The 72089-nt window shown below is 39.2% G+C and overlaps 2 protein-coding genes across 2 annotated transcripts in view; both read right to left on the bottom strand.

The window, feature by feature from the left end:
* The window catches only part of slc6a3 (solute carrier family 6 member 3), a 16659-nt gene extending 1473 nt beyond the window's left edge, over nucleotides 1-15186 (bottom strand). Inside the window, exons 1-16 of the mRNA XM_056379763.1 lie at nucleotides 14854-15186; nucleotides 13886-14053; nucleotides 13275-13485; nucleotides 12276-12407; nucleotides 9922-10138; nucleotides 8328-8466; nucleotides 7568-7702; nucleotides 6583-6686; nucleotides 5670-5794; nucleotides 4718-4830; nucleotides 4204-4332; nucleotides 3943-4042; nucleotides 2244-2344; nucleotides 1417-1584; nucleotides 1180-1251; nucleotides 1-988 (exon numbers count right to left, since the gene is read on the bottom strand). The exon at nucleotides 1-988 is cut by the window's left edge and continues 1473 nt beyond it. Of these exons, the coding sequence (XP_056235738.1) occupies nucleotides 965-988; nucleotides 1180-1251; nucleotides 1417-1584; nucleotides 2244-2344; nucleotides 3943-4042; nucleotides 4204-4332; nucleotides 4718-4830; nucleotides 5670-5794; nucleotides 6583-6686; nucleotides 7568-7702; nucleotides 8328-8466; nucleotides 9922-10138; nucleotides 12276-12407; nucleotides 13275-13485; nucleotides 13886-13972 (1857 nt within the window). The 5' untranslated portion in view covers nucleotides 13973-14053; nucleotides 14854-15186 and the 3' untranslated portion in view covers nucleotides 1-964. The remainder of the gene's footprint in view (nucleotides 989-1179; nucleotides 1252-1416; nucleotides 1585-2243; nucleotides 2345-3942; nucleotides 4043-4203; nucleotides 4333-4717; nucleotides 4831-5669; nucleotides 5795-6582; nucleotides 6687-7567; nucleotides 7703-8327; nucleotides 8467-9921; nucleotides 10139-12275; nucleotides 12408-13274; nucleotides 13486-13885; nucleotides 14054-14853) is intronic.
* A 2479-nt stretch (nucleotides 15187-17665) lies between these two features.
* LOC130172639 (lysophosphatidylcholine acyltransferase 1) lies at nucleotides 17666-41977 on the bottom strand. The gene is made up of 14 exons (XM_056381480.1): nucleotides 41452-41977; nucleotides 35198-35337; nucleotides 34062-34276; nucleotides 30549-30661; nucleotides 29936-29996; nucleotides 29533-29591; nucleotides 27097-27131; nucleotides 26448-26502; nucleotides 26068-26150; nucleotides 24018-24143; nucleotides 23497-23650; nucleotides 22973-23071; nucleotides 22366-22507; nucleotides 17666-22105 (listed from the first exon to the last, which is right to left on the bottom strand). The coding sequence occupies exons 1-14, from the start codon at nucleotides 41572-41574 to the stop codon at nucleotides 21873-21875; spliced, it is 1638 nt and encodes a 545-aa protein (XP_056237455.1). The 5' UTR covers nucleotides 41575-41977; the 3' UTR covers nucleotides 17666-21872.
* Between the last annotated feature and the right edge of the window lie 30112 nt (nucleotides 41978-72089).

The raw sequence follows: 72089 nt of genomic DNA on the forward strand, positions 1-72089 counted from the left end.
TGTCATTTTGGTCTACTGATGTAGCAGCCGTTCTTTCCTTTAAATTATTTTGATGTAAACAAAAGTAAGTGTCTTTTTTTTTCAAAGCTTACAGAAGTCTGTGACATAAAATCATAACAGTCTTTAAGAAGAGCAAGTGAATAAATAATTACACAAATGAAAAATGGACTGGGATTCAGTAACACGTATGGCATTCAGTAGATGTCTGCTCAGTCTTAATCCAGAATAACTATATGAAAATAATTTAAAAAAATAAATAAAAAGCTGTCTACTGCTAATGTCATTAACTAATCAAACATAATCAAAAATAAAATAAAACAAAACTTCCTATTGTTATGTGTAGCACCTCAACGTCTACGCCTCATGTACATTAACAAAATTGTAGTCTAAGTTCTCACCCCCAAGAAATGCCATGGTGAACCAGTCTGTATCCTTCCACACCTGTGGCTTTCACTGCTCCTTGTTATGAATGGGTAATACAAGAAAATCTAAGAATGGGTTTCACACTGTTACAAGAGCAAAGTGAAGCTAACCAACAGGCTAGAAGTTACACGGCATGCCTTCAAGGTGACATTTTTTTTTTTATTTCCTATTTATGGAAGTAGCAGGCTGAAACACCACATGACCTGTTTGACTGAATCCCATTCACCAGTGTCGACACAATGGTGGAGAGGGTCAATGCACAGCTTCACACATCCACTGTTGAAATTAAAGAACACTACATTTTCTATGGGTTTTTTTTTTTTTTTTTTTCCTTCGGCACTTTTAAACAGCTCCCACAACCACCACCGCCACCAACACTGATCAATTTAAATGGCTGTTTCTCTCTTCCTCTTAGCTCTTCAGGCCTTTGCTGTGCATGCATTCATCCACCCAATGTCCATACTCTCATTTTCTCTCTCTCACTCTTTCTCTCTCTATCACTCTCTTTCTCTCTCTCTCTCTCTCTCTCTCTCTGTAGGTCTCAGACCACCAACCAGTGATGCAGCTGTGGGGAAAAAAAAAAAAAAAATATGCCCATGAAATAAAACAAGTACTATTCTACGGCACAGTCATAAAGGTTAAATTTGATTTCAATGGGATAGTAGTCAGAGGAATATTAAATATGCATATTTGTGTAAAACCAGCAGAGATGTGATGTTTGAGATTATAATAAATCATGTTTGAGTCAACGCTTACAGTGAACTGCCGAACCTCCCCGTTGTCGACCAAATGATGCTCTGTCTCTGGGGTGATGGCATAAGCCAGCCTCTGTTACAGCAGAGAGAAAGAAGAGAACAGAACACTGTACTTGATCTTAAATGAGAGGGCTCCATTATGACATAGGGAACCAAACATGAGCACAAACAAAGATGAACTTTTATGTGAATCATTTCACCTAATTTTGGCTGCCAAGAAGAGGTAGCTCAGACTTACATCGCAAAACTTTCCAGGCAGAGTGCAGAGTTTGTAGATGGCATAGAGAGGCACCATGGACATTGAGGAGATAGCCAGACACCACCCCACCATGTTGGCCCACGGAGGAAACATGTAGGAGCCGTAGTTCGGAGGGTTGAACGTGGCAAAACTCACCACCACCATAAACTATGGGAGGAAATGTTATGAATACAAAGCACTCGAAAAGCCATCTGTTCAAAGGGGAAAGCAAATGAAGTCATATGATCTGCATAGCGCGGCATGGGATGAGTGCATGATGGACGCCATGCCACGTGTTCATTCATTCTGTGGTTGTGGAACAGTGGAGAAGCTTCCTCCCTCAAATCAGAGGTTCAAGAGAATTTTCTTGAGTGTTCTCCTTTACTTATCTTGAGAGTGTAGTTCAGGCATTAGGTAAGAATGCCCTCTATGATGTGTCTCCTTTTGCACCAGAGTTATAGCTGTGTTATATAGGGGTTATATACCTCAGGTGCCCTGGGAGCAATTGAGGAGCAGGAGGTGTGGTTTACTTAACTCGCGTTCTCTATGAACTTGACCTGACTAAGTAGCCAGGGCCGTCGGTAGAAAGATGGTTTGGGGTCAACGTGAGATAATTGGTGATTTTTTTTTGGTTTAAAATCACAGTCTCGATTCAATCTCATTTATCCTGCTATACTACATTATTTATCTTTTGTTATTTTTCAGTATATGATATTTTCAGTTTGCATTTCTTTTGTACTGTCCAATTTGCTGCTGTAACACTGCATATTATCTTATCATATCTTATCTTATCTCTCTCTTGTTAGGGTTCAAAAGGTAGGACTCACCAGGAGGAAGCAGGGGCTGACAAACTTCCAGCACAGCCTCCAGTACCTGCCTGGTCGCTGGCCAATCATCTCCTCAATGTCATCACTGAAACGATCCACTCCTGAAACACATGGAAATATTCACATCTCTTCTGCTTGGTATGTTTCCAGCAGAGGATATCAAGTACTTAAATATATACACATTTTGAATGTGGCCCCTATTCATAGGTTTAAAAAAGTTCCCCATACAGAAACCAATAGATGATTATAATGCAATCAACAATTTAACATTTGCAGAAACTTAAGTCACTCTGCGGAGCCAATTGTAAAAAGCTTCTGCAGCATTTGCACCATATCACCATTTTCCTTTCTCTCTTAAAACTGGCTCTACATTTTCTCTTGTACCCTCCTGCCTAGAGGGCATATCTCACTGCAGAGGAAAATATCCAGACTGACGAGCAGGTATTCAGCACAGCTAAATGTACTTCTGTAGTGGACAGCAGAACGAAAGACCACAGTGGCCAGGGGTCAAGGGTTCCTGTCACAGTTAAGAGGAAGGGGAAAAAGGCCCAGTGAAGCCTTAGGCTTGATTTATCTGCCTTGCCAAGGTCGGGACCCACCAAAGTGGGGCAATATGCTGACCCCCTACTGCCTGCGGCCTGGTTAGTATTTAGCCCTTTATGGATCTCTCTACAGTCAGGTTCAGGAGACATGAGACAAGAAACTCAATACAGAAGTTCAGGTCAACTGTTTTCCCTGACCTTTTAGATTGCCTTTATAATAGTTTGTGCCGGCTGATGTTTCAGAATGGGGGTCAGGTTTTCACACGCAATGAATTTTTTTTTTCTGCTAGTGGTGCAGAGGGTGAGAATATATGCAAAAATAAACATCTGTCAGTAACGCCATTGGTCTTCAGCCATTAATTTACAAAAACACACAGACTCTACAGCCCCTGAGGAGAATCCAAACAGATAATACTATAGTAACGTGTTAGTTGTCTTAGTGACCATAAGAGGTCACCAGGCTGTGCAGTACAGACAGGGGTTACTATAACTACTACACAACTAGAGGATTTCGTCCATGTTGTGCTGAAAGATTTCAGGTATGATGCAGAAAAAATCATCACTCCAAAGAAAATGATCTTATCTCATGCAGAAATAAACACTGATTTACAGAGACACAGTGAGTTAGAGGAATGTAACCTAAAAACATACACAGCACTGTGGAGATGATGGTAAACGGATGTCAAATACAGTGTCAGAAGAATCAGGCTAGAAACTTGCCACCCACAACTATCTACAATCTAGCTAATAGATAGCTGACTCCTGCCCATGATAAATGGGAAGCGTCTGTTCCCCAGCTGCACTTTTCTTTATGTGGTGCCTCACCACTGCTGAATGAACACATGGATAACTAACACTGGCAGCAGTCAAACCTCACTGAGCTCTCACAAGCACCATAGCTACAGTATATCATTGTACCTTAACAATACATGCACAAAGACCTGGCCAGAGACTGAAGAGGTCAAAACCATTAGCGGGAATAGACCTTCTAGCTGCAGTATCCTTTTGTCTAATAGCAATATGTTGTATGGAGGCACAGAACACCTACACCAACAGATTTCTCATCAAAAGCCCTAATAAAACATCAGCTTTGTGGGCCATGAAAACATGAATCATCTGTTTTTTCCTTCCTCTTCTCTCCCGTCCATCTTTCTCACCATAGAACCACGCGATGCCGATGGCTTCAATGAGCACTCCAAAGAGAATCGATGTTCCTGCTGCAAAGTGGTCCAGCAGAGTGAACACATACATCCCACCCTGGAAAGACAGAGGGATGAGTATAAGATAAGATTTTCTATTATATATAATAATTTTATCATACAAGTTACAGTAAGAACAGACAGAATTAACTCTGATTATACAGTTCATTGCATTTACATTTGTCCACCTTTGATTAGCGCGACCAGGATGATGCTTACATTTGTCACACAGAAGAGGGAGATGAGAAAAGTGGCAACAACAATGAAGAGGGTGAACAGCTCCCTGTGCTTGTGGAGGAATTTGAATTCATCGATCAGCCCTGTGATCACCGACTCCATCCCGCCCATCTACAAGACAAGACACAAGAGTTAAAAGAAAAACTCAAAGTCAGTGAGAGCTGAGCTGCTGAGTCACTGGATTTGTGTGCTGTGTAATAGCTCGACTGCAGCTCCAAGACACAACAACAGCAAAGTAAATGTAATTTAAATGTATAATTAATAAATGATTATGAATACCCACAAACACCTGAGGTATAACATAACAAAGATATGACATCATCATTATCATCATCATCAATCTGCCTTGGCATAGTCACGTGTTATCTGATAGAAAAAAAAAACTGGTGTATAAGTGAGTCTATGTGTGTGTGTGTGTGTGTGTGTGTGTGTGTGTGTGTGTGTGTGTGTGTGTGTGTGTGTGTGTGTGTGTGTGTGTGGGTGGGCACATACTCACAGCACTGTCAATGCCCAGTGTCAACAACATGATGAAGAAGATAACTGCCCACACTGATGACCCAGGTAATGTTGCAATGGCTTCTGGGTAAATGACAAACACCAACCCAGCACCTACGATACAAGAAAATCACTATTAAAGTAGAAAAACAGAAGAAAAAAAACGCAGTAGCATTTGGAGCATTTAAGATGAAAGCAGCCCTAAAAGTCACCTCCAAAATAGATCAATAAAAAGTGAAAAGTATAGTTTAAGATTAGATATAAGATAAATGTTGTAAAAAAACAAAACAAAAAAAAACAAAAAAATGAATGAAGAATGAAGAAATGTTGGAAACCATGATTAGTTTTAATTGATGTATAAGCAACACAGCAACCCAGTACCACCAACAGGAATGGTGGAATTTACACCCAGTTACTGAATTCACACTGGGTTTTCTCCATTGATTTCAGTGCTGGCAACTGAAAGTAGCCCATCTTAAATATTGCTGACTCTTAGAGTAATTAAAGAATGATGCACATGATACTGCTTCTACTCTTCTGGCATTGACAATTCCACCGTCAGCTGTTTGCAGGGTCACTTAATAACCACAGTCATGGACTAATGCTAAAGGTAGGCTGATGTAGGTAACCCAAAATCAACAACCTATCACAATATACCTTCCACTCTCCTGTTTCCCATAGCACATGACTGACACGTGCAGAGAAGCTACAAAAGTAGGTTAGGCTCGTAGTCAAAAATACAAAGAGCGACGAGATACGGCTTAAATGAGCTCAGGGGAAATTTTCCAGCAACAAACACTGTTCTGTTTAACCAATTGATTGAGCTCCATTTTTAATACATTGTATCTCATCATTAATTTCCGAAAGCTGAATGGAAAGCCTTAACTTGATGATATAATGAATTGATGATGATACAAAAACCACATTACAAACACAGACAAATAACATCATACCATCTCTGGCAACTTTGTCCAGGGCCACGTTGTGTTTATGGGACATGTAACCAAGGAAGGAGAAGACCACGAAGCCGGAGAAGAAGCTGGTTAAAGAGTTGATGGAGCTGGTGATGATGGCGTCTCTGGATTCATAAAATCAGATACGATGGAGAAAAATAAGAGAACAGTCCAAAAATGCAACAGTTCATTAGCCAGTCATCTGCCATCACACAGTCAATATCTGCATTATTGACTAGCCAGCGACTACATAATAATGCTGGCCTGCTGCAATGAATCTGGGTGGCGACGTAGTTTAGAGTGACTGGATAGAGTTTATGGATGATTATGTCAGTCAGTTGGTCAATGTCTTATCTGTTATGTAACAGACCAGCAGCAACCTGTCGTCCCGATTTCTTTTGGGATATGGGGTCTAGCGTCCCGCAACTGTAAAAATGGTTCGGTAAATACAGGAAGTTAACAAATAAATAAGTTGGCGGGTGTTAAATAAGGACAGAGCTTTTCTCAAAGTATGTCAGAAAGAGGAGAGCTGGCGAAATCTACGCTTTTGTCAATGTCCGAAAACAAAAAGGAGGAATCCTCAAGGTGGACGGTGTCATGTGTCAGTTATCAGAAACATTAAATAAGGCAAAAAAAAGGAGATAAAAGCCTCCCGTGGGATGCTGATGATTTTCAAAGAGTGCGACAGTTTTGATTGGTGTTACTGCTGTCTGTCGCACAGCATGGTGTCAAAGACATAGCGGGTTTCAAGGAGCTTCAAAGGTTATTGTAATTCACCTGCTTATGTTGCACGTGTGTGTGTGTGTGTGTGTGTGTGTGTGTGTGTGTGTGTGTGTATGTGTGTGTATGTGTGTGTGTCTGTAGAAGCCACTCCCTGTCCTCTGTCCTGCCTCTCCTCCCTGTGTGTGTTTACCTGTAACAGTTGTTGCTGAATTTGTTGTAGCTGGAAAAGGCAATTAGCACACCAAACCCCACTCCCAGCGAGAAACAGATCTGTGTCGCTGCCTCAATCCAGACCTGGGGAGCGACAGAACAAGCTCACTTGTGTGAAGCGGCAAACAAAAGGCACAGGAGAGGAAAAAAGCCATTATTAGGGATAATTGCAGGAAACTCATTCAACGGCAGTAGATGAAAGACGCTTGTGAATATGGGGGGTAATTTTGCAAATTACTGCTCCATGCATCTATCTAATCTAATTCTCCAATTGCTGCCATGCATCTCTCTATCTCTCTCCTCCTTGCTTTCTCTCGCTTTCTCCATAACTGAGTCCTTTAGTCCTGCATGGTTACTTATTGAGCTCCTCGGTGCCTGCTATTAACGTAAATAAGATATTGTTATAAGCTGTGATAGCGGGTGTCACAGTTAAGGAAAATATTAGAGACTGTTACACCAACAATTTTCTCACATTTTTTTTTTTTTTTTTTTACACCCTTAGGAGATCCCTCTTTAACTTCTCATTGTAAACCAGTGTGTTTAATTCCTTTTCCATATTGGTCTACAGGATACAGTGAAGGAGAGTGACAGTTAACATTTCTCAGATGTTATGTATTAACCCCATTCAGGCTTTTCACATTCAGCCCTGTTGATAACAATAAAAAAAAGGCTCAATTTGAGAGTGGATAGTGTTTTTGGTTAATAACTGTCAAGAGTTTATGAGGATAAAATGTACCCTCTGCCACTGATTTATCACTGCCACCAATTTCTAAATGCAATCATGTTACCCTATGCTTACTTTCTATTGCACATCACACACTTACATATAAAGTGATAAAGTTAAAATGTCAAAGCTTTGCTTTAAAGTGCCTTTCAGCCACTGTTTTCCCCCCCATGCCGCTTCCACTTCTTCTCCTGCTACCCCCACCACTCTCACCTCACTTGTGCCCCCCCCCCCCCCTCACCTTGGCGTCACAGAGTCTCAGGAAGTCCACAGAGAGGTAGGCCTTAATGCCATCGATGGCTCCGGGCAGAGTGACTCCGCGGAGCAGCAGCACAGTCAAGACCACATAGGGCATGGTGGCTGTGATCCACACAACCTGATCAGGGTCGCACGCGTCACACACACAGAGGATAGCCGCACACGAGGAAAGAAGGCCACGCACACATGAATACGTGCAAGTTAGAGTGAAAATACATATTTATGCTGTACATACATATACGGTGGTCTTAAACTTTTTAGTGGTTTTAAACTGGACTTGAAGACGTATTATTTCCTCATCACACATAACCTTAAAGGGTCTATTTGCATGTTTTCTCTGTCACCGAGTGTGATTTCGAGTGGTGGTGATTATCGCTTGACATGAGCTTTGGCCATCTTTGCGTTATAATACCTCCTCTGAGCAGCATTACAGATTGGTGACAAGACGGGCCAGGGCTAGCTGGTTAGCGTGCTAACTTCAGTAGAAGGAAAGATGTGATAAGAGACGATAGTGAACGTTGGCTTTGCTGTCCACCGCTGGAAATAGCTGTTGGCGAGTAAGGGAATGAAGTTTGATGCTGAACATGCAACGTTTCTTTTAGACTGGTAAGTAAAGAGCTGTCAATGTTAACGCTGGATATGCAGCAATAGCAGAACTTACAAATGGCTCCTTTAAAGTAACAGCATAGCTTAAAGTGACTTATGACTCACGTACGAAACATAGCTACTATGTCATTTCCTACCTTGCCAGAGGTCTTGACTCCCTTCCAGAGACTGAAGTAGAGCAGAACAATCACCACAGCCAGGCAGGAAGTCAACTGCCAGCGCGGACGACCCAGGTCATCAATACCATTACTGTCCTGGATGTGGAGCACCCCTCGTCTAAGGAAAGGCAAGAACAACGACATCTCCTGAGTCCACTGTTTACAGTATATCTAAAGGTCTTGTATTTAGTATATTCTCCCCATTATAAACTCATTTGTCAAAGACCAAACGGAGCAGTTCAGGAATATTGTAAACATTGTACCATATACCAAGACCTAGCTTAAGAACCTGTTACATGATAACACTATACCAGTTGTTGAGACAAGTACCCTCAGTAGGGCTGTGCTGAAGATTGCAGCCAATGTCTAAGAAGCTGTAAGGTAAGTGCCAAGGCGCCAGCTACTGTTCTGATTGCAGGAGGCATCTTCTAGGAACAAGACTGATGCACACGAGACGGAAGGCAAAGCTTGGCAGAGGTAGAAGACATAGTGACGAAGAAAGAAACTAAGACCTGAGTCCTGCTGAAGTCACTTTGAGTCTCACCAAGAGACATTTATAGATTAACCTGAATTAAAGGATTCTAGATGCTTTCAGAATTCATATGTCAAGGTTCTTCAAATGACAGTGCCTACGCAGCCTACCTGAAATACATTATTATTCACGGCATCGGTTAAGCTATGCACCTGGATGTGGATCCTGCATAATGTTGGATGAACAATCAATGCCTAGCCTTGTTGAAAGCTGAGTACCTGGTGTTCATCAGTGACACGTGAGAAACCAGGAAATATCGCCAGATGCAGCAGATACTACATTAAGTGTTTGCGCATGTGTTGCAAATGCTGCAAAATTTTACGTTATAGTAAATCAAAAGGTCTCAAAGATCATGACAGCCTGCCAAGACAGGAAAACATTATGGCAATAAAAGGAGACAGATTTGAAAAAGCACTTTTATATTACATTCGAAAGAAGTCCAATATGACACCTATAAAATCACTGAACACTGTTGGCGCCTTGATTCAGATAAATTCAGAGGATGAGACTGAAAAAGATCGGCCAGTGCTCAGCTGATGTGGTCAAATTGTCTGCAGGTGGTTCTGTGTGAACAGCACACTGCCATTTCAGCTAGCATGGATGACATGCCTCGACTGTCACAACAGAACAACCCCTCACTTGTTGGAAAAGGAGACACCTGGTCAGCTGCACAGGGAGGGAGGCTGCAAGAGCTAAATGCAGCCAAACACTGGATCCATTTTGAGGCAAATGCATCTGATGTTAATTTTTGAATATTTTATTATTTGTTTAATTATTCATAATTGAACAATACTAAATTTAGGCAAAGGGCTGATAGTACTTACAGGAACTTCAGTTATTCTGTAGATTGAGTGCGTCAACTCTGTAGCATTACATAGCATTACTGCATTGCAGCAAACTTCCTCTGAAGGTTTAAGTAGTTGGAGAAATAAATAAAGTATGTTTGCATTTAACTGCAGTTTCCATGTTTGCATGCAGCTCCAAAGAACTCAACAACAATAGGTTGTGAATGGAAAATTTAAGTTCTGAAATTGAACTCACTCAAAGTACTCCTGGGCAGGAGTGACCTTGTCAAGGTCACTGACTGAGCTGTTGTCAGCCCAGTCGGAGCAGTTAGGACTGTTCCAGGTGTTGTTGCAGTGGACCCAGGGCAGCTCGCCGGTGAATGAGGAGAAGAGGTAGAACAGCGCCCAGGAGATGATGACGTTATAGTAGAAACCAACGTAGAGTGAAATGAGGATCACTGTAAAGCCCACGCCTGTGAGGGGAACACAAATGATCAATACCGAAAGTAAAGACAGAGATAAGAGAGTGGAAGGGTGAGGAGGAGGGGTGGCAGACAGCACCCACTGCACAAATTAGCACCTGAGAGATATAAGTGCCTTCTGCCTTGAATTACAGAGCACCGCTTTTCATGGCTGATTTCCTTGACTGTAAAGCTGTCCAGCGGTGGAAAGTGACTAAGTACTTTTCTTACGTACTTCCAGTTTTTTTATACTTCTACATTTCAGAGGGAAATATTGTACGTTTTACTCCACTACATTTTTCCAACAGCTATAATAATGGTGTTATTTGTATATTGTTTTATTTTTGGTCCTTTTAAGAAAAGGACCTGAATACTTCTCCCATCACTGAAGATGTCCTAGTAGGATGACGCACACAACACAATACAAAAGACTGACAAATACTATTGTCTGCCCTGTTTTAGTGAAACATAGATGATCATGAAATCATTTTATCGTCTTTCTTGAGGGACCAAACCAAAAGGCGACCACAAAGTCACCTTTTCCCATTTTCCTACCGCATCCACCCTTTCCCATATGACATCACACAGGATACAGTGAACCAAATTATATCCAAATCCTTGACAGTGGTAGTGCTAATCTTAGTTATTTTTAGGTGTTAAAACCATTAAGAATCAGTAGAAAAAGTAACATATTCGACATACAGTCCAGACTAAGGCATGGCTCTGCTGAGCAGGGACTACATCCTGACAGATCCCTGCACAACAGAAAGCACGATCTCTCTCTCTCAGTGTGAGTACAGTAGTCTGTGACACATGCCTGCGGTCTCACAGAAAGCAGCACAACTTCTCAAGATTGCCTCTTCATGCCTTAATTATCAACACATCTACCCTTTCTATAAACCTGAAACAATGTCCAATCTTCTAAGGCTGAATTTAATTGTTAACCTTTGCTAAGAGGCATGACCAGAACTGTGCCTTATTGATTCCTTTGTAATGTGGATGTGATATTTGTCCAGGGAGCGATGCCTCTTATTAGCGCCACATGCGGCCATGCTATCTCTCCATCTCGCCCCGTCCCCCCCTTATTCAGTCCTTTTCTTCAAATGCATTGATCCTGAGAGGAAACCAGCTTGTTGATCAGAATAATTACTGTCAATATGGGCATGTGTATGTGTGTGTTTGAATAATTACTGTTATCCCCCTGCTGGGAGACAGAGAGAGAGTGAAGCGTGTGATTAGAACGTCAACGTACTCAGTGTGGTCCCTGACAGACGGCACATGTTCACACACACAGGAGGCTCACGCTCAGAGAGACACACACACACACACACACACACACACACACACACACACACACACACAGAAACACATGGAGCAACATGCACACACTGCGGGCCACCTTCAGACCGGCGAGGACTTGATCAACAAAAGACAGTGCTATGGCTTCATACTGTGAAGCAACACGTGGTCTGCTGGTATTTGACGCTGTATTTCTGATGCATCTCTGAATTTATAGAAAATGTGTTAAATATGAATTTAAGTGAAACCATAACTTTGTAAATATAAGAGCAGGGTATACACTGCAAGGGCAGATGGATGAATACACAATACACACAAGTCACATCTAGTAAAATATATGAAAACATGAAGTGTATCATTATATTTTCACTCAACGACTTTGCTCAGAAATGTGGATTGGTCTTAATGTGTGTTTCTCCATTAGTGTACGTTCGGGTGGCATTCTCCTAAACTGCGCTTTGCTTATTGGTGTGTTGAAAAGTACCCAGGGAGAGTGTCAGCCCGGTGCTCCTCCGCCACTGTTTGACAGAAGGATTTGGACAATCAGGACAAGAGTCTAAAAGCCCAATTTTCATTTGCTTTCCATCTGAGTGCCAACAGAACCTGATGCTGTGGGGAGGATAAACAATGCCTGTCGCTGCTCAGCGCGGAGATGAGCAGACAAAAGAGACTGGCATGTGGACAGGCAGGCATGTGGGCAGACAAGCAGACGGAGAGACATGTAGATATTGAAGGAGGTATGCTATCGGACAGACAGGCAGGCAGGCGGGCGGGCGGGCAGACAGATGTACACAAAACGCATTTGAATGTGTGCTCCACGTGTGCATGCGTGAGTGGAGTGACTTCCTACCTTTAAATATGGGACAGATCTTCCAGACGCCTGCTGCGCCCTCTCTGTTATACTGTCCCAGAGCCAGCTCCATGTAGAAGAGAGGCATGCCTGCTATCACCATGAAGAACAGGTATGGCACCAAGAAAGCACCTGCAAACACACACACGTTTTCGCAAAAAAGATTGATTATTATTATCTGTTGTATTAATATAGTGGTTATGTAATTGAGCTAATTAATAGCTATTTAATTAACTAAATTAAACTTAAGCAATATTTGATAGGAAATTTATTTGATATGCTATTTCAAGACAGATTTTTCATTTAGTTTTTCAGCATAATAATTCAAACCTACACAAAAATTTGTGCTTGCCCCATATGTGAATATATTTTGGGCTAATTGCCCTAAATGAAACTCAGCAATATTGTCTCTAAATATGGATATGACGGGATGTCGGATTTGGGGACATACAGTGTCCCCAGAGCAGGGTGTCAGCCTCGACCACGGCTACGGTATCATTTACAGCTCTTAAAACATAATGAGAGCTCTATGTTAAACAGCCATAATTAGTGGCAGTGATTGTTAGAGCTAATCTATTCGGAGCAGCTGTGGTGGTTTTTCCCCTATTTTGATCTCTGTAAAGGGTTGGAAAAAATCACAAACAGCGACCAGCATAGACAAGGAGCTGAAACACACATGCAAACATACACACCTGTGAAAATACTGTATGCGTGAGTGTGTGTGTGTGTGTGTGTGTGTGTGTGTGTGTGTGTGTGTGTGTGTGTGTGCATATGTATACGCATATGGTGTATGCAGGTGAAAAGATCTAGTATGCATGTGTAAATTAATTCCATTTATTTCCTCTTCTTCTCCCCTCTTTCCTATACCTCCTTCCTCTGCTTCCTTACCCCCTTCTCTATCTATCCTCTACCTCTCTCAGTGCAGCAGACAGGGGGACCCTTTACACTGGGGCAAAAAAAAAAAAAACAGCTTCCCTCCCCTCCTTTCATCTCTCTCACCGCCTCCGTTCTTGTAGCAGAGGTAGGGGAATCTCCAGACATTGGCGAGGTCCACGGCGAACCCAATGACCGACAGGAGGAAGTCAATTTTCTTCCCCCAGGTCTCTCTCTCCTCCTCCCCACTGGGGTTGGTCTGAGTCGGGGTTGGAGCCACTAAGGTGGTGGAGGTGAACTGGACCCCGTTCTGCTCCTTTACAAGGATCAGCTCCACCTGAAGGGTCGTGAAGTTCATAATCAGTCAGATGCAAAGTAGAATCATCTCTCTGTACACTCCCGCAGAGCGACCACATTTACATGTACAAGTATATACATATACATATATGTATGATTTAATGACTGTCTTATTATTCTCTCACTTCCCACACATGGCAGACAGTAACTATCACCTTCATTTTATGCATTTTCTAATGTCATCTGTATAGTATATACACTTCAGATCTAGAAATCCATTTTACCCTCCAGAAAATTTTGCTTTTTCCCACCCAAAAGAATAGATTGAGCCAGACAGAGCAAGTCAAATGGAAATGCACCAAACAGTGAGTCAATAAGGTTTTCTTTATCAGGTTAAATTTATGCCATTAATCCACTACATGTGTCGGATCTGCACTGACCTCTTTGGGGCCCATGGCGTTGGAGGTGGGTTTTTGCGGGGCTACAACCGAGGACATCAGGCCGACAGGGACTCTCTCTGTCAGCATGGAGGGGTGCACAAGCTTCGGCAGCGAAAAGCTTGGGAGAAGTTGTGGAAGAGGAAGGAAGGTAGATGCGGCTGACGAGTCCTGAGTGCAGAATGGGACAGAAAACACATGGAGAGCTTTCTCCTTCCTTTTATGGGAAATTATTTATTGCTGCAAATATTTAAAAAAAAACAAAAAAAACCCTCAATGGTAACTCAACATAACAGTGCTCAAAAAATAACCAATAAAAACTGAAAAAAAAGCTGTAATGTAACAAATTATAGCATTTTTCATAAAAATGTCAATGAAATTTTCAATATGTTACGCAGCCTGGTGGCAAATACTTAAAAGTGATTTTCAGGATTAGAATTGTTACATGAAACACAGAAAGATCAAGAGGAGAAAAAAAACGGAGAGTGATGGGATCTGGGATGAGGGTAACACGAGGGGGTTGGGTGAGTGTCTCTACAAGGCCATCGCAGCGTGCTCATTTCATTTCACACTTGTTGATCGCCATTTTGCTCACAGATTTGGCCCAGCGACTACAATCCCTGTCTAACCACAACCTGTTGTTCACCAGATTTAGTTCTGATTTTTATTAGAAAAAGTATCAGTAAGAGGCCCAAGTTTATTTCCTTGGTATAAGAAAGTGGTCGCAATAAACACATTTTAAATTTCTACAATAGATAATGTACATTCTGTGCTTTAGTTTTCATTTTCACATCATCATTTAAACCTGTTATTCCACAAAATTGTTACAATTCTTTTTTGTTGCCAAATTCAGTCATTTATCCTGTTAATTTCCTGTCACCATCAGACATCAAATAACACCATAGGTTACAGCCAAATTCTTCAAATATTCAACAAAAGGAGAAACATTTACTCGGAAGTGAGACACTCACCTTTGCAAAATGACAGGTGAAAACGCTCCTCCAGTTGTCAGTTCGGACGATTTAATTCCGGTTGTGCTGGTGTTCTTCAGTGCGCTGCAAACTGATGCTGACCATATTGACGCAGACCGTCCTTGAGAAGTTAAGACTCAGACCCAGATTAAAGCAAAGATGTTATTTAAAACAGAAAGAAAAAAATGCAGTGAGTCACAGGAGACAGGAGATGGAAGATAATGACAGAAGAAGACGAGAGGAACTGGTAAATCTATGATGTGATGAGTTGAGGAAAGCCCTCCCACCCTCCTTGGCTCCAGTGACAGACACACAGAGCCTGGAGTACCCTGTGGTCTGGTATGGAGATCTGTCTGCGGGACCACTCTTGAAATATGAGAAACAATCAACAACAACCCCCCCACCCCCCCATCATCACCGTCACTCTCCTCCCTCCCACCTCACCCTCCCTCCCTCTGTCCCTCCTCCTCTCTCTCCTATCATTGCACATTTTCTCACCTGATTTATTTTTCTGGATGACTTTTCTTTCTGTGTGAATGTACATCTGTATGTTAAAAAACATTTTCAGTTATTATCAAGTTAAATACTGCAGTTGACCACCTGATACAAATGCTTTATTCAAAGACACACTGTACAACATGTGAGCATGCTACGGATCTTTCTTGGCAAGAGGAGATAAGTGCTGTGGTAGGGGCTTAAAGTTAGTTGACATGTTAGTACCTCCTTAATAAACAGTGTTTGTTCTTTTTTCTTTCCTAATCCTTTTAAAATTTAAAAAAAAGATTTAAATTACAAAACTATATTCTATAACTCAGGATCAATAAAGACTTGTTTGAAAACAAAGGAAGATATCATTTCCTTTGTTTTTAGACATATCTTTATAGATCAGTTATAAAATACTGTTTTATAATTTATATCAGGATTTGGGATTAGAATTTTAAAATTAATTAATTAATTTATAATGAAATGAATAAAGATGAATTAAAATGGATTATAAGATATCTTACTGGACTTTGGTTTGAAGAGTGAAAATATGTTAAACTTTAACTCTTGTTTAAGAAATATTATCCTATTGATTTATTTGCCTGGGAATATTTAATACTTATTCTTTATATTTATTCTCTTAGTTTTATGTTGAAGTGGCTCAGCTGATATGTGTAACTGTGTTAGAGCTGGCAGTGCAAACTAATGCAAACTCCTCAACAAATGATCAAAGAAGTTGGTTGTTGTTTGTGATGATTATGTCTTCAGAGGCAACAAAGGAAAACTGGTCATTTAAAGCCCCTGAAAACTTGGTTTGACATTGTGACTTTTTCACAATGAAATGAATGAAACATTTATGACTAAATAAGCAGCAATCATAGTTTACATGATATAGAAACAACCTTAGGTATTAGAATTTTTCTAGCAGTAAAAATCTGAATCAACAGGACTGTGTGGATTTGTCCCAATCCACCTCAAACCAATGAAAAGAGCACATTCAAAAACAAACAGTGAAATCTCTCAGTTTAAATGACAAAAAAAAGTTTGTATTCGGCAGAATCTTTTGTACTGACCTCACTGGTTACAGATACTGAAAATACATTTTCACTTGCTTTAATTGCTGTGTTAAAATCTTCTTGTTTATCTTACTCTTCCCCTCCCAGCCTGTGCTAATTAGCAAACACGGCAATGCTAACATGCTGTTTAGCAGGTTTAAAGTTGTTCAACAGCATGTTAGCATGCTATTGTTTGCTAATTAGCACAGGTTAGTGTTTAGTGCTGAAGATAATGAGAATGTCATTAGGTATTTGTGGTTATAACTGGACAACAGAAAACTGACAAGGACCATCAGAGTTACTACAATTCATTCTGAGGAGGAAAAGTCCGTAGGATTCATTGTCTGGGAACCATGACTGTTTGTCTAAAATGGCATGGAAAGGAAAAGTCAGAGGAACACTGACATCTGCTTGGACTGTTCTGGGCACCATGAAGAAAGTTCAATGACAAACCTTCAGTCTGGATTAAAGTGGTGGACTGTCAAGGGCCCAACCAAAAAATACTGCACCACAAAGTCTGCCAATCAGTCAAACCTGCAGGGAAAGAGACCACAGATATTAAAAATAAATAAATAAACACACATTCAATGAGAAATAACACACTACATTATCAGTGGAGACCTTTCAATCACTGTCATACAAATTCCAATCCCACACAACGGCTTTTTCTGCGAGCCAGTGGTGGACAGGACATCTATAGACATCAACATGTAATCAATGAAAGCATATATGGGGCGTACTAAAAGGAGAGCTTAGGTAATGTCAAAGTCAACCTGCCTATTAAGAGCCACATCATATACATAGACATTTAATTTAAATAGATTGACAATTTCATCCACTAATGTTGATGACATGGATTTCTGCTGAGTGGGTCTTGGTAATACAACTTGCAATACAGCTGTATGAAAAAACCTCTACAAAATACAATACGCCTGATGTGATGCCCAACACGCTGAGGTAACTGCATGTTCACTATGTTACCTCAAGAGGGAGACATTTCTGAAATGATCCAGCACATGAGGAAGGATAGGTTACTGTAGGAGATATATAGGGAATTCAGTGAGACTGTAACTGTACATTAATTGCTTACATCAAGCAGAAGTCCATTCTATAGAAAAAAATAACATTTGAGCAGAAAGGACTCAATTTCTTGTACTGCTGTGGTAGAAACTCCTCATACAACACGCTTACAATAACACATTCAAACTGTAAGTCATATGACCAAACACACACATTATTATTATTAAATTACCATTGTGACAGTGACACAGCTGTATGTTAACGTTTCTTTTTTTTTTTTTTTTTTTAATTCAATCCAAGAGTCACATTAACAAGTTATATCATAGCAGTCCTGAACAGACAAATCCAAAGTAGCTTGCAGGAATGACTCTTCATCATCAAAATGCATTAACAAAATAAAACCTGTCGAGTATAGAAAAAAAGAAACAGGAAGTAAAGCTACAGAGAAAACAGAGAGTTCAGTTTCTTGGTCCACACACAATAAGCCATCAGAAAGACATTATCGCTCCGTCAGAGTACACAAGTCTTTCGTCTTAGGCTCGCTGTTGGACAAACTGTGGTAAGCAGGCAGCAGTAGCATAAATACAAGTTTATCTCTTGCAGGTTTACATTTTCTCAGACTGATAGCAAGTAGAAAATGAGATTCTCCTCTACTGAGGTATTTGAAATAAAGGGAAGTAAAACAAGTGTGAAAAGAAAGGGACCCAGTATTTTCCTACAACCCCAAAGCGGAATTGGTCTGAATGTAAATATTGAATATATATAAATGTACATATATTTGACTTGCTGATGAAGTATGAAACAAACGGCATGGGGGGTTACTGTGGCTCAGTACATTTCATTCTGGGTCAGGTCTTGAAATATCAATTCATGTCAGTGTGTCAATTGTAATTCACAATCAGATTCCCCACCTATATACAAAAACAGCATAATTTCCCTCATACATACATACATACAGGGTGAACTGTATACTTAACCACCTGTTGTAAAAATCACATCACTTCAGAGTACATTTAATACTTATCCATTCCACGGTGCAAACTATTTTTTGTCATTTAAATCCGTACGATGTTGCCGAGTTCTACAAGTTTACAAAGTCATTTTCAAGCTACAAAATTTCCACAATCCTGAGACAAAGCAGAAAAGTAGGTCTATAAACAAATGTGGGGCAAGGGACAACTTCCATTCATTTGTGATCCCTAATTTCCTCTGTGCTCCCATTACTGTAGCAAATATATGAATGAATGAAAAATTATTCATATTAACAGAAATGAGCTACAATACTGTAACCTACAAACAGAACATGCTTTACAGCAATGTGATATTTCTTTAAAAAAAATAAAGAAAGTAATCTAAAGTGCAAGCACAAATACATACAGTTTAAAAGGACAAAGTAGTACGTGGGCAATACTAAAAGATTGTGATTGAACATATCAAATGTTAGTTTATATGTACGTACAGTCTGGAGTGTTTGTGCGACGCGGCCTGTCATGTGGTGGCAGACATCACCTCAAGGCCCGACACACTTACACACTCACACTTTGCTTAGTTCAACCTGCACGTCTCAAAACATAAAATAAAAAGTCAATGGAGACAGGGTTCCAACAGGATAAAAAGTGTACATTTGAAAACCATGACTTCTTAGGAAAATGTCCACTGGAGATCAGCGCTTTGAGTAGCTTCTGATTGTGACAAGATTGTCTATACATTCTCTTTTTTAGCATAAAAATTCTATAGATTCAAGGCTATCGGTTTCCATATGAAATCTGCATTTTGTTTCTAAGCAATCAACTCAGTGATAATAGTAATAACAACAATAAAACTTTACACTGTGTATGAGGAATACAGCACAAAACAATTGCAGTATTATACAAAGGAAAAAAAATGTGGCTCAATTTTCACCATCAATACAATCTGCAGAGGAGAGAAGATCACAGATCTCTGTCATGGCAGTGAAAATAAAAATCATTCATATACGTATATCAAAAATTCACAAAATGTCCTGCATTTGGAATATTCAAAATACATATCAGAACTCTTCAAAAGCATATATCTTGAGAAGGCTTAAGAGATGTGAAATATTGCTTCACTGAAAGCCATAGCGGGGACACATGTACAGTATGCATGGTCATGAGTGTAATGGGAATGTGATGCTCACCGACATGATATTCTTATAGTATTAAAAAAAAGAAAAGAAAAGAAAAAGAAAGGGAAAAAACGCAAGTTTTAAATCCTTATGAGATATCCATGAACAAAAAAAGTCAACAGAATCAAACCATGAATGCACAGATCCCAGTACAACTGGCTACAAAATGATTCTAATGCATTTCATTTCATCTGCTGGAGAAGTATTCCCTTTAACAAATCATATTCCTATAAAATGACATTTATAGAGAAGCTGCAGCATTATCTAGCTTTCATTTTGTGTTTTCAGTTTTAGGTTTTGTCTACTTCCAGAGACAGAAGAGAAAAAAAAAAAAACAATCTAACAATTTAAGAATTGTTGGCAAATGATTGCAATGAGCATCAACAGTAAGTTGATATATAAACAGTAAAAGTTTTGTCAACACATTAAAAGTGTTACTAGAATTGCAATTTCAGATAAAGTTTCTACAGAGAGAGAATGAGTTATGGATAATTTAGAAAATTCAGGGGAGAACTGTTAAGTCTTAATACAACCTAGTATGAATCAAGGTAACGTTGTCCTAAAATCAATAATTTAAATACCAATAAACACTAATGAACATCTCCACTAGTCGCCTGATTTGAGATAAAATTTGTAATCTTAAATATTCCTTCATTTTAATTCAATTTGAAAGCATAGGTCCACCTAACCTATGGTTATAAATACATTTTATGTCAGTTTAATGAGAAAGCACTAAATCACATTTGTGAAAAATATTTTATGCCAATACGACCAGCATTAGTAAAAATGCAAAAAATGAGGCATAAATATTTGGGATATTTTTGAGTTCCAGACTGGTCCCTAAAATGTGATTAAATGGCAAAGGTGCTTGGATCGCTTTTAAAACATGCCTCTCTTAGGGAAGGAAAACACGCACATCAGAAATATAGCAGAAAGGTCAAATTTACAGGTGACTAACGGGCCAATGTTTAGCTATTACACCCTTCAAAAAATACTGGATCAGTGGGGATTTCAGACAGACTGAGGAATGATATGCTGTGAAAAGTGTAGGTATGATTAAAACTGTAGCAGTGTAATGCAGAAAGGAAAATAGTATGACCTCGCCTTTAGAAAACCCAACTTAGCCACGAAAATGAATGTGCTTTCAATGGTCATACATTGTGAATTTTTCCTTTAAAGCCATTACACCTATGACTGGAGAAGGACAGTCAGGTGACATGAGGGGTGACATTAAATGCATTTTTGGTCCACATTGTGTAATTTTAACAATAAAAAAAAAAGACACTTGAATCTGCCAACCTGAAAGGAAAAAAAAAAACACATCAATGAAGTATGTTTGAATGAAGAAGGACTGGGAAGAAGAGTACTGATGTCATAAGAAAAGAAAACATGTAACCCAGTGAGCATCAAAATGATGACATCATACAAGTTAATTTTTCATTTTTGTCACTGAACCCTGAGCTAAATCAAATATATCATTGTTTATGTATATATATATATATATATATATATATATATATATATATATATATATATATATATATATATATATATATATAAATAACAGGCTCATAGCAATTATGACCATCAACTCGCAGAGACCCGAGTTCACCTCAAATGTGTCTGCTAAAGCTTAATGCTTCAAGTGGTCACACAATTGTCACTGGTACCATCAGGCCTCCTTTCTTTAGATAAATAATCCTCAATACTGCTCAAAATAACATGAGCCCATGCATTCTGCACTTTCAGTTCAAAAGGCAGCTACAATTAAAGAAAGGAAATAGTTAAAAGTTACAAATAAAAAGAGAATCGAACACTGATTTCACTAAAAATTAGTTCACTTCACTGTCCAGGGCTTGATTTTTTTCTTGCTTCCCTCTTGTTAAAAACATGCACAGTCAGTACTCTGTTGGAGGGAAAAGAAAAAAATAAAATAAATAAACATTTGCCCCAGGAAATTTTTATAAGTGCTTGCCCTTCAAGTATTCAAGCATTGTATCTGAAACAACCAGTGTTTGGCATTTTGACGATCCTTGCTATGAAAAAATAATAAAAAAACAAAAAAAACAAAAACAAAGGAATTTATAACAAAATAAACTGTTACCAGGCTGAAAATAACCTCACAAAATTTCATGGATACAATACTAATAAAAAAAGGGTACGGTAAACTTCATTTTTGTGATTACTGAAATGTAGTCCCTTACTGTTCAAACAAGAAAGTAACTAACAAGTAACTAACAACCCTTTGCCTTTTGCACAACAGCCTCTCACCAGGAGAGGAGTTAGTTTTCCCCCCCGTTATATTTTAAACTGTTTTAGTTGTGTTTCTTGAGGAGTCCATCTATTGTGCCATCGTGGTCGTTGGGGCTAAAATCGGGGCAGATACCGTTAGCCGTTTTGGTGGTGGCAGTGCCGTGCGGGTTCAGGGAAGACAGGCTTGGCTTTATTTGGTGACCGTGGCAGGGAGCGCTGTGGAGGCCTGTGTTTTCTGTGTGCAGGTACTCCTCAGCAAAGTCCTGGTGCTGCTCCACAAACCCTCTGAACTTGTCTGTGGAAAGACCACAAGAGGGCACCAGAGAGACAGAAAACATTAAACAAAATAATATTAAAAAAAATGCCCAGAGACAGACTACACTTAAAACTAAAGTGGCCTGGTTGTTGTATATCTACTGCACCTCATGAGAGGGTGGAAAAAGACAGAGAAGAAGACAATTTCTCTGATAACCAAGCAAAGTTTGAAACAGATTCAACTTAGGAATATTTAGGTCAATAGTGACCAGGGAGGGTGTATCTTATTAGTTCGCTTACCAAATGTGATCTTCCCTGTGTCTTCAGAGTCGATGGCGGTAAACAGACGTGACACGCTGAGGTGAGCGACTCCTAAAGCTGTCTTCAGTATAACTGCCAACTCCATCTCTGTGATGGCGCCATCCTCCTCTGCCTCAAACATCTGGAGAAGATAAAAAGGGGATAAAAAGGGGAAGAAATGTGAATGCCATGTCTTTGACTTAGCCTTGTGACATGTCCCTATGACAGGGCTGTGCGATTAGGTGCCAGTGAAGTCGGACTTTAAGTGGATGCTCTTTTTCTGAAATAATACATTCTGTTCTCAGTGGGTTCGTTAGCTCTAAGGGCACAGAGCCCGCTCAACTCTAAGAATCATACAGAACAATTCAAGTGAAAACATGGAAGTGACTAAAACTTGAGCTACTTGATTTTAATGCAACCACAACAACAGACTGGCTTCGATGATAACCCCCCTGAAAGCACCTTTTCATTTCATTACCCTACACCTAAGACGACCAACACTATGTGGCATTTTAACGCAGCAAATGTCATGGTGATACTAAGCAAGCACAGAGAACTCTATTCCGCCTGGTGGTTAGACATGCGTAAAGCTTGAAACAGAACATACCTTGAAGGCCAATTTCATCGTCTCCAGAGTTTTGGCAGGTCTGCATACCACAGATAAGGCTATCACATATTCTCTGATATCCATGCAGTTATCTTCATGCTGGAAAATCGAGAGAAAACAATGCGTTACGAAAAGATGAAGACGGAGCATGTGAGCGAGACTACTTATTTATTTCACAGGAGTAGCTACTGGTGACTGTTGTTGTTACAAATACACTGCTGCAAATAAAACCTTGACTGTTTGTTTGTGTACTACACTGCAAATTTATCCCAGCATGTCCAGCTTCTAGGCTTGGGGTTTTTACAGAAGCATCTTGTCAGCTGACAGCTAGGAGTTCCATCTTGCCCTAAACTCCAGCATTTAAATATACTGTTTTATATTTGCCAGGAATGTAAATATAACAATCTGAGAGTTGTTACCAAGCAAAAAAGGCACAATAAAACAAATTATTTAGTGCTGGCTAATGAGGAAGATTGGGGAGCTAAACACGCTTGTGAGTGAAAAAAAATCTTCTCAGCCTTTACTTCATCAAAAAGAGCAAACATGTCTCGCAGCATGTCTGAAACTGGCACATCGAGGAACTGAGCGAAGTCATCCGAGCCCAGCCTCTGCCCCTCCAGCTTCCTGGCTCTGTTCCCATACTCCTGCAGAACCTTCTCGGTGTTCTGCGGTTTCAGCCTGGAAGAGTGAGGGGGAGAAACCTTATGATAATTAATAACTCGGCCACAGGAGAAAAAGAATGAGTACAGCATATCAACTTCTGTAACAACGTTTGAGTTTGTTTGAGTTTGTTGGAGCTGCATTATTTTGAAATGTTTGTTGTATTTGATCGAGTGTATTTGCATTTTCCCCTCCCTTGTTTTCTAGTCACTATTGCAGGGGACAAGGACACACTCCCCAAATGCCTTCCCACCCGCACGACCACACCACAGATACCTCTGCCAGAAACCAGCGCCGTTCTGAGTATTTTGCCCGTCTCGCCCTTGTGCACCTCACTTAGTTCTCATTGATGAGTGTATTGCATTGGAAGGTTTGAGTGACTCACCCCAGTCTCCTGACGAGCTTGGCAAACTCCAGCAGACAGGTGTCGACTGGCAGTCTCAGCTGGCCCTCTGCCATGGCCAGCTGGCAGTCTTCAAATGAATAGTCTGTGATGGGTACGCCCAGGGCTCTGAGCACAGCACAGAGGAGACAATAGCGGGACATCAGTGTGTGCAAATCGATGCAAACTTTGCTTCAGGCTTATAAGGCCAATATAGTAGCCGATATGACTTCTTTGATATTGAGAACAATGTGTACAGTTTTTTTTTTTTTGTCCATTTGCAGAAGTTTCCCATCCCAGGCTCAGAGCAGTGAAGCACAGAGTGTGGGCGTATATGAGATCACAGGTAGTAAGAACAGCTGGGACAACATGAGCACTACATTAGAAGAGTTACCGTGCAAAGTGAGGCAGGGTGGGACAGAACTGTAATGTTATTACTTACTCCGGGCATAATGTGAATAATGGTTCAGGTGAGTAAGTATGTTTATAATATTTAGTATTTTCTTAAAACAGTACATAATTTGTGGTTGAGAGAATGAACCACGAACATCTGCCTTCATAACCACCGTTCACCCTTTCAGACCAAAGCTGTACAGAGATGAACCTGTTTTCACTTGTTTGCTGGTCTGTGTGAAAGAAGTATTGAGACAAAAGTAGTGTACCCAAAAAACAAAAAGTTCCCCTGGTCAGTATCTCGAAACTGTTAAGTAATTACAAATCCTGTCCTTTCAATACAATTTTAATTGCACTTAGAAGAAAGAATGAAGCCAATTAATTTTAGAAACAGACATGTTAATTAAACTATAATGAAAGGTACAACTTCAACAAAAGTCAGTGCAGTCTTCATTAATGAAATTCCATTCTTTTTAGTTTTTTTCATGATCTGTATGTCTGTCTTTATTTTTGATTACAGATTCGATCTTCCTGGTCGTGGATGACGTATGTTTTTGACAAATCTCTGGAGTTCTTCACAGATGATTGTTTTCAGCCATCGCTTTGATCGGGGTTGTTGCTCTACCTTCCACTTTAAAATACTTAACAGGTTTCTTTATTGGATTCAAGTCAGGGGACAGACTTGGCCAGGTCATAGTTTTCTTATTTTTCTTCTTTTAAAAACTTTTTTTTCTTGCGGTGTGTTTGGGATCAGTGTCATGCTGGAACAATCTTTTTATTAAGTATACGAGTACACAACCTTGCATTCACATTGCCATCTAGAAATGTTATCTCCTCTACACCTTTTCCATCAGTTTTGTCTTCACGTTTTATGCCATTTATTGACAAATGTTTTTCTTCTTGGACACCATCCGTAGAGGTTGACTTGTCTGATCAGTCACTGAAAAAAAAGTTTCCACGGATAAGCCTTTTGCCAGATCAAAAGCACTTACTCGTCTGTTTTTCAATCCAAGGTTACATAAATAGCAAATTGTGCGTGGCATAATTTTTCCAGAAGGACCTGTTATTGGTAGCGTGGCTCCTCCTCTCCCTCCTTACCACTGCTGCAACTGTTTCAGCTTATGTTCAGTAGCCGGCTGATGCTCTTGGACCCTCTTCCATCCTCATGAAGTCTCACAATTTGGTTTCCTACTTTTTCAGACAATTCCTTTCCATGTGGAACCACGTTGGATTAGACACAACCCAGGCCAAAACTGAGAAAGCTCCGGTGTTTACGTTATTTTATTTGACCTTTTTCACGCACTTACCATTAACTGAAATGACAGGTGAACTCACTTTCCAGTGAAGTAATATTGGTGGGCTATATTTTCAATGTAGTCTACCTAACCTATGTGTACTTAATGAACACAACTACCCTACACTTCAATTTTATACAATTACTGTAAGATGGTGCAACTTTGAATCATTTAATATTTTAGTGATATTGCATTTTGCAGTTTTGTTGTGTACACTTTGTTGCTTTGTTGTTTATAAGTAAATAAAAGCCAAAGTAAATGAGGCATCAAGTAATAACTCAACAGTCAACTTTTCTTCGATACATTCAAAGGTTGAACAGCCTGCATAGTATGAACAATGACATACAACAATACATTCAACTTACTTCGCCATGACGCGTCTCACATTGATAGCAAAGAGAGCGGGGTTCTTTTTCTCCTCCTCTGAGGGTGTGTAGATAGGAAGGAACTGTGGAGTGAGCAGAAAATTGGTATTAATTAAACTTTAAAGAAATTTAAAATATAACTTCATAAACACAGGAATAAGAATAAAAAAAAAGAGATGAGATAAAAAGAAAGGGGCATACATATACAGTACATCTTCAAGAAATAGGGAAGAGAATAGAAAGAATGACAGGGATCGCCTGAGATTCTTTTATTAATTGAGAGTTCTGCAAGTGCAGAGTTCATCATCATCATGAGCAAACTGGGCATGATCTATAGTCATGTTAGTGCATGCAATATGGAGAGATACTTTGACGCTTACCTCGATCACAAACTCATTGTGCAACTGGCAGAGTGTCAGCCACAAGATTTTAAACCTGGACAATAAAAGGACACAAAGAGACAAAGAGAGCTTTAATTATGGTCCTTGTCCAAAAGTAGTGAGAACCTACTCAAGTTTTTCCTCATTAGTATGTTTAGGAACAAGGTTTTTTTTTTTTTTTTTTTTTTTTTTAATTTAAAAAAAAAAAAAAAAAAAAAAAATTTAATTCAATGGTTTTACATAAATGCCTGGATCTGGACAGAGATCTGCAAGTATTTTTTAAATGTTTAGGTTCAGTCTTTAGCTGGACCAACTAAAGAAGTCAAATAGTCAAGTAGTGTATAGTTCAGCTAAGCTGAGCTGGGAAGACGGCCAACGGCATCCAGACAGACACCATCACAATGAAAGTTGGATCAACACAGGACATAGTACTCTAAGAACACTATGGAGACGGATAACAAGGACAGTCTTTCTCCTCCAGCCATAACTAATCTGCTTCCAAGTCTATTTGATATCTTATTGTGGAGATTCAGATCCAGACCGTAATGCTCAAAGCAGATACATATTCTACTGTATCTTAACAGCAAGTAGAATCTGATGAACACCGTACGTTAATAACAAATATCAAATAAAGAAATTGTGTACTTACGCTCCAGGTCCTTGCCATGTCCATGTGATTGAGTCCTGTAAAAAGAACATAAAGCCAAGACAGTATTACACAGATTGAAATAAAAATACATTTATATATTTCCTGGGTGCATTTCCAGACCAACTGTTAGCAGCTTTGGCTACAGCTCTTCTTGTAATAAATAGTGGGGGGGAAAGCTTTCAAGCATATTTTCACACCTATAACTGCTATTACTGTGCAATTATGTTAAGGAAGGAAATCAGTTCCCGTGCAATCCTCTAGTCTGACAAATCAAAACATTGGTTCACATGCAGTGGACAATCAGATTCCACAGCACCTCTGAAAAAAATGTATACCATTTTTGTCATATTAATAACATTGTTTAATTATGAATGTGGGCCTTTGAAGTGCTCAGGTCTGCTAAAAGAGAAATGTACTTGTGTTAACTGAGTTATTTTTAATCCTTTAAACTTGTACCAAAACCATGTTTTTTTTCTTGTTTACATAGACATTTCTGAAATCAGGTTACCGCAAAAAAGTGGGGAATTCTGGAGTTACTAAAGTGCATGTAAACAAATTGACTTTGCAAACAATTTTTTTTTTTTTTTTTAACTTGAAGTATGTGTCAACCATGTGACCCCAGTGAACTCAACATCTTATCCATGTTGTTACAGCAGAAGTTTTGCAACTGCATTTGTGATTTCTACAACTTACCTCACATATTGCAGAACATGTAAACACTAGCTCTCAAGAAAAAGGCTGCAAAGATTTGGGCCTGCCAGTAGGTGACTACTGAATCATATCATGCTAAAACATACTGTCCGGTGCAAATGAGTTTAGTAGAATAAACTCCATCTCATGTGACCATCCAGAGAAAGTTGGTGAAACTTAAACAGGGCAAACTCATGCTTTCTCAAAAAAAGCTTTGCATAAATATTCAAGCTTTATACTATAATTACTGCCATGGGCTAATTTTGAAGCACAAAGGGAATTAAAAGTTGAATAATAAATTAAATGGACAGATTTACATGATTTGATTCACAAATAGAAACAAACACTCAAACTTGCTGCCATGGCTACAAGTTGTATATGCCCCACAGCATTTTGCATCCTCCTAACTACAACTCTCTACGGGATTACAGAGCTTTTAAACAGACCCACATGACGACTGTGGACTGCTGCAGTGGAGCGTTGCAGGTGAGCAGGCACAGGTTATCAGTAAACAAGCCCTATGTATCCAGCTCTAGTGTGATTACTGATGATGCTGATTGTGTATCTAAAAGGTTATTTAATTGCATTCTAAAGCTGAATTGTTGCTGGCACAGACATATTAAAAGACACTTAAAATCTAAGGTTTTTGAATGTAGATTCAGCCTATTTTCTGAGTTCAGACCATACTGTAGGTAGCACCACCTTTCACTGTGCCACTCCCCGCATATGGAAAACCACTCATGCCTGCTGCACTGGCTCTGATCAGTGTTACTCACATTATGCAAGATGTATTCAAACTGAATGGAAATTCAGTTTCAGGCTGAAACTCTGATATTCCAGGGATTCTCAAATGCTGCAGTGTTAATTTTGCAAAATGTTGCTTAATCATTCATTAATCATTAATGTCCCTAGTTGCCACCGCCTTAAGAGTTTCAGGAATATGACCACAACTACCAAGTGTTGAGTGAGGGAGGATCTCACAATGCTGCATGGCATTCTGCTGAGTTTGCACAATGCTTTTGCTTTACCCAGAACATTTTCTCCTTCATGGATACTATATATAACTGTAATACCTTTGTTCCCGCCATGTGACCGGTGAGATATTTACCTCGCCACTGAGTTTGACTCTGGAGAGGCGCCAAGCAAGCTACAGGGTTTGTATTGTATACATACAGACACACATATGGCCCATGCAAATGCCTCACAGAACTAACACAGAGCACTAACATTTTACCTACTGCAGACCATTCATATAATTTAATCGTCTACCACTGCCACTATTAGGTTTTGACTTAATGCTGTGTATAACTTGCACCTCTCGTATGTTGAACCAGTTGGGAAATCTGCTCTATAATACTCTTAGTTTTTAGTTTGTATTTCTGGCAGTTAACAGCAGCAGATATCAGAGAGTAAGGCAAAAGAGAGCAGATCAGAGGTTACTACCTGATAAATCAAAGTAAGAACGGATTATAGAAGATAGTTGATGCGGATCAGTGGGCATGTGATGGGCCAATAATTAATCTCTAGGGAAACCAGTGTCTGACCAATCACATCTGTAATTTGTCACACAGTTAACCAGTGAAGAAGGAGATAGGTGTTCTATTCCCCATCTGTTTTATATAACGAACTTTGAATATCAAACAGATTATTTAACCGACTACATAGAAACAAATATGAGAATAGGATTTTTCTACAAACAACTGCGCCATTAAGCTGCATTACTTAAGTGTGCTTAAACAATCTTACCAGTTTATTAGGGTAACGAATCACCACAGGCTGCACTGGCACAGCTGGGATGAAGGCACCTGTAACAGTAAATAAGACATAAAAGATTGATTTCAATTTGACCTGTTTCTATAAACAATAAACTGGGTTGAGAACAACACAGAAATTGGACTAGTAATTGCATATTTGAAAAGGTGCACTCAATAGTTAAGCTTTACTGTCAGCAAAAGAAAAATAAATAAATAAATAAAATCACACAAATCTATTTCATACCTATATATTATTTGAATATTAGAGTCTTATGGGAAATTACAGTTACAAGGAAAATGTCAGGTAAAACTAAAACAACTGGTAGCATGACTTCAAACAAAAAAAAAAAAAGAAGGAAGCTGAAAAAGGAGAAGAGTGACAGTAGAGAAGCTACCTGGCTTAAAGGTGATTAAGCAGGATCTATTGGTGCATGTTCCCTCTGGAAAAATCATTATCTGTAGGTAAGAGAATGCAATAGTTTATATATTGAAAAGAAGAAATTTAAAATAAAAATCATTGCCACATATTAAACAGCAAGTAAGAACAGCATAGTGTATGTTTATTTGTATTAACTTGCAATAAAATGCAAGTTTTAAGTCAGATGAACAGTTAGTTCAATTAGATCAGCAATGTTTTCTTCAATGCTGGATTTTAGGAGTAAAATGTTTGTTGTGATATGTCTTTCAAGAATCTCCATGTTTGGAAATAAAAACTGCAGTTTCTGATTGTCAACGTTAGGTTTTGTGCAAAAAAAGTGAGTGTGGCGTTTACATTTTGCTTTCATAAATGAAAATATGTCAGTTTCTGTCATACAGAGTCACTAAGCCAGCATAGATGTTTGTTAAACAATTTCCATCTTCTCATCGGCAAATGTGTTGTAAAAAAAACACCTGATGTCTTTTAATATTAACAATCAGGTGCTGTTTGGAATTGTTTTGGTTATTTGGTAGCTGCAAATGTGATGCCTGTTTTTGCATGTGTATGTGTGACTTCCAGTCGTCACTCACCTGAGGCCATTCTCCTCCAGAGTGGGCTCTGCGTTTGATTTCCTCCACTGTCTTCTTTCTGGAGTCCTGGTCTGACCGTGATACAAACACTGGCCTGATGTACTTAATCAAAGCTAGAAGCAAAAGGCAAAAAGAGAATAGAGAAAATACAAATCAATACAGAAAAAGTTATTTCTTTTGAAGGCAAAGCAACTACAGCTTCTTTTCATTGTCTGCAACTTCTGCATGTCGAGGTTCAGTTGAGCGAAAGGGAGAAAAATCAAATTTCCACTTAGAATTGGGCATAAACTATACAACAGTCATTTCAAAGAACCCAGTCAGATCTTTTCACTTCAGTTGGTAAAACATGTCATGCCTGTATTGGCTCAAAGAAAAATGCTTCAGCAAAAAAATACCAAGATCATAATTGTTAAATAATCTGATACTTCAGGAGCACAAACACTTCACTGTACTGGCTAAGAAAAGCCAGAAGCTTCTCTTCACATCAACCACCACTCTAATAGTGTCCTTTTACGAAGCACTTAACTCGAAATCACTCAAACAGAGCTGCACAGTGGTGACGAGTGGGAGAATGCGGTTATACTGAAAGATTCCAGTGTTAATGTGGCATTCATATAAACAGTGCAAGCACTGCTGAATAGAAACCCTGTTATCTAGGAGAAACTACCATTGATAAAGGGCAAAACAGTATCCTGTAATGCTTACAGATCATTATTACACTATTACAGAGTTTATGGGCCTTGTAAACCAGCTATCATAATACTTCACACAGAGAATGGACACACAAAAGTATCAAAAGCAGCCAAGCTAACCTCATATATGGAAAAAAGTCATCAAAAATGTCTTTTTTAGGTGCTGTATTCATCTCTATTAAGACATGGTCATGGGTTCTTCAATGCTGGTTCCATGAGTCAGATGAGTCTCACATGTTGATCACAAATTCAAAAAGGTTCCTGCTTCCCTCTTCTGTTTACAGGCCAAGAATAAGGCAGTTCGAGCTACAATCTAGACAATCATGTCAGGAGTTTACACATCAGTGGGTTGATATGAGAAATTCAAGTGATACAACAAAAGAAACAGTAGCAGTGACAGAGTTTTTAACTGCTGGCTGAGTTGATAATGCTCAGTTATTAAGAATTTAAAACTGAAATGTGTAACTTCACACAAACTGAAATGTGTAACTTCACACAAACTGTCACCCTCCAAACTGTCACCCTTCAAGAGGCCAAGGATCATCAGACAAAATCCACGTCGACTGATATCAGCTAAATGTGCTGATGTAAACTCAGCTATATTATGGGGCTGGGTGTCAACTCATTATCATCAGTAGAATTGTATTAAAATGATATGATCATATGATGATATTGTTTCACAAAGGCACATGAGCTTTGCATGTTTTTGATTCAAACATGTAAAAAGTTTTAATGTAATCCATTACAGTGGAACAAATTTAAGGGAATTAAACCTCAATCCTTTTGCATTTCAATTTACAGAACAGTCTAGAGTTTGGACACACTTTCTTTGTGTCCAACTTTTGACTGGTACTGTAAATTGAAATGCAAAAGGACCTGTGAACAGAAAGACTGGGTTCAAAGTCGTTTTGCAGATGCCGGAAGCATTTTCTTCTATATCCCATCTTTTACAAGACATAGAAAATCTAGCTAAAGCAATGTTGCTTGAAGCCCTGTGACAGAGAGTCAGAAAGAAAGAGATACAAGTTATGGAGAGTGAGGATGACACAAGGTGAAGAAATGTAAGGGAGGGGGGGCATGAGAAGAAGAAACTGATTCCTACAGTGAGCTGTCTTCCAACAGGAAGGGATTATGGCTCTAGCTAGTACCTTGACACACACACTACACACGTCACTGTGGCTGATCAGGTCTTAATGCTTATTTTGGATTCCACTTGCTTGGCTAGGCATTGGTGCCTGGTTCCTAATGCAAGGCCAATGGGACTGGTCAAACCAAAGTTGCACTGACATCAGTGGGTGACCTTATTCAATATCTTTGGGACAGTCCAATATACAGTGACCAGACAAACCAAAATAATGCCATACAATCAAATAAACCCTGAAACTGTACAATGATTACCGTAGTTAATTATGCTCCTTTAGATTCCTTCAAAACATCTTAGTTGACTGCATTTTTGTCAATGAGCAAATGTGTCCGATGATGTTTTCAATCCCTAAATACAAAGCAAGTAAATGAATTGGCAAGCTTCACTGAGACGGGAAGTAAAAAGGGGCTAATCACTGACTTAGTAGACAGAGCAGAAGGAGGAGAAAGGAAGCCTAAAATAACACACACCTAGACCTTGTACTATATGCCCTGCTGCCAGGGGCATTAGAACAAATGCTTAAATTGGCAAGTTAGCTAGTTAGTAGGATCTGCTATTACACCACTCCATGTGTCTTCCATAAGGGCTCTGGTGGTGCAGAGACAGTTGGTTTTCTCACGGTCCTGCTGCTTGGTGGGATCCATCACTGGCAGTGGTGATACCATAATAAAAATAACACTGAAAAACTCTTGTGATTCCTGATAATAAAGTCGTAACAGTTGAGTAGAAACAGCAAGTGGATGATTTAATTTGGGAAACTTATTTTTTCTTACACTGAAAACAAAATGTGCAGAGACTGTGAGGTTCAGGTTGGATTTCAGTCACTGAGCTCTCGACTTTACTGGCATTATGAAACAAACTTTCTTTCCAGACATTTCTGGTTCAGGTTACAAATTGAGGCTGGCGGGCCAGCAAACAATTCTGTCAATAACATTAAATAAAATCCTGGGTTCATGATCATTAATGGCAGTTACAGGATGTCTGATAAGCTAACAGTGTTTTACATCTATAGCATTAAGTATTTAAAGAATGTAGTGAGTTACGACTGAGACATTTTCCTTTACTTGTCTGCGTGCGATCATTTATCCAGATAAAGATATCTGATTTCTGTTTCCTCACATAATGGTGCGTTTAATGACACGGCACTACAGAACTGAAGTAAAAAAAAAAATTAAAAAATCATAATATTTTACAGAATGAACTTGCTGAGTCACAACTGATAAATCAAAGGTCTTCCTTTTTCAAACAACTTCTGCTTCCAATACAGCAAAGCATGTGTCATGTTTTCGTGCGTGTTAACAAATATTAGCCAAGCTCTACTTGGCTTCGATTCATAGAAAACATTGCTGGGAATTGGGCAATCTCCTCTATTACCAATGCAGCAGCAAAATCACAGAAACTGTTGTGGCCTGCCTTTTACAAAGTAGCTTTGCCTGCCTCAGTGAACATCACAACACAAGGCACGTACTTGTGTATACTTTACCTGCCGTGGAACCCACAACTGCTGTAAAGTTTGGATAATAACTGTGCCTATGCACAGAGATTACTGTACTCCAGTCAAATAGAGTTTGTAATGTTGTCAAGAAGAATCAGATCAGTTTTTTTCAGATGAGAGTCATTATATTACCTGTTACCTCCCTCACAATATAGGTCATAGTCAGAAGTAATGTTACTTACTGCCCCAGAGAGGTATATCCTTACTCTCAGCCTTCATGACAATTGAGGCCATTGTCATGGTGACTGGGATGGCATCGAAGTAAGAAGAGTGGGGTGCGAGGGTGAGGATGGGTGCTTCTGCAGGCAATGCCCTTTGCCCTTTCACAGTCATCCAATGGAAACCTCCCGCAAACCACATGACCCGCATGATGATCTTCAGAATTATGTCCACCAGTCTGCAAACAAGATCATGTATGTGTGTACACTTTTCATTTAAACTGTAGACACTCTCTACATGACATAACATATGAAAATAATAGTCACAGATGCATATATCCAATGACAAAAGATAGAAGACAGAAGAAGATTAGGGCTAGGGAGGATTAAAGTTATAGCAAAAAATAAATAAAATAAAAACTCAATTTCTTCTCTCTAGACCTCTCTCTCTCTCTGTTGTACCCACACATTTGAACTGCTAGCACTGTCTATAACCAAGTCTCCTATGAAAATATGACATTATTCACCTGCTTATTCATTAACCTTTCAGGTGTTATTTTTAGTGTTTCGTTTGAGACAAGTGTTCAAGAAGAGGAGACCTGTGGCTGCTGTGGGAGTTTCTTGGACAGCCTATTACACAATCAGGGAGTGTGGAGCTCAACATAGAGGGTCGAACTACTCAACTACCGCTCAAGGATGACTCAGAATAAAATGAGATAGGTAACAGAGTCATATTCTGATTTTTTTTTTTAACCCTTTTTTTATTTTGACTCTGGTTTCTTCATTATTAGTTGCAATCTTACAAACAAAGGTGTAAATTATTACTAGAAACAGATTTTCTCACTTTAATGAATGTACCAAACCTATTTGTAGGTGCCCTATTGTGCAAAAAAAAAAAAAAAATAGTTGTTCAAACTTGTATGTGAAGTAACATTTTTGAGCAATGTGATTTTCTATTCATGCTGAAAGCAGCATTGGTAATTATGTGACTAACTACCCATAGCATTCTGCTGTTGCCGATCAAGTTCAAGCATGAATCTTTCCAAAACAAATGTCTCAATATCACTTGTTTAAAAGAACGGTAGTGTTTCCTGAAATACAGAAAAAAAAAACCCCACCTCTTAATAAACAAGCACAAATATGCATAACAAAGCACCCACCTCCTCCAGAGGCACTGGGGTTCAACAGCGGTCTCGGAGCGTCCCAATGAGGCCAGGAAGGCAAAAGGCCAAGCCAGCAGCATCATGAATGCAGCTATGAGTAGACGGATGGGGAATAGTGTGACTGTCATTAACGCAATCTGTAAGAGATTGAGGAAAAGAGAAAAAGGTTACTGGAACGGATCCAAATCAATATTTCAACAATAAGTGTTGTCAGCCATCTTGGTTGTTACGGTTGCAGGCTGTGTCTGAAATCACTTCCTCATTCAGCACTTGTTATATACCTTAACTTATTACACTCATCATCATTATCAATTTGCATCATCACCAACACCTGTTCAGTCACACAATGGTATATTTTTCATCCATACAATGCAGAGCACTGCATTGTGGGGTTATTAGCAGTAAGAAGTTTCCATACCATGGATACAATGAAACTGTAAAATTTAAAAAGGACAATTTAAAAAAATTGTGTGATTCCCCTCATGTTACAATATGGCGTCCATGTGTATGATACACCTTACAGCTGCATATACAAACACATTCATGTAAATGTTACATAGAACATATGATCTTCATTCTTGAAGGCAGACAAAACCTGGCAGTGCACTGTTTGAGTCCAATGGTGGCTGTTTACTTTAGAGCTTTTTATGACTGACCCTGATAACAGTGCTTATCTTCTGTCAATATTTGTCTTGATAGCAACCGCTACTGGGGAGCTTCAAGACTATCTGCATTCTCTTATCTGGGGGGAGTTCTTGTCTGAGACTATAGTCAATTTAAATCAATCAACTGAAAGCTTGATTGTAACTACTGACAAACAATGAGCACCAAACAAATTTTGGTGACTAGTTGAAGAGTAGTCAGTTCCCCCCCGCAAAAACATACCCCTAGTCTGAGAAATAGCAATACCTACACTAAAATGGCATTGGCTACATTATAGGTGTATATTTTTAGGACTTTACACACACATCCTACCACAGCTATTACAATGACACAGCACACTAGTTTCTGTTCTCTTTTCATAGTTCTCCAACATGTTTACTTTCCCAAGACTTTCTTAAGATACAGGGGTTCCAAAAGTCTCAGACTTTCCCATGGGAAAATGGCCTCAGACTTTTGAATCGCATTATACATGAATTACTTTTGTTCTTCTATCACACATTTTATACAAATTTCAGGTTTAGTGTTTTTTGCACAAGAAAGAACAAACAACACAGTAAGTGCCAGTAATATTTTCTATAATAAAAAGGGGCCTTGACAGGATTGTTTGAGAGCATCTGTATAATGCATTTGTTAAAAGATTTATTCAGACCCAAAGCATAAGAATGCATGAATGTCACTTAAAATTAAAACACAGGCAATGCTACGAAAGCAAAGAGGCTATTCAGGAGTTAGAGTGAATCCAGACATTGTGCTAAAAGGCATCATTAAACTCATGCAATAGGGCTTAAATGGATGGGAAAACAACATAATCATTCATGTGGACTAATGCAACTTGGGAATTGTATTGTAGCTGCCAACATAGGGCCTAAATTGTAAATATGCTGTAAGTAATGTACAGACAGAACACGGGCTTCTTGGCATCACAATCACAGGCTACTCTGGCACAGCAGAAATCAGAGCTGAACTGTAGCCAGTTGCAGGTATTACGAACAAAATGCAAAGCAACAACTGGAGTCAACTGTGAACCAGATGTTACTGGTGTGTTGTTAATTTCTCCGCCCTGCTGATGACGACCCTAGAAGGTCAAAACCAGTCTGCATTTTTAACCATTAGAGTAGACCCTGTGTGTGTGTGTGTGCATGTGTGTGAATACAAGCATCTGTTTAAATATCCATGTAATCTTTAATTCTGAATGCATTGTCAAACCAAAAGGAAATCTTCTGTATTGCTTTTCAAAACCTGTGATCCATCATGAAGCTGATAGCCATGTCCTTTGTTATTTTTAATGCTGTGTAGTCATATCCATAGGTTTATATGTTCTTCCAGTGACAAACACACAATCATGGTTACAAATAATGCTTTCTAACCTTTCTTGACTAAATACACCCTGAAACAGGACATTGTAGTAAAAAATTCAAACTAACAGAAATCATGACCTATAGCCCTTTAATTAGTTGTAGAGACGTGTATGAGCTTCCTGTCTTCAAAGTACTGATGCTTCACACTTGCCTTGCCACTTGCCTCTGTTTACAGTCAGTGAGAGGCTGCAGCAGTGCATTTAGGTTGTTCTGTGTGGTAGTGGGGCATGTAGACAAATTTAACACTTGAATAATTAACAGTGCTGTAATGGTATGTATTTAAGATCTCACTTAATGATTTTAAAAACAAACCACTATGGAGAAAGCACCGTGTCTTTGCACAGAATTATCTTAATTTGGTGTGGGTGAGCTGCTTCAGGTCTTCAGTGAGAAGATGCAAAACAGCAATAAATCCATGAGTTTAAAAAGCTCAGAAGATGAAAATACAGCAAAATATACAGCAAAAAAGACAAGTTTATAGTGGAAACCTTATTGACTTTACTTTAACCACACCCTCAGGTCTCAATGGGCAAGCAGTACTTCACATGCTACTGGCACTTTATTGAATGGGACCTTAAACTCAGCAAAGTGCACCTTCAAAATCCCTCTGATGAATATGTATAACTACTCAGATGCCCAATTTTGAGGTCAATACATAGAAATACTGATCTTTACAGTGTGGGAATAAGGTATTGACTAATTTCTGCTTTAGTAGGATCAAAACAGATTTAAGTCTTTGTTGGGTTCCCCAATAAATCACAGAGGAATGTCAATTAGGCTCGTCAAAGCTAAGCTGAGAATAATATTAACTTTAACATTTGCAGCTTGCCCTTTGACCTTACCAACTTTTCAAGGGTTTATGGCTACTGTAGGACTGGAATGTTTTCAGATACTCCTAAATGACTAACAAAAACACTGCAATATGTTTTCACATAAGGGCTATGCCAATCAATTCTGTAGATCAATTAATCAGCTCATTAAGGTGCAAAACTGCAAGAGCATCTGTATACAGATTCAAGGCTCAGGGTACTGAATTACAGAAGAGCCTAGTAATGAGTATAAACCAGTCTCCACAGTTAATCCAACATTTGGGGAAATTGACTAATGTGGCTATTTGTCAGAAATGGTCACTTTATTAACTACACCCCCTTATCCCAAAAAAGAAGTAAAAGTAATGGATTGGAAAAGAAGCGAAACTTCTCCAGTTACTCTCAATTGTATGGTCTACTGCACAGACTCATGCACTGTGAGCCACAATGCAAGTTTGGCTTGTCACAAAAAGGACAGTTTTTCATTCATTTACAGTCTATTAGCTCTCAGGCCCTTAGCCTGCACAAGCAATAGCATTATGCTCAAACACCAAGCATACTCTCATGGCCTGGGTTAATCCAACATAACTCATCTGTTCCTATTACCATCTGTTACCCCTCCTATGGGGACTATGGAGGGCTTTACATGTATAACATGGCCAGAAATCATTTACTTACTTATCAAAATACAATTCTGAGACAATCTTATCCCTCTATGTCCAACCACTGAAACATAAAAACTTAAGGGATACAGTAATTGTGAAACTAGAAAAACAATCCTGAGTCATCTCACACCATTTAGTTACAGTCTATCACCTAATACTGTTGAATAGGCACAATAGACAAACAAGGGATACATAATTGTCCTTTTAAAACCTAAAACGTATTCTGTAGGTTCATCAATTTATTGGTGAGTCAGCTGGTAGACACAACTATTACTTTTTTCTGTAGTCCTCAGTGTTTCAGTTCAGATTGTTTGTTCTTCATGTTGCTGTTGATATGAAAGCAAGACCAGCGCAACATGCTGAGAACAGTTGTTCCCAGTAACATCAGAACAACTAGGAAACTGATTTCCATCATTCCATGACCCATTTTTTTGTTCAGCACTTAGTGTTTTCAAGAAACCAGTTTCAAGCGCCTTGCTCTTCTGACTTCCTTACTGTCATGATAAAACATATGATTATAAAGAAGAATGGATGCAGAAAAAAAGCTTTGTTGCCAAGGACATGTCAGGTAAATGTCACTTTATGTTAAAATGTGTGTAATATTTTACAATCTATTTTTGGCCCAGTATTCAAAATCCAACATTCTACAAATTTTAAACAGCACATATAATCACAATGTAGAGCAAAAAAGTGTTCACAGCAGTAGATTCTGTGATCAGTCTAAATAAATAAGCTCAATGCTCCACTGAATTTGTAATGCAAGACTTATAGGAGAAATCAAAAAATGTACTTATTCCCTTAGCTTTGATCCACCTGACATTCTAACTTTTCCCTCCAATCTCTGTCAGTAGAGCCAGGAGGAAGGAAATATGTGTGAACCTCCCTTGGTCACTATTCTTACTTGTAACAAGATACTCTCTCATACCTGCTATGCCAGAGCAGCGCCATTCATAAAACCAAGGCTCTCCCATTAGACTGGAGTCTGTTACTGAAAATATCTCACAGCTGTGTCCCAGTTCCACACTGTTTACTAATACTACATAGTATATGCTATGTTTGACTTTTGATGGTAACCATTTTGGCAGTTATGCGCCATAAATAAAAATGCTTTACTGTTTTGTACCTACAGGTAACAATATAATCACTGCTGGAAATCAATCAAACTGCAATTTTGGAAAGCTGCTGCCAATTTCAGATTTGGAAGCTTTACAAAGAAAAGGCAAATTGGTTTTCACAAGATTTATTACACTTATGTATTTGTTTATCCTGGAGCTATGGGTGATGATCAACAATATATTCATATCAAACTGATTTAGAATGCATGCTGGCATTTTTAATTTATACTTTTTTGGTCTTTCTTTCCCCCCCTGGTGTGAATGTACGACACACTCGAACAAGATAAAAGTAGTATACAGTGTTCAACAGGGACATAGCTTCACAACTCCATAAGCCCATGGACACAAAACAAAAAACAGCTCTCAATCCTCATCTGAACCTCTATGTTACGGTACAAATGTATGAAGCAGTATCTACTTTCTCAATGTACTGATAAATGCTAACTCATGGCTCATGGTGAATACATACACTACTTAAACTGTTCTGAGATAGTGTGAGGTGAACTACAAAGGGCTCACAGTGCTCAAGGGTATACATGATGAGTGGAGGTTTCCATCATCTGTGCAGAATGCAACATGTTGCAATATTTGGAAAGTACAATTCTACCATGAGTGCAATATCAATCAGATTAGGAGGCCTTTTAAATTTCTGTCTTGAAATGTCTGTGCAAGCTGTATCCCCATGATTTTTTTTTTTCTTTAAACTTTTTATAGTTTTTGAGCAATGAAGCTCAAAAATAAAAAAAACCAGTGGCTGCAGGCTTGAAGTAGCCTTCAAGTTAACACCTTTTGCAGAGAAGCCTGAAGGCTTTAAATCTGATTATCAACAGCACTGATGGAGAGCTGGGCTGCATGTCTGCTCTGTGCTGCAAAATTGTAAAATTTAATCAGGTGACTGGTCTATTTTAAACGAGATTGGCAAAAGCGTGTAAACTTTAACAGCTGGGGAAAATCTATCTAAGCTGCAGATGGGGAGGGGAGGGGGGGTGAACATGACTGTCAGTTTTCCATCCCATATTCTCCATCCTCCACATCCACACGTGTTGGCTGCTGGCTGAGTGGGACGCACCATGATAGCTAACAAAGCAAGAAAAAAAATGCAAGGACAGCTGGGAACGGTATTTAAAAACACCACATTCAACTATCCCTCCGAAAAAAACATGCCTTCTTGATGAAAGCTGCCATAATATCTATGGCAACAGTTACAGAGCAACAAGCTAGGCCCATCCTGGACAGGCGGCCATGCTCAAAAAACTGTATTTCATTTTAGTGGGTTGTTAGCAGATTCCTGGGCGAGATGGGGTTTTTTCACGTTTTATATGCTCAAGCGTGAAAGACCCACCATAGCTGCAGCTAAGCATCCATTTTTCAAAGACTCTTGGCCCTTTACAGCACCATTAAAGGAAGGCAGGGAGCCAACAGGACAGAAGGGAGAAAGCAACATGTATGTAGCTAATGTTAGCTGACTAGCTAACACTAGCTCAGCTGACAACATGCAATCAGGAAAAACTACCAATTTAAACGATGGTGACAGCCTCTCCACTGCGTTGCTCTACAGCGTTAATGTTCTGCAGACAACTAAAGCAGCATGTCAAGGTATCCGCACAAGAGTAAATAATTTGACTGCAAACATAATATTACCTTTGCTTTTTCCAGAGTGGTGAATTTCAAGACGTGCACAAAAGGGTTTCTGAACGGAGGAGCTTGGTCCATCTTCTTCCCATCTCCTTCCACCGCACATTGTTTGTTACTCGGCAATCTCATTCTTCCAAGAAGTAACGTTCGCCGAGGCTGCAGATGTATGTTCAAAATAGAAAACTGATTTTGCCAGAAAGGAACACTCTTCACGCAGAACGCAGTTTCCCTTATCTGTCTTTCACCGTGGCTAATTGAGGTGGCAGTGCAGGGTTATTAACGTTATCTTCCTTTCCCGGGCAGCATGGAGGGATAATGGTTAGCTCGAGGATTAGCTGGGGATATTTGAAGTCGCCGATATCTTTCTGCCTTCCGTGCGCAGGACGCCTTCCTCCACACCGCGTTCCCCAACCAGTCTGCTAGCTCTGGATGCTAACTTAACGGAGCCACGATTTCTCTCCTCTGACAGAGCGCATGCGCAGGACCCAACATTCGCATCCATATCATTGTGCGTCCTGAGCATCGCACGATGTGATTCTGCCTTCACAACTGGCCAAAATAGAATAGTAATTTCTCATTTGCGGCGGGGGTTTGCAATGCTCCTCCACTACTGGCCGAGGGCAGGGACAAAAATACTACAAACTAAGCTTGCGTAAATCAAAACAATAAACATGAAGCTGGTGTTTGAAGACCGTTATTGCTGTGTGAGTGTTTTTAAAAACATAAAACATTTAGAAATAAAACAGTTGAATAAAAACCACAACTATTGATGTAACCATACCTGTTGTATTTCTGTAGTATTTCTCGCAGTGCTGGACTGTTATATTCAAGACATGTCTGAAAGCCACTGTCTGACAGTTAGAAACAGACAGCATGGTAAAAATAAATATAAATCTACAAATGATTGGCCTCTGTTTCATGTCATGTTAACCATAATCAGCACTGCAGCAACTGCCAGTTGATGAAGTTTAAATTCGTGAATTTCTGAGATATTAAGTTTAAAGGGAAAGACAGCAAAGATTAAAGCTATAGTAAATATACATCAGTATAATGTGTATTCCCCAGAAATGCTTGGGAATTGGTACAACTCAGACCTTTTTTTGTTCTCTGTTTGAATTACCCCACACTGTTGCACACATGAGGAAAAGTTATGCAAGAATATCATTCATCTATAATTCAGTGGAAGCTGCAATAACAACTGATGACTGGAAGAAAATGTTGTATGTATGTTCCGCAATATAGCACATGCTACTACACATGCTACTGTATCTCTTCAATTCATCTCTGAAATATAACATCAGGCAAATGAGATGTTTTCATCACAGTCTCAATTCTTTTTAGAAATTGAAAAAAGGAACTAACAATTTTAACCATTGCTACAACCTGTTTTCTTGTGTGTGTGTGTGTGTGTGTGTGTGTGTGTGTGTGTGTGTGTGGTGGGAAGGGTGCACAAATGCACAGTACACACAGCTCACCTTGTCTTTGTGCAACCAGCTGGATTAGATATCTATCTGTCTATCTATCTATTAATCTCTCTGGTTGGGCACTCTGCTGGTTAAGGGGGCTAACAAGGACCCTGCTTTCCTTAGAACAAAAGGAAGGGTTATACCTATTATTAGCGAGACACTTGGTGTCCAGATATTCATGTAGCAGAGGAGTGGGAGTTATAAGAGCTGGTGTTCATTATAGGATGGTTAGGTGAAAATGGACTGTATGCCATAGGAGCTATATCTGTCCATGAGTGTGTGTACACATAAGTAATTGAGTGGGTGTAATGCTCTGAGTGCAGTCACTGGTTCCGTAAAATGACTCATAACAGCCAGATATGACATGACATCATAAATATTATATTCATAGATTATCTATTGTCTTAGATGATTTGCATGTAATTGCGGGGAACTATAAATCCTATACTGATGCTGCTTGTTAATTGCCTATGATTTTATTAAGTATTAGTCACAAAAGGCAATATAATTGTTCTCCATTGACCAAATAAATATAAACATGAAAAAGAAATAAGTAGTTACAAATGTGATGGGATTTATTTTTGATCTTTTGCTTGTATGTTTCACAGCAAAATGAGATACTGAACTGGTGGATTATCTAAAAAGTGTATGCATTTGAAAACATGACTGCATTCAGCACCATGATTTTAAACCTATGTAAGATTAATTAATGAGTCCAGTCGTTCTCAAAGTGGGGTCCAGGGACCCCCAGTGGTCCTTGAGGGGGTTGCTGGGGTCCCCAGCAAAAAAGGGGAAATCATTTATTTTCACTATTATTCCATCGATAAGTAACACAATGATGGAATGTTTGACTATTTTGGTCACTTTCTGTAATTACACATCTAAAAGAAAAAATCTTATCGAATGGGGTCTGTGGTCTACTTTGTGTCAGTTCAGGGGTCCTTGGCGTGAAAAAGTTTGAGAACCACTCAATTAGTCTATCACCTATATTGCATATAGGAATTGATAATTTTGGATAATTTTGCACTCTTCAAATGCAGAGGTCTTATACTATTTGGCATTTAGCATTGTGTCTATTATCTCAATTGAACAGCTCTTCATAACTGATTATATGCCTCCCTCTAGTGGTGAAAATCTCACAATACATTCAGAGGTGCAATATTTCAGAATATGCAATGTTGTCAAACACACACACACACACACACACACACACACACACACACACATACACACACACACACACACACACACACAAAGAGAGTTATAGCTACAGTTCTTATGGATATTACAATATATTAGATATATATAAGATAAGAGAAGATAGTTACATATTAGCCCAGCAGTGGGGCCAGAGTTAACAGTAAAAAAGAATGCAAAATGAAAATATCAAATAATAAAAACCTATAGGTGAATAATAGTATTGTATAACAATATAGTAAGTACAGGTAGATATTAAGAATATGTTGTAGTATGTCAAAACATAGCAGCATAAACATAAAGACTATTTCAGAGTTTGTGTGTTTTAATTGTTACACATGGTAAGTTTGTGAAACACAGTAGAATTGGACAATTAAAGTACTATGGATTAAAATCACTCAGGAAATTCAGAAAGACCAGCACCCAGCCAAAAAAACTGTCATTCCATTACATGTGTATGGGCAGGAAATAATTTACCATACTTTGACTGGAATTTAACATTGATGTCAGCAGTGACCTCTTTGTCACCATATAGTTAGGCCAAGTGGTATAACAGGCAACTAGAGAGGTGGGAATATGTTAGAGTAAAGGATGTTTTGCAAACAAAGTTTATCTATATCTAATTGGTTAGTCTTTTCATATAAAAACTGAATAGAGCGAGGAGAGCAGTTGCTTCTCTTTCACTTCACTTCATCATTATATTGCGTTACACTAAGGTTACCAGCCCCCCTCACTCACACTCAATCTCACTCACAGTGACTTGACTCTGATGATAACAGCCTGGTTTTACTTTTAGTGGTTTTTGTGATTATTTATTGTCAATCATTTGCGATTACCTACTACATGTAGCAGTTTAAAATTAAATGCATTATATGCTTATGTATTATTAAATTCTATGGTTTTAGTTTTAGATAACATAAAACGGTGCATGTTATGGCTTACAGTTGTAAAGGACATGCATAGAGGACCCCAGTAATGAGTTTTGAAGTCTGGCAGTAAGTTACCAGTCAACATCTCTTAATGCGCCTCCCATCGAAGGAGTCTAGAATCGGGCCTGTTTGCAGTAAAAGGTGTGAGACCAGAAGATAGGCTACAAATAAAAAAGTTCTGTGTTTAGATAGGGGGTGGCACAGCGGTGCAGTGGTTAGCACTGTCCTCACAGCAAGAAGGTTCTTGGTTTTGAACCCATGGCCTGGGGCCTTTCTGTGTGGAGCTTGCATGTTCTCCCTGTGCCTGTGTGGGTTCCTCGGGCTTCCTCCAAGTCCAAAGACATGCACATTAGGTGAATTGGTGATATTCTAAAGTTTTTTTGAAGACAGAGTGGATACAGAGGGAACATACTGTAGAGAGGATAAAAGCATCATTTACCCACACCACAGAGCTTTGCTCTATTGTTTATAGGCTGAATTGTGTGTGCACAGCAGTTTCTGAAGTCCCTTATTCGCAAACCTATTGACTGGAAGACATGTTCATATAGGTACTCAAGCATAGTGTGACTGCCACATTTTTGAGGCTGTTCTTTATTTATCACACTTGATTTCTTCTTGTCCTCACAGCAATCATGTTTTAGCTTAGGTTTTTGTAATTGCAACCATGTCAAAATCAACCAGTCAAACATGCACATGCGCACAAACATGTGGCACGTGCATACTTTGTGGGAAGACAAACACACACACACGCATGCACGCACGCACGCACACACACATGCGCACACACACAGACACACACGCACCATTCACATTCTTATTTTAATTTGGGTGTGGAGCATGTAGTCAAAGTGCCCTGTGGGCTGACCATATCAGGTCGTGACATTTGCATTTGACAGAAATCACATCACACAGGGTTAATACTAGAGAGAATGGAGGGATGGAAAAAAAGAAAAAAAAATGTGGAAAAGGTTTCCCCCATTCCTCCCACATCCCCTTCCCTCACTCTTTCCCCCCTTCAATCCCATAGCTGAGGTGCTTAAATTAAAAAGGAAGAAATGCAATTTAAAGACATGGGGTAAACAATCACAAAACACTTGTTTCTGGAGGAGACACAATTTCCTGCTACCTTGTCCAATTTCTTATGGCCTGGAGGGCTGCCGCATGCGTTTTAACACCTGGTTCTACACCGCTGATTAAAATTGTAATGCCTGTGTTGAATCAATCCATATGACATTTTGGAAATACACAAGTATCAGGACATTTTATATAGACAGCATTTTTTCTATTGTTTTCATTTGAAACAAAAAGGTGCAAGGTGGTGACTCGCACTGGGTGTCACTACTATGCCTTCCAACTGTTTGAGGAGAGGAAATAAAGTTTCAATATCCTAAACAAGTATAAATATGTCCCTATCATTGTTCTACATAGTATTTAACAAAAAGCCACATGTACAGTGTACTGAATAACCTGAAATGGGACAGTTGTCAGTGTATTTCTGTGGTTTTGTGGTGATCATCATTAATTGTAGCCTGAGATTTCATACTTTCGCTCCCAAATAGTAGAACTCAGAAGAGAATTAGGTCCACTTCTAAGGTGTGTTACATGTTACATATAATTTGTTTAAAGGAGCTATTTGTAGGCTAAGTTTTGCTATTTCTACACAGCTAATGATAGCATTAACAGCTTTTTATTTACCAGTTTGGCTAAGAGCTTCAGCCATCATTGTATTTACAATTCAAGAAACTATAACTATGATTCAGAGGTCCTCTGAACAGCTGTACTTTTTAAGGGCACCATGGACACCACAGTGACTCGCTATCGGAAAGTGACGAGATAGGCTGTCTGGGCTGGAGCTAGATGATTAGCATGCTGACTTCAAGACAAGAAAAGAAGTGATAGAAATACAAAACAAAAAAACAAAAAAACAAGTAGCAAGCTCTTGGCGAGTAAAGGAGTGAAGTGTGTGCTTCCATTTCCAAGGAGCCATGCGAATCTAGCATCTTGGGTTACTATCATCCCTGTCAATGCGCCTGTACATATAATTTGTTTACTGTTTGTTTATTATGTTTACAATGCAAGATGTTATAATCTGCCCCCTTCTTCGGGGGAGTCTGGATGCAAAACTGACTCAGTATCAGAAAGTGATGAGATGGGCTGACTGGGTTGGAACTGGCTGGTTAGCATGCTAACTTCAGTATAAGAAAAGCAGGGATGGACACAAGCGAAACAAGATGGTTGCTTTCCACTGCTGGAGACAGCGCTTGGTGCGTAAAGGTATGGAGTTTGATTCTGAACTTGCAACGTTTCTTCTAGACTGGTAAAGTAAACAGATCGCAATACCAAACTTCAAACCCACACACCCTCCTTTAAAAACTTAAACAGTTTTTTGCACTTGGCAAAATCAGCTCATGGAAATTTGCCATTAATCAAATTTGAAGAGCAACTGTGTCTTCCTGAAACAAAAGAAGGTCAGAAGCCCTGGCTGAGAGAGATCATCAGCAGAGATCATTTAAGGGCAAAAATACAAATAAGAATGATCATTTTAGGGTGGCTAGAATGAATGAAAGGGAGCGCGAAGAGAGTGAATGAGAACAAGAGAAAGAATGTCCAGGTTTTTGTACCACTATTATACCAGTATACCCCCTCCGGCCAAACATCTGAGGCAGAGTGACAGACGGACCGTTGTTTGCTTCACACCACAGTAATGTTTTACCAGCCCCTGCGCCCATGTCAATCAATGGCCGGCATGTTCCAAAACATATTCAACACACAAAGAGAACACTTTGGCTTGAGGAAATGGATTGTGCGTAAGATTGGCAGGGGACTCTCTGGATGTGTCAATCACCAAAGGCCCTTTGTTTTACCCCTGTCCTAAGCTTTAAGAACAAAGACATTTCCTTTTGTTTCATTTGTCTTTGAACATGATATAAACACATGAATTTTCAGTTTTACATTTGGATTGAGGAGAAAGAGACACTTTTCTTTGTAAGATAACAAAAAAAAAAAGCTCAAACAAAAGTATAATGCTGTAGATATATCCCAGGGAGGGGATTTTGTCGAAAGCCTACAGGTGAGAGTGGAATTCACAACAGTCTTCTCTGTGCAGCAGGCTTTTGTGAATGTGCTAATCTACACATTTCATGATATGTTGATGATGAGTGCAGGATGAGAGGCGTAGCAGTGGGAAGGCAGTCAGGTTGTTAGCATTTGAAACCGCAATTTCACACAACGGACAATTGAAATCTGAGAGAGCTGCTGGTCCGGTCCCTGGCATCGAATCTAAGCGGCTTCTCTCTTTTTTCTTTTTCTCATCTCTCTCCTCTCGCCTCTTGTCCTTTCTTCCTGTCTGGCCTCTCCAGGTGCCGCGCTATCTCACAGCTAACACAGGAATCCGTGAGCCATGTACATCCACGGCCCTTTGAAAGAGGAAGCCACTTTGGTGCTCATCCTGGAAAGCACCTTCCATCGTCCTCTGTGTTCCTCGGGGAGATGAAGGGAGCTCCTGCTAGAGGAGCGGGTTTTTGTAACCAACGCCACATGTTGGGCAGGACACAGCCAGTTGTAAGACAAGAAAGATCTTTGTGGCGAACACAAGTGCTTGGCTGTCCTCTTGCATGCCTGTCTTTCAGCATTGCTTTGCCCGGTGGACACCTGTACAACTGTAATTTTACACAAGCAAAAACAAAGACATGCTACACAGGGAGGGGGGGCGTGTAAAGAGGGATTATACAGGCGTGTGTTTGTGTGTGTGTTTTCTTTGTAAAGAATTCAGTAAGTGGTGCTGAGTGCCCTCTACTGAAGGGTAATGTTTGATGGGGAAAATCATCACCTTCCATCTCAACAGAGTCAGCCTCTCAGGAGGTGAGACTGATACACTGAACAAATGAATGCAACGTTTGACACTTGACACTGAAAAAATGTTGCTGGAATATTCAAGAGATGACCTTTGACCTTGAGACAAAGCTGGGCTATGACCGGTGTGAGTACTGAGTGACTGAATGACTGAGAATGTGGGATTTTCAAGATGATTTAAGCTTCTTGTAATCTTAAATCTGTCTGTGGTGTTCTTTTGAAAGAAAGGAGAAAAAAAGAAGATGGACGGAAAGACTGAAACATTGGATAAAAAGAGGCGGCACAAGAAATAGAGACACAAACCTATTTGTGGATGAAAGGGGAGGTCATGCTGCTGGAATGTGACTGGGTGATAGAGAGCAGGAAGAGGAAACAGATAAACTCTTCGATGCAGCCCTTGTATACACACACACACACACACACACACACACACACACACACACACACAATACAGATACATATACCCTGTTGTGCTATCATCAAGGGTCGAGTGTTAGTTGACAGAAACCACCGATCTGCCTCAGTGCTAAAACCTTGATAAGGCACTAGGACATCTGTGACCTGTGTCTGGTTCTTTGTGTGTATTTGTGTGTGTGTGTGTGTGTGTGTGTGTAGAGAAAGAGAAATAGAGATGCGCATGAAATATAAAGGCTTTGCTTTAGAAGACAAAACAGGAGCAACAGGCTGTGATCATTGATTTGTCAAGTTTTAACTGAATTATGATCTACTCTTTTTTATCTTGAATATTTCCACCATACTTAACACAATGCTCACCAGACCATCATGGTACACTGGTTAAGAGCGTCAATCTGGCTTCTGAAGTATAAAACAACACTGCCAACATCATAGTGTGGCAGGTGTTCTGCTTCATAATTTAGTAGGAATAATCCATTATGTATATGACTTGGCTTAAATGATACTCACTAAAAGGCACACCCATCACTTCAGTGGTCCACATCTCTTGTTATGTGTGAGTTACAAGATGAAGATAGACTCTGCTTTGAAATTTGTCATTCTAACATGCCCCATGTTTGGTATGTGTTTGCCAAACATTGATTTCAGTCTGTCTCTCATTTGACAACAAACAGGAGTTGAAGCTCCTGAGATTAAGATGGAGAGGCGGTTTTACATTTTATGGTAGATTTCATGTTTTAGAGCAGATAGTTACACAGTAGAGGATTTTGAAGGTTGAATTGTAGGATTATTTTATGTTCCCACAAAGTCAAATTCTTAAATCATAGATGATGAAGAAGTAGCATCACATATCAGAGTGACAGGAACAGTTTGCTATTTTTTTTTATTTTTTAAATGAGCTTATTTTCTTCCTTGCTGAGAGTTAAATGAGAAGATTGATACCACTGTCATGTGTGTTAGACAAATATAAAGCAACAACTAGGAGCTGATTAGGTTAGCACAAGGCTGGAAACGGGGAAATTAAGTTAACCTGGCTGTTTTTAAAGGTAAACCAGATAGATAGATAGATAGATAGATATATAGATAGACCTATCTATCATGACCACCTCTGAGGCTCAATCCTTTAACATGTTACATATAATTTGTTTAAATGAGCTATTTGTAGACTAAATTTTGCTATTGCAACACAGCTAATGTTAGCATTAACAGCTGTTTACTTAACAGTTTTGCAAAGACCTTCAGCCATCATTGTATTTACAATTCAAGAAACTATAATAAGTCCTCTGAACAGCGCTACTTCTTAAGGGTACCCTGGACACCACAGTGACTTGGTATCGGAAAGTGACGAGATGGGCTGACAGGGTCGGAGCTAGCTGGTTTGCATGCTAACTTCAGTACAGGAAAAGAAATGATAGAAATGGAGGCAGCTCAAGTAAAGGAGTGAAGTTTGATGCTGAACTCTGAACTTTTCTTCTAGACTGGTATGTCAACAGCTGTTAATGCTAATGTTGCAATAGCAAAATTTACAATTATAAATAGCTCCTTTAATCCATACAAAAACATAAGTGTTAAAACAACATGGTGTGGTGTTATGGTAGGGTATGTGTTGGACTATTCCTTCACCAGTTATGGTAACTTCTTCGAGTCTTGTTGTTGCTCTGAGGCATCATTTTGCCATAGGGTCTTCAACATGTAACTGCAATGTCCCGGTTTGAATGTGGCCACAGACCCTCATTATGTGTGATTCTTGTAAAGTGATTGAGAAGTTCCTTGTCTTCTTATTCATTCTGCCTCTCCACTCCCACTGGACTCTTTATATTGTTATATACAGTACATCTGTAATAATATACAAGTACATCACTCATTCAAAATCAGCAACTGTTGTTTGAAAAGAAAGTTTTGGCGCAATTAGATGAAACATTACAGGGCTGACACAAACATCATATCACCAGACAGGACAAATAGACAAGGCTGGACAGAGGAGAGAGTCAGCGAGAGAAACAGAGGGTTAATTATTTTGTCGACAAGCAGATTGAAAAGATGTAGACAAAAACAAAATTACTCTCCTTTGATCGGAACAAGTGGTCAGGATATGTGAGAATTAAAAAACGGTGGGGGGACATGGGAAGATGAATTTGCGGTCAGATTGCTGAAAAGCAGATGTCACATTTCTTGGTACGTTTTTGGGGAAAATGTCCTCGCATGTCCCCACATCAGTCAACACTGCAACAAATCTCTCCCTTTTTTCTCTCCCTGTCTTTGACTCTCTTGTCATCATTTCCTGTTCTGTTCAGCAGATACTGTTTAGTCTAATTGACCGGCTAAAGTGATGACAAAGGTATCAAAGCAATGGAACTTTGATTTCATGCTCTCTTTTCCTGTTGGGCCTTTCTAACTCTTTCACTTGGTCATTTCCTCATCCTCTCCAAGATATCTAGGTTAGATCTCTATGGTGGTGGTGACAACCTTGCGGTTAGAGATTACGATTGTAGGGAAGCCTGTTCTAATCCTCAGACCTGGGAAAATATACTCACCATGTCATTTGTCCTTAAATTATTATTTTAACGTTCACTTGTGTCAAGTTTAGTTGATTTAATGCATCTCTAAATATAACCTGGAGTTTTATTTAGTAATGTCTTCATATTTTATATTTGCTTTTACTCAGACAGTAGGTATGTTAGGTATAATTTTTATTTTACTATGCAATGTATTTTTGGTAGGTCAGGACCTGATTTAATTTCTAAACTAAACTACACAGTATATGGCATATAACAACATATACAGTCAATATATGGTACATATCTAAGCATGTACAGGACTATCATGTAATGCAAAAATAACATGTAAATTATATTAGGACAGATGTATGAAACAGGCCATAGCTGCATATAGCTGCTCATTTTGCATTATGTATGGTCCAAATTGTTCAAATTGCAAATGTTTTGAGTCTAAGGACATTTTCTGCAGTGTGAGTGTTATCACTCATATCACCTGCAACAATGTAATATAAAATATGTTAACTTACGTTTTCTAAATAGATGTATGTAAATAGACACCGAAGTGTTATTAGCTGCTACAAGGTGGAACAAATCATACAGGATTTTTTTCTTTTTCTTTGTTGCAGTACTAGCTGTGAGCAAAGGGAGGAGCTCTGGTGATGTTCTTTAGACCACTTGGGAAGACCACTGGGAAGGACCAAAAGACAAATGTTGTGTATCTATGTGTGTGCGTGCCCATCTAAATTCGCACAAATGTGTGTATAAGCCTCCTTACTGTATCTGTGTTACTACTGAATGTAAATTTTGTATGGATACGTGCGCATATTTGTGCACATGATTTTACTTTTGTGTGACTTTAAGTGGTCAAGTGTGGTTTTATGTGTATGTTCATGCATACTTGTGTTGAATACGTGCACGTCCCTTCGTGTATTTTGTGTATGCAGGGGTGACAATGTTAATTCTAGTAAATCAACTAAAAGCAATGCTGTTGTGAAGGAACAAATAATTACTAGTATGGCTGGTGCTGTGGTCACAAGTAAAATATTGTTCCCTCAGTCAGTATGAAAACAACGTCTGTCTGCATTATGGCGTTGAATTTGTTTGGGTACTCACACAAGGAACTATCCTTACTAAAAGTTTAATGCAACTCACTGCACTTTATTTGGATTGTAAGATGTTAGATTTGTCACAAGAGTGTCTCTTGACTAGAGCAAGAAAAGATCTCATGCAAGTAACAGTGGCTTACATACAAAGTAACACAAGCAGCGACTTGAAGCCTCAAAGAACCACGACAGCTCTGGATTCTCTCAGAGTTACAGTATCACATGTTTGTATTTGGACTTCAGCGATTGGGAATATAAGGAGAAAAGGTCAGTTTGGTCAGTAAGTGAAAGTGGCGGTTATGGTGTCTCCATTTAGAAAGTCAGGAAACGTTTTAGCTTGAGAATTCAGCAAGACAGTTCATCGACAGTGGGTCTTTTATTTGAGGGAATCTCAGTTGAGAAGAAGGATGATGAAGAAGATGAAGAAAAATAATAGAGTTCCAGATCTTAAAACAATACACAAAAAAGAGGAAGAAGAAGCAGAGGCCAAAGAGGAGAATGCAGGAGAGACATTACAAACCTGCCAAATGTACATAACTTGCACTATGAGATTAGGTATTTCACATTTTCACCTGTGTACTTCAATAGAGGTGGCTTGGTCTGTTACATGAATTTGGCGGGGGATCTGCTTTTAATCCTGAAGACAACACCAAACACTACAACATCTTTACAGAAAGTTAAGTCAGGGAATAAAACTGCACAGAACACGTCTCTTAATCTTCTTCTTTGTAATAGTGTTAGAGGTAGGAATTTTGTGAAAATGGCATTATGAATAACAGCTCAAATAATATGTGCCATGCATTAATACACAAGAAATGTATTTGTCCCTCATTAAAGAGTTCCATGGAACAGACAGCAGTTGAATGAAAAACAGGAAAGTAAAGAAGTGAAGGTCAGTGTGCATTTGACTTTTGTGACACTGGTCCCATAACATGTAATTGTGAGGAAAAAGATTCCTATTGCAAAACAACTCACAAGTGTTTTGTAAAGGAAAAACTTCAAGAAAAGGGAGCTTCTGCTGGGAAAAGAGAGTAAGGGAACAGCAGTTTTGAAGAGTAAATGTCATTTTCCACTGTGGCTAAACACAATGACATTCAACAGCAGACAGATTATCAAGCAGAAACATCCTTTCTTTACATCTAAAACCCAGCTGTCTCGCAGCACTTACATGCTGTTAAAACTGTCCCAGCACAATGGTTGACATTGGTTTTGCAGCAAAGAAAACAATGGCCTGACACGCTCCTATCAAACTCTTACTTAAATCCCCTCTTTTACCCCACTTTCATTCTGTGTCATTCTGCCTTGTATCTGGCCAGGACTTACAAGTATCCGGCTGTGACATAAGGGATTCCATGTTGTCCACTCCTAACAGATTACACAAGGATGGAAGACAAAAGGACAGCAACACGGCCTGTGCATTTATTTGCCTTGGTAAAGAGAGAGGGAGAGAAGGTTGCGAGGGTGATGGGAGAGGGAGAGAAAAAAAAAAAAGAGAAAGAAATTGTTATTTCTGGATATGGGTATTTATGGACTCAAGAGCAAAGAGAGGAAAAAATACGAAAAGAAGAAGGAGAAAATGAGGGGAGAAAAAGGGGAGCTTTTTACTCTCTCCGGTTATCGCTGGTCCAGGCCGGCATCTTTATTCTACCAGGAGAAAATGCTAATCATCAATCTCAGGCTGCATGCTACGTCTCTGTTTAATAGCTGATAGGGAGTCTCCACAGGCTGCTTTGCTTCTTTGTTTAAAATGACATATAATGGGACTGAGCCTTATCAGTGTCTCAATGCATTCTCTCTCTCTCTTCCAGTCTCACTCTTTCTTTCTGTCTCTCTCTCTCACTCTCTCTCTCTCTGGGATTGTGGTCCAGTGTAAAGGAATAAGGAATAGCAAGCCACGATTGATTTTGAGCCAGGGATAACTTAATCCATCAATTTAACATGAAATGAATATGCAAAAGGGAGGGGGGGGGGTGGAGGGGAGTGGGCATCAGCCAACCTCTTCAACAATGACAAAAGAGGAGGACAAATAAATGAAAGGGAAGAGAGAGAGAGCAAGAGAGAGGGAGAGAGAGAGAGCGAGAAGCATAACGGATGGCGATGGGTTTGGTATTATTAGCCACTACCTACAGAAACCACACTCTCATCCTCAAGGCGAATCCATCACCAGATATTTTGTTTTTCACCATATTTCAAAATGACAGATAAGATGCACCGGAGCCAAATCACAATCACGATTCATTGTCGCACACATCGATAAATCACCTAATGAAAATACACCACCGTTGTAACCGCATTTAAGATGAATCAACAGACCTGGGAGGACAACACTCACAATGCCTCGTGTGTACGTAGGACAACTTCGGTACAAGGTCCAGGTCTGCTGTTGGGGGAAATGTTGGTGAAAGATTGTGGTGTTGGTTAAATACTGAGAAGACAACGCGGACTGGATTGCAGTGGCTTTCTTGGTGTTTAACCAAAATCATAATCTTTCCCTAACCTTGACTTAATTTTTAAGGTACCCTGAGGAGTTTTTGACCACTAATACAGCTATAGAGCAAAGTTTTTATGTGTGTATATTCTTCCTAAGAGTTTCTCACAGCTTCAGTCATCTACAGGTGGTGGTAGTGCCGGAGGAAATGCGACAATGTGCCAGCAGAAGGCCGGGAGAAAGAGGACTGCAAGCAAGTAAACATGGATGTAAACAATGGAGGTTTCACACTTTTAAGAAATGTCCACTTTGCAACTGTTGTATGAGGAAGGAAATGTGTTGGACACATTTGCTAGACCTCAAGGATACGCACAATAGTGAGTAACAGTGAATGTAAACAGAAACTTTTTCAAGAATGCCCCAAAGGCTGCCTGTGAAATGACTCGATTCCTGTTGAGAGAAGGAATTTCTCTATGAAAGACAAACCTGAGGTTTGCGTAATCGGTTAGTGCCAGCGAAATACAAAAACACATTCATTTATGAAAATAAGTTGGAGATACAATGACGATGGAGGACATATAATGTGGCTAACCTTACACAGACTCAGTTGTTAAATAATAATGATAATAATAATAATAATAATAGTAATAATAATAATAATAATAATAATAATAATAATAATAATAATAATAATAATAATAAGAAGAAGAAGAAGAAGAAAATCCATAAAATAGCCACTTTTTGGTAGATGAGTGTAAGGAGACTGAATCATGTTACTATATCTATGTCTGGTATTGAACTGAGAGGTTTGAGTATGCCTATTGATTATGTAATCTTAATTGATGAAAGCTGTGTGGTCATCCTATAAAATTCTATATTGTATTACATGTTTCCTATAATACTTTGACCATAGATAAATCATCTTTATAATAAAGCTCAAATATTTTATCTCTAAACCTATTTTATCATTCTGGTAATTAGAAACCTTTATTTTCATTCTAGTTCCTGGCAGATGCTGGCTGTATTTACGGCTATACATTTCAGATAACTTAAAACAAAACAAACAAGAAATAAATAATAAATAATTAAAATTATTATTTTTTTCTCCAAAATATTTCGGAAATTCATTTTAGCCTTGAGGCTTCAAAAACTTTCCAAACTTGAATGTTGACTCGGCCTGAGTAATGACTTCATATGAAAATCAAATAATCTAGCGAGATACTTCCATTTCCTCACCGTCATGCACCTACAGGTTGCCACTGTTTATGGTGGTTTCGGGTCAGCTGCTTGTCTGTCACATGATCAGGAAGGAAGAAAAACATTAACATTGAACATGGGCTGGAGCAGATGAAAGCTCTTGGCCTGACTGTCAGTGCTCTGAGGTGATGAGAGATGTCATTACTTATTCATGAGTCCTAAATGCAGAGCAGAGGAGATGGGCATGGCTGACCCTGAATCATAGGGGGTGGGTTATGGGTGTATGTGTGTGTGTGTGTGTGTGTGTGTGTGTGTGTGTGGTGGGGGATATTAGATGAAAGCTGTGTGATTGAATCAGACTCAGTGCGCCAGCTGCGATGTTGACTTTATCTACAGGGCCATCTAAGATAAACAAAGAGCGGATGAAATCTTTATTTATAAAACATGTTTGGTCGTCGTGCCCAAGCACTCCAAGTTTTTGACTGAGAGGGTAGAAAGAAGGCAAGGGGAGTGTTGAGGCTGGGGTCCTTCAAGGATATATTCAACTTAGTACTCTGATACACTAGTATACATACATTTCTGGAAAAATCTGCTCCCTAAAGATTTATTTGCAACAGACAACTCTTAAAAACACAATAAAAGATTTAAGATTGATGGGATAGAACATGGAACTGACCAGTCAGGTTCTTGTTATGTTTTTGTTTAGATTAATGAATGAAGAATGTGTAATTGAAAGAGAAAAGACCTAAACTAAATTAAACCTGTTACCGGACAACTTTATTCGACTAAAGCTTGGGTGAAATACTGTGGTGAAAATGGTTTGGAGTCTTTAGCACTTGGACATGTGTATGCCCACACAAACCGACACTGATTGAAAATGTAAGGAGCGACTTTTTCTGTTGTGTGTGCGCCAACCTGCTACACAGCAGTTGCAGTGATATGGGGGATCTGAAGACGCTTTGCACAGATAGAACCAGGAGACTTAGAGCTTCCAAACTATGTGTAATTCATCAAGGTTATGTGAGGACAGATTCCGGGACCGACCAAAACAAACCTCAAGTAGTGCCGCCAAAGACGAAGTGTGCCATAGGTGGGAAGGTGTATTTTAAAAGGTTAAAGCAATTCTGCGTCTTTAAAAAAAGAAATTAAAAAGCTCATATTTAACCAGTCTGAGATCATAGTCGGGGTTGAAAGAAAGGAAATGCCAGTTATAGGTCAGTAACAAGCACACCAATCCACCACCCATGTTTTTATATCCTTACCTTCCACTTTGCCACAAGGCATACTGCTTCCCTCCCTGGCACTGAATGTTGGAACAGGATGTAAATGATGAAGTGCAGAATCATTCCATGAATGTAGTCCCTAAGTCTATTTTCTGAATTTAACAAATTAATACTTTGTGTGTGCCTCTCATCATCTAATTAAAATTAGAAAAGGAGCAAAAGACATGTTTTTTCCTAATGAATCTGCCATATAAACAGCCATTAGTATTACTAAGAAATGTAATGCATTTCTTAGCACCGACAGCTTAAAGAAAATATGAAGTAATTGTCACGGAGTTCTGTCCCAAATTCCTCCTCAGTGGGAAAAAAATACAGGTATAGTCTAAGACAGTATGTTGGTGTGATTTATTTGCTGGCATCCCGAGGTGCAATTTATGAAAAATATTTACAAAAAAATAAATAAATAAATAAAGATACTGAATAACAGCAAAAAAGTACTCTATATGTAAGAGTCAAAAAAAAAATAACAAAAAAAAAATGCACAAAAATGTCAGAAACTCTCATGTGCCATCGGGGATGCTGCTCTGTAAACAAAACAAACTGACTCCACTAGGGCCAGGGCAGGCCCTTATAAACCCATAGCCCCTCCCACCAGGCTTAATATTTAAAAAAAACCCCCAAACAAACAAACAAACAAACAAACAAACAGATGCACGTTTTCTGGCCAGATATAGCACCCAAGCACCCAGATAATTTCATAAACATTTCTACAAATTATTTGCTGCAGAAAACAATATTACAAACAGGACACACAATTATGCCGCTCACATGACCCCTAAACGCGCAAAGAAAAACTATTTAAACAAGGAAAATGTTAACCCCCCCCCGTTTAGCCCTCACAAAGGGTAAGCAACACAGTGTTAAGTATATATGTGTGTATGTGAATGTATGCGTAAATATTAATTAGATCAACCAAGTGTGTACTTTTGACCGCGCCACTAAACAGTGAAGGGAAGAGGAATAATAGCGAAGTGTGACCAAACGGAAAGGATGAAGGGAGAAATGTTTGTGGCCTGAATGTGTATGTGTATGTGTATGTGTGTGTGTGCGTGCGTGTGTGTGACCAGCAGTCAGGGACGGAGCCGTTCAGTCACAGTAATGTAGCGAATGATGAAGAGATAGAGAATGGGCTGAAACATGCAGAAGCACTGGTACGATTCATTCATCTTAAATTAAAATTAAATCAATAGAAAATCACTTTAACTCATGTTAATGTTAAGTCACAAAGTCAAAAATTGGCCCAAAAACCAGTAAAAATGTTGATTTCAATTGGGTTATTCAGGGATACAATTGAATACAATATAACGTATAATTACATGATATAATAAAACTGAAATTCTAGAGAATTATGAATGGAAAATATTTTGCTCTTAAGTGAAAGGACCACTTTGCTGCTCATAAATACTACATAAAACACTGTGTAATGACTTGGAATAGACGGAATATAGTTTTTCATCCTCTTTGACCAGCGAACACGAGGAGACACCTGTTCATGTTCTCTCCAGACACTTTGTTTGAACTCTGCCCTCCTCCTCCCTCCTCTATCGAGTTAAGTTTCCCTGGAATGCTTTGGATGGGATATTCTGAGTGAACAGCATCTTTTATAGTCCGTATCCAGTTATCCAGTGGCTCAGTTTCCCGCTGAATACAGCTCTTGTGTGATCAGAGACCTGTACACAGCTGAGGGTGCTACTGTTTCAAAGCAGCTGGAAATGATCTGTCATCAGTGGGGGGTAGAGGGGTGGATGGGTATTATGGGTTGTATCTGAAAGCTTAGGAACATCATACACCATTAACACATGCACGCACACATGTTGTGTGTTTCAGTGTAATACCTGAGTAGCAACAGGGTTTTGGAGCTCAAGCCAGACAGCTGAACTGGTACAATCCAACTTTGTTAGTGCAAACCAAAAGACAAATTGCCCACGTGACCTTAGCATAATATCCAGGAATGATCACTTAGGACTGTGGTCTGAGCCCGATTTGCCTTCAACTGGCTGTGGATTAAAAATGTAAACTTACTTCCAGCCCTGTCGCCTGACGAATGAAAGTAGGTAAAAAAAAAAGGGGGGGAAAAAAACAGTGTCAGACCATGTTCGCTACCTGATTTACAGACTCTGCACTCTTTTTTGTATCTACCAGACTCCTGAGCAAGGAGGCCAGAGAGGTTACACTACAGGAAATGAACTCAATATCACAGAACTATTTCTTTTTGATGGAGGCAGGTGTAAAATATGCAAGGCTGGACTCCGTGGGACAACCTCGCCTTGCTATTATTGACTATTCATTTTTCCCTGCTTGTCATTGATGTATGTGGGCAAAGGAATAAGTAATGCATATATAACCTATAGTATATATACTCCTTTTTAAATATACATTGGCCAAGAAGTAAAAAGCTGCACCAGTGATTTTTCCACAGTCCTTATCTGCATTTGCAGGTTGCCCATATCCATCAATGTTTATGAAGCCAAGGCCAGTGTAATTCTAGCACATTTATCCAGGTGGAACACACACGTGTGTAGACATGCACATGGAAACATACATACACAAGCTCACACACTGAGCTGGATTTTTCCATTATGCCATGAATATCTTTGGCATGGCCAGTATCCCCCCTTCCCTTTTCTTAATATCTAACCCAGACAAAAATCTTGAATTATTCTCAGAGAAAAAATTCCCAAATATTTTATGGTAGATAAGGTGAAGATATGGCTGAGGGAGGCTCCTGGCTGGGCGTCACTGGAAGATAACTAGGTTTTATTAATGACCTGACAGTGGAACAGGCTAAAGTAATTAGGCTCTTCCCTCTCTCCTTCTCTTCTGCCCTCCTTCCCTCTTTCTGCCGCGATAGATGGGCGAGCAAATTTTGGCGATAGTTTGATAACCAAGGGGACACCAGCATGCTGCGGACACCGCATTAAAAGAAAGAGCAGAATGAATGAGTGCGGGAAAAAAGAGGGATGCCATTGATGTTATCGAAGTTCATTTGATTTGCCACAGAGAAGGCAAGGCGCCTATCGGTTACATTCACCTGTGAATGGTTAATTGTCCAGCACGTGCATATGGGCGAGTCATTAATAACATTTGACTAATGGTTTAATTCTCTCTCTTTTTCTCTCTCAGCGCCATTCTCTCTGTCCCCCTTTTCTCATTTCTACACTCGAAAACAGATGAAACAACATTACTGACTTTTTCATATTGCATGTGTCTGCTTCAACAACCAATGGAAACATTTCAGTTATCAGATCAGCTATGTCTTCATAAAGTGTCTCCTTCAGGCATGTGTATTTGTTCAAAGAAAAAAAGAGCATCGGGCAAAACATAACTCACAACATGAAGCAAGTTCATCTGAGTTCGTCTGAGTCTTTCTCCGTATTGGACGCCACTGCGGTTAATACACTTAAAGGAGAAGTTCAACATTTGAGGAAATAATGCTTATTTGTTTTCTTGCCAAGAGTCAGAAGAAAAAAAATTCATGCCACTCTCATGGCAGTATGATAAATATGAATCTACAGCCAGCTAAACTTAGCAAGCTTAGCACAAAGATTTGAAACAAGGGGAAATGGCTAGCCTGGCTAGCAGTTGCGATTTCATCATTGTCTGTTGGTAACCAACAGGGGCTTTAGGAAGTTTCTAGGAAGTTTAATTATTTTTACACATTTTCTTTCTTTCTTTCTTTCTTTCTTTCTTACAATTTTTGTGTAGATTAAATAAAACAACATAATGTGCTGCTAGTCGATAGATTTTGTTAGCTAAATCCATTTAATATGTAAAGAGTCTGGTATTTGTGATAATTATCTTGTTGGAGGGCTCATTGACCGATAGATTTCTACTTCTTTGAATGAGATGCCAAAAGTCAGGTTTTGTAGAGCAGACAGTAAAAAAAACAATTAAAATCAGCCTGTAATTCCAGTTAATATCATTATTCATGAATATGTGCTTTTATGAAAACTGTGAGAGCTGGGACAATACAGGAGACAGAGATTTACTTCCATTTGTTGCTTAATTTTCTTCTATGACGCAAAAAATTTCAACCAAACCCAAAGAAGAACCTTAATGTTTTTAGACAGAGTGCATTCAAGTCAGCAGGTTTACCAGTGCATAACACTAGCATGAAATAATAAACATGCGCATGTAACAATGCAAAACTGATGCCATCTATCTTGGCTGTTTATGATGACAGCCACCTATGACAAAATCATTGGCCACAGAGAATATAATAAAACATGTAGCGTACAATGTGATGCATTGTACTGCTGCAGTTGCAGAATACATTTTCATCTGTGCTAATAAAAATGGCATTTGATAAAATCACCAGACAAAGAATATGTCATATAATTATCTCCTCAGGACACACAGCTCCTGTGGGGCGGCTGTCCCTTTTAAAGCCCCATTTGTCTTTTGATCCATTAGCAGAAACATCTGCAGTATCTGTCTATCGCTCACAGCAGCTGTAGCATCGAGAGGAAGAGTGTGAGATACATTAAGACATCCAGTTGGTCTGTTAAGTGTTTAAATGTGATGCTATCCATTCCTTGGGTGCTCTGTCAGACCCTCAGATGGTGTGTGTGTGTGTGTGTGTGTGTGTGTGAGAGTGTGTGTAAGACTGAGAGAGAAAGAATGCCTGTCCATCTATGCAGAAAACTTAGTGTGAGTGAGCTGATAATGCTCCTGATAATGTTTCTGAATATGTGTTTGTCTCTGCAACTGAAATTGTGCATGGTCAGACATCGTGTGTGTGTGTGTGTGTGTGTGTGTGTGTGTGTGTGTGTGTCAGACTAAGGCAATCAGGCTGACAGGCAGAGAGCAGCAGTGAGTCACTCCAGATAGATCCAATGTCCACTTATCACAAAGGAGAGGATAAGGAGATTATCTCTAAATCAAAGGTTGCCAGTGCTATCTGAACGTGTACGTCTCTGAGGTGGATGGACAGGCACTGTCTCTGCCTCTCTCTGTCCTTTTGTCTCTGCTACTCCTCCTCCAGTCTCTCTAAACTCACTGGAAATCAATCATGGAATCATCAAGTGATCACAGGCGGTAGAGGGATGTCAGATCTCTAGAACAAGGCATGCAGAGCAAACCACTGCCAACTATGAGTTTGGGTCTGTACAACAGGAACGACTGCGACAAGATAATGTTAAGGATTTGATTCATGTGCAATTCCAACACTGAGTGAAGAGAAAACTTTGATGCTGAAGGCAAAGGTTTGTGTCCCATCTCAGACTAACAATCAGTGTTAGCGTCTCTTAATATTTACCAATTTTTTTCTGAAATGTAAATGTAAAGAAAGAAGAAATTAAAATTCTTTACAGGAATACTTTTACACTGAAACTCTTTTTGGTATCCAGTACTCACCTTCTACGGGCCTCTTAGTGTTTTGTAGTTTGATCCTTTGCAGAAGATTCCAACAGAGGCGCAGTTTAATTGTTAAAAAAAAATGTAAAAAAAAAAAAAAAATTGTCATATACGCAGCTACAGTTTGCCAGCTCATGTTTGTCACATTAAAAATAAGCAAATTTGCCCTTGACTTTCTTGTATTCTCACAGGCCCAATGTCTCATCTGTGAACACTGCATATGACTTTGATTGTTTTACTCGTAGCTGTGAGAAACTAGTAGTAGAGTAGTGTATGTTAGCGCTGGCAGGGACGCTATTAAACGAACACATAGTGAGTTAAATTGATATTTACAGGACTGTATTTGATAGCAAAACACAAGCATATGCTCAGCTTCATTTGGAGAAAACTAACAGCCTGTGTGCTTGTGAGTACTTCTCAATTAGCATTTATGCATATGTTAATCTGCTAGCAGGGAATGCTCTTGTCTTTATGTATTTAGTGTTTGTTTGAGGACCAAGTGAGGGACATTGGTCACTTTGCCTTCAAAATAAGTGTCAGAAAACTGCTGGTGAGGTGCTATATAGACACATAGGTATATATTTATTTATGTTCTCATAATGAAGTCAGTGTGTAATGATGTGTGGAATGTATTACATCAATATAATCAAGCAAAAGTGAAATTCTCTTAGTGTGTGTCTGTGTGTTTGTGTGTGTGCATGCGTGCGCACGCTGCATGCATAAAATCCATGAAGCCATAATTGCCTCACTTGCCACAGTCTTAAGTTTGTAACAAGACAGACTAGATGTTCTTCACCCTGTACAATGATGGATCCGTGATTTAAGATGTAGTACAGCAGTTTAGCTCGAGTGTGTGTGTGTATGTTAGACAGACAAGATGTTCTACAGCCTTTACAATGACAGATCTGCGGTCGGAGATGCACAACTAGAGTGTATGGTGTTGCTGAGTGTGATGGATCAGCCCTGGGTTGACATGATGTCCAACAGGAGTGTAGTACAAGCTCCAGGAAACCATGTTGCTTCTGGTCTACATGCTCTGTGCATTTGCTCAGCTAACTAGGTTTCCTCTTGTGGTAAGCAAACCAGCACTTTCCACCTCTGGGCAGCTTTCCTTCCCCTCTGGCATCTCTCCTCCCTCAAGTCTTTCCTTTGACCCTTTTCTTTTACGTTTTTTGTTTTACTTTAATTTTAATGTTTCACTTTTTGTCTTGCTTTCTGACAGTATGTAGTTTTAAAAGTCATGCATAAATGAGTATGAGGCATGCATCACAGAGACATCTTACAATGTCATGCAGTCTAAGATGATAATTCTACAAACCACCGTCTCAAAAACTTCCATGGATTTTGAATCAACGCCTCAACAAAACTGAACACTGTTGCAGTGCTATTATATTATTGAATTATTTTAAATTTGTTTTTTTACATTTGGTAAAACCTTGAGCATCTGGATTTTGACAGCATACTTGTCATGTTTACCTTTGATGTTATTATATTTTTTATTGATATGCACAATTATCTCCTACATTTGAAGATACAGTAACCACATTCTTGCATGTGACTCTGGTTTTGTAATTAGGGCAGAAATGTTGCTGGATGAAATATATTTTCCCTGCGCTGACCTGCCACAGCTGCCCCGCCATCTCAACTCAAGTCCCCACAGAAAAGCTTGGTCTCTCTTCTTCCTCAATTTACTTTGTCTACAAGGGCTGGAGAGTCCCTGCAGAGCGTCACTACAATGCAACGCACATAGTCAGAGACACACACACGCACGCACACGCACACACACACACACAAAGTGCCATTATAAAATGCCAATTTATATTTCATATGTTCCTGCTTGAATCAGTTTGGGCCACACAGTTACAAATGGAGACGACATGGTTAAAGTATTTATGCTATGCAACCCAACAGTCTATCTATTAGTAATATGGGAGAGTGAAGGGAAACATATTCTTTGTCTTATATCCCATTTGTTGTCAGGATGGATTCACTCATTCAGCAAGAAGCCATACGGGGATAACAAGGGGGGATCATGAGGGGCAGAGAAGAGAGTGTGTGTCTGTTTGTGTCTGTGTGTGTAGTCGTCAGTGTTTATGGGGAGAACTTTACTCGGCTATGCGGTCGGGTGGAGGCTGAGGCACGGCTGAATGAAAATGCATGTGATTGCAATTTTTTAAGCATATGTCTCACTATGTCCTTTGTATTGTCTTTCATGCCCACCTGTCCAGTACCTAGAGATAGAAAGTACAGGTCCTATTAGCTAAATAGCATCATATAATATTTATATGCATTTATATATGTTCATCATTATATATGGTTTGTTATTCAATGTTCCTGAAAAATCACGGGTAATAAATAAATAGACTGTTTAGATCATAGCATACAGGTGAAACACCTGGAACATGTGGCACACACTGCGAAGAGCTGCCTTTGTGCAATCTAGACAAGTATAGTCCATAAAGAACATGAAGTCCTTACAGAGACATTGCTGTACTACTGCTCCACTTATTGCCTGTGTATTAAACACAAGTCTTAAACAAACAGTAAGTTCTGTCCAGTTCTAGTGTTCTACCCGGCAGTAAAAAGAATACATCATTAAAGTGTTGTCCACAGCTCACATAATGATCAATTACCCTTGAGTCCAGCAGTTACTTTTACATGAGGTAATTCGAGGCTCTGCTCTTCTTGTAAAGACGGTGATTCACACTTGTGCTGTAGGTATTCCGGTAACACCGGATCTATTTGTTGAATCACTTTAGGAAACAGACAAACTAGCGTAACCACAGTGGTAGTAGTCAGGCTAACATCATGTAAACAAGGAGAACTGGATGCCGCATTAGGCTAAATGACAGTTAAATCTAAGGCATGCAGGGCTGGTAGCGATATGCCAAGTAGCAGACAGCAAAACAAAAGGAGAGATGTTTACAATAGTGTGACAACGAGCCAGGCCAGGGAGAAAGGTAAGAATTAATAGTTACAAAATGAAATCTTGCTCGGGATGCATGTTTACCTCTGGTTAAATGCATATTAGATGACTGGGTGGAACTTCAAAATAAAAGCAAATAAAATTTCGAAGCCATGCTGAGGTGCACAGGAGCATATTGAAATCACAACATGCTGGAACATAAGTTAAAGGTCTTTCAGAATTTATATAACATGGATGCAACATTATTTTGCATGTAAGTGAAGAAGAGAATTTGCATGAGATATGAATTAGTCATAAGGGCACAACACAAGTTTTTGAGTACTGTGGGCACCAATCAAAATTAATTATTTCTATTGTTAATTTTTTATTGTCTCAACACACGACTGAGAAAATGCATTAGTGACTTAGCATCCATTTAATTTTTCATGGCAAGCTGCTTGGGAGAAAGAAATATAGTCACCAAAGAGAAAACAACAAAATGGAAGCATGGAAGATGCAACTACATACAGTTGTGACACAGAGGGGGGGACAAGTAACATATCGGTGATGAAGTGCAAGAACTCTGAGTTCACTTTGAGCTTTAAACCCAGCTGGGTAAAACTGAAAAAAAAAAGTTAATGCACATTAACCTCAAGGACGCCAAGTTCAGGATTTAGCAGCTGAAGAAGAGGAAACCTCTCCCGTCATATTTTAACATAACTTCTTATTGCTTATCAACGAGGCCACGCATTATGAGTGATGTTAGAAATAAGCGTGCAAATGACTAATAGAAAACTGTACCTTACAAAGTCTTACAATTAATATGTGAATGTTGATGTTTGATGGAATTACAGTACTTTTAAAAGCATGCGCTAAATAGTGCGTATGGATCACGCAGCCATTTTCCCCCAGTTCAGCAGTATTTAAAAGGGATGTGGGTCTTACAATACACACTATGGTTTATGGCCCTTTTGATTTTGCAAGACATTTCTTAATCTTATCCACAACATTACCATGCTAACTGTGTGTGACATGCCCCATGCATATTAAAGACATTCGTTTTAGTGTCAAGCCATGACGATGATTTGTCTGAAAATATGCTCAATTAGCTATTAATCCTTTACCTCCGTGCAATTAGCATTCTTTATGGAGGAGGGGGATGTGGGCGCCTGGTTATAACAGTTTGGTTCCAGAGGTGGTGGAGGTTTTCAATCTGATCAATAATACAGGCCTTAATGAGGCGCAACCTGCCCCCAACTGGGAAGATTTCATCCAAAATTCATTAATTTCCTGTTTTATTAATCTGGAACCACAAGCTGAGATGTTCAAAGCTGCAGGAAGGACAGAACCTGTGGTGCAGGCAAAGAGGGCAGATAAGTGAGAGGGAGAGAGACAGAGGAATTATGTATGCATGTTTGCCAACACTTCATCAGGAGCCCCTACCATCACTAGCTTCAAAGTTATCTGGAAAGTCACTAAACTCTAAGAACTGTAATCAACGCCACACAAAGCTGCTTTTCATCTGGTTCCATTGTAATGTGCAGGTTGGAAAGGTTAAGGTGCAGTAAAACATTTCTATTACCATTTAAGTATTGAAAAAAGGTATGATAATAGTCAGTTCTGGTTTATTCATATACATTCATTCATTTCATTTCATTTTTTTTGCATTTGCATGTGTGGAAATCAACCCAACCACCCACATGCATGCGCACACACACACACACACACACACACACACACACACACACACACACACACACACACACTCATGCACTCACAGTTTTAATATATATTTCCATTCATTTATTGGGCGTGGGAAGGTCACGGAGCGTCATGTTTTCAAACTGACAGGGTTTTTTAAGGTACTTGTCAGTCTGGGACGACTGAGCAGAAAAGCTTCTATCCTGCATCCACACTGTGTGGAAGACGAAAGAAGGGGGGGCGATGGGGGAGGTAGTCGACGGAGTGAAGGGCCTAGGAAAAGAGCGGGGGAAATGGGGATGGAATAACGGGGAGAAAAAGGGAACTAGGAGAAAGGTGGTGGGCAAGGAAGGAGAGAGGGAGGCGAAGGGATTGTGATGTGGTGACGGGGGCAAAGATGGAAGCAAGGGTTTGTAGAGATGAAATGATGCACTGAGCACAGACAAACAAAGGGGAGGCAAAGAAAGTTTGAGGTGTTAGTACCCGGTCATACCAGAAAGTGAGATAGCAGAATCTGTGTGCTTGTCCTCGTGAAACGTGATGCTAATTTTCAAGGAAGATACAAATAAAAGGAGGAGAAACCTAAGAGACTGGTCTGGAAGAACATGGAAAAAATGTCATGTTTCAATATAATAGTTAAACATTTAATGCTTATGCAAATAAAGCATAAGCAAAAAATGTCAGCACAATAGAATAGAACAGAATAGAATATGCTTCAATCAAATCCAGGTTAAGAAATCTGAACCCTTTCTTACAACCTTTTAAAATGTTCAAGTCTGCTTGTTTACTTATTCCTGGATTCGAAACCCATTCGTTTCTATTTAGTTCGGGTTAGGCCCTGAACAGACCTTTTTTTTCTTTTTTTTAAGTACACTCTTCTCCATGCTTCTGGACCTCCCATGGCTGCCCTTGCCTCCATTTGCATTCATTTTCATGATTGCTCCATGCCTGTCTCTCTCTCCCCACCTCGCCCTCCTATTACCTGCCTGTCCACTCGGCTTTGCGTCAGTCTAGAGACAGAATTCACCATATTCGCCTCCTTTTCAAAACCACAGGCATGGTTGAGGGGAGCTGTAGTCGAAATCGTTCAAGTGTGCTCGTTCACTTTTTTTAGGGGCTTGTCATTTCACAATTCTACCTTTTCCAACGCTGCTGTCGGATAGAAGGGGATTAATAGGCATCACCTCACTGCTCTTCAGACCGGATTTTTTTCTTTGCCTTTGAAAATATTAATATAAATTCTTTTTTTTTTCTGCTGAATTTATGTATTTTAAAACATCTCTCCTGGTCGAGAGCATATCAATGACATTTAACAATCAAGGCGATGAAAGTCGTTTTCTAAGATCTACACAGGTTAGATTCACACAAATGTCTTTGCTTTCCATCTACACCAACTTCTGCTGAAACCAAGTGACATTTAATAGAGCAGTGATTCTTCGGGTACAACTTTATTTTTAGATTTATTTATTTTAATGATGCAGCCATCCCAATTACAGGCTAATACATTGACCTTAAACCTATTTTAGACCTCTGCCATGTAGTGCAGACCCTGAATTGTGTTAATCACAGTGTAATAGACACTTATGCACCCATACAACACTTGATAGACCTCATAGTGGAAGCTCATATCAATAAAATGTTAATTTCTCCAGAATTCTTCATAACACACACATAACACACAACACAGATGGTTGCTTCTGTATAAGTAGAATACTCCAGGAGAATAAAACAGTTATATATGGTTATACTCATCATGCAAAATGAGTTCTGAGAGAAAATACTTATTTTCCTTACAAACAATTAATTCTTGATGTCAGTGTTGTGCAACACATAGCCTCAAACAAGTGTTGTACTAGTGGCTCTGTGAGGTTGCACTTGTGCGCAGCAGAGATTTTGCCTAATGCTAACATGCTCGCAATAACACTGCTAACATTGCAGATGTTCAGCAGGTATAATATAATAATACCAAGCTCATCGTCTTAGGCTGTGTCCAAAACCACTACAAAAAAACTACTACAATCTATATAGTCCTATATATTCCATTTTGTAGTGCTGCCCAAATATATAGCAAGAATTATCATACCCTATATGGTAGACTTGTAATTGTAAAAAGTAGTGTACAACCGATGGTCACTAACCAAGCAATATATACCAGCATGCCTTGCGGTAGCGCTGGAAGAAAGAAAAACGGCGCAGAGAAAATGATCTCAATAGTGAATGATTTTTTTCCCCATCATTTTGCCCATGAACTCTGTATATAGTCCTCTACATAGAACTCCCTAGATAGTGAGCAGGGAGTAGTAGGACTGAGAGAGTGATTTCGGACACACCCATAGTTCAGCCCGTTAGCATGCTAATATTTGCTAATTAGCACTTTAAGCAAGGTACAGCTGAGGCTGATGGGAAATCTCATTAGTGTTGGTAAAGATTTTTGACTTGCTGGTCACACAACAGGAAGAATAAATGGAGAACACATCCTCTGGGCATCATGGATATCTGTACCAAATTGCATGGCTGCCCATGCAAAGATTGTGAAGATATTTCACAAAAAAACAAATAAGAAATAAATTCAGTAATCACCAAAATAATTTGGATTAATTCCCTGGGGATCAAGAATGTAGGAACAAAATGTCATGGCAATCTGGATAAAAGTTATTTTTCCAACATAGACATGGAGCCAGATTAAGGTAAACGCTCTAAATTTAGAAAGTGCTTTATTTCTTTCATTCGCTTTTAAAACACAAGAGCGACACTGATCATCTATGAAAGTACTCACACTTACCTTAAAGTTCTCATGTATGACAGTTTCAATTCAGAGTGAAATTTGATTGTATGTGCAGAAGCAGAAATGAGAGAGCAGAGTTTGGTCTTCACTGTGTTTCACACCAAGGTCAGACTTCAGTCAGATTTAACTTTCAGACATTTAGAGCTTTGATATCATCCACCATGGAACCCTTAGAGAAGGCAGATATCAGTGGTTATTGAAATAAAAGCACACAACCCTCACCTAAACCTAACTGTGAGCTTAACAATAAAAACAGGTCCTACTGGCAACAATGTCCTCACTTTCAAATATAGTGCTCCCTGAAGAATCAAGGCTCAGAATATTTTCCATTGACACAGAACACATACGCCTCATAATGTATACAGTATCATGCCACTCTCATGTCAGCAAAATTATCAAGGTCTGGCTGTATTGTGAAGTACCTATGGTATAAAGAAAATAAAAAATAAAACCACTGTCATTATAATATTCATAAGCTTTCACTTGCCTCACCTCCCCCTTTTTCTATTCTCTCCTTTCCTCCTTCCCTTCCTCTTTATCTCTTCCTCTCTTCTCTCCTGAATGCCAGAAGTGACAGACGGAGACTTTTCTGTCTCTTTTCCACAGCTCTTAAATACAGGAAAGGTTAACTCCTTCAGTATGTACAGACCTCATTTCAACCACCAGGGTTATATCCTTGCCCCCATCTTTTAAAGACGATGTTTAAAATTTAAAAACCTACATGTCCTAACCAATTTAACTCCAGCTGATCATTCTACAAAAGCACATGGTGCAATGAAAAATGCATCCCAACCAATCTTAGGGAAGTTTTTAATGGCTGGGATGGAGAAATAAAAAGAAAAAAAAAAACAAAACTGTATCTCATTTTTATGTGTAATGAGGACGACTTACAAACTTGAGGTTTACCGAGATTAAGTTGAGTTGTCTTTGTGAACTGTTGGGGTTACACATAATTCATTCAAACTAATTAAAATTCAAACATTGCCCATTCACACATAACCGATCCTAAAAGACGCTTTTATTGATTATATGTCACATCCTTGTGTTTGTCTGTGGGGAATGAAAGGATGATGATAGTGGGTGATGACAACAAAGTGTTTGAGTAATAAATGTATAATTTTCAACTTCTGGACCGCCGTTGTTAGCCAGCTAACTGCACTTACTCGTGTAGTTTGTGTGGCTAACTGCTAACGGCTCAACTGCTTGCAACCTTGCCCACGTTTGTTTTCCTGCACTGCCTGTTTTTTGCTCCAGCACATGCAAGAAATCTGGTCTCACTGTTCCATTGCATTTTTTTTGTAGCACCTCGACTGTTTCAGTTAAATGACATGCGGAATTTATAGTATATTCTCTGACGTGATCACCAGGACGACATCGCTGTTTCGCAACTAAAACTGTTCACTGACCTTGCACCAGGTTTATGCAAAAAACAACTTGGTTAAAGTTGGGGAAAGATCATGGATTTGGTTACGGCTAGTGGACCTTTGTCATAGTGGTTACAGTGTTAACTATTTGTTGTTACGATTAGAGA

Source organism: Seriola aureovittata, chromosome 7, assembly GCF_021018895.1.
Source record: "Seriola aureovittata isolate HTS-2021-v1 ecotype China chromosome 7, ASM2101889v1, whole genome shotgun sequence".
Taxonomy (NCBI): domain Eukaryota; kingdom Metazoa; phylum Chordata; class Actinopteri; order Carangiformes; family Carangidae; genus Seriola; species Seriola aureovittata.

Bases quoted from the DNA above. Each gene is read 5' to 3' on its own strand.
- LOC130172639 (XM_056381480.1), bottom strand. From the start codon at position 41,574: ATGAGATTGCCGAGTAACAAACAATGTGCGGTGGAAGGAGATGGGAAG. The intron at 27,132-29,532 runs GTAAGATTGTTT...TTCTTTTTACAG, and splicing joins TTCGTTACCCTAATAAACTG to GACTCAATCACATGGACATG. The intron at 26,151-26,447 runs GTAAGCGTCAAA...CTCACTCCACAG, and splicing joins ACAATGAGTTTGTGATCGAG to TTCCTTCCTATCTACACACC.